Source organism: Protopterus annectens, chromosome 10.part0 (genome assembly GCF_019279795.1).
Source record: "Protopterus annectens isolate FY-2018-M chromosome 10.part0, PAN1.0, whole genome shotgun sequence".
NCBI classification, from domain to species: domain Eukaryota; kingdom Metazoa; phylum Chordata; order Ceratodontiformes; family Protopteridae; genus Protopterus; species Protopterus annectens.
In genome coordinates this window covers 1,340,776,563-1,340,848,651 of record NC_056744.1, presented here as the reverse complement: position 1 = coordinate 1,340,848,651, position 72,089 = coordinate 1,340,776,563, and positions in this window count along the sequence as shown.

Below are 72,089 nucleotides of genomic sequence, written 5' to 3'. Positions count from 1 at the left end.
AAAATAGAGACAGCACATTCATGTCTTGCTATCATGATATTAATGGCTTGAGCTCTGTGTGTTTGAGTCAGGGAGAGGAGGGATCATATAACTGGTTATGAAGTATGATGCTTTTAATTGTGTTATGACTTTGGTTGCTATTATTTCAATGTGGCTTTGAAGAATAATGGGTAAAACACAATGATGCAGTAGGTAGTGTTGAGAGGGCAACATACTGACTCAGGATTAGTGTTATCACCTCACAGCGAAAGGTTTGCAGGTTTGATTCCCAGCTGGGGTGCCTTCTTGTGTGGAATCTGTATCTCCACTCTGTTCATGTGGGGTTTTCTCTGTGTGCTCTGGTTTCCTAGCACATTCCAAAGACAAGTACTAAGCAGCACAAACCAGGAAATAATATCAGGATTCACAGCAATAGGGCAACACACAGAAGTACCACAGAAATCACAGGAAAATAAAGTTAAATTTAAGTTGAATTTAATGAAGCGCTTTTCGTCTGTGGTGTACACAGATTTCCTCAGACAAAAAGTATTACAAACTACATTTAACTGAACAGCAGCTTAAATATCCAGCAGTATTAAGTCAAAGGTTCAATTAACCAATCAGGCACACCTTGAACCATGAATAAAAATTTAAAGTTAAAATGCAAGCTCACAGGACTTGAGTTCAATCACTCACATTATATTAAAATTAAAAATAAAACTAGACAATCATAAAATCAGCCAGTTGTTAGCCTATCATCTAAATAAACACTAGCCACTACCTGATATAAACAAGTACAAAACACAAAACAGTTAGAGTGTGTTACAAACTCATAAAGGCAAAAGACTATCTAACCAGGTTCTTAAGTTTAAGAAGGCTGCTAATAGAGCAGCCTTCATTGAGACCTGGTAGAGCATAGGCATTTAATCTAATTTGCCATCGCAATTCAGACGCCTCTAATAATAGGTGTACAGGGGCTCCTCTAATAGTGTCATGCATTTGTTCTATAACCATAAACTTAAAATGGTGGTCTTTATGCTGGATGATATGTTTAGCAAGAGCATTTTCATCTTTCGCTTTGTTAATTGCATATTGATGTTCGTAGATCCGATCTTTAAATCTACGCTCGGTTTTACCTACATAAAAACCTGTGCATTTTTGGCATAATGCCACATAGACCACCATTTTAGAATTACAAGTGCATCTGCATCTAATGTCGTATCTAATATTATCAATGTCAAATCGGTTTGTACTTGTTTATATCAGGTAGTGGCTAGTGTTTATTTAGATGATAGGCTAACAACTGGCTGATTTTATGACTGTCTAGTTTTATTTTTAATTTTAATATAATGTGAGTGATTGAACTCAAGTCCTGTGAGCTTGCATTTTAACTTTAAATTTTTATTCATGGTTCAAGGTGTGCCTGATTGGTTAATTGAACCTTTGACTTAATACTGCTGGATATTTAAGCTGCTGTTCAGTTAAATGTAGTTTGTAATACTTTTTGTCTGAGGAAGTCTGTGTACACCACAGACGAAAAGCGCTTCATTAAATTCAACTTAAATTTAACTTTATTTTCCTGTGATTTCTGTGGCACTTCTGTGTGTTGCCCTATTGCTGTGAATCCTGATACATTCCAAAGACAAGCAGAAGTGGTATTGAACACTGAATTGGCAACAGGTGTGAATGCATGTGCACATGTGTGGTATGGAAGACAAGTCACAGCAGGGCTAGCTCCCTGGCAGTGTGACCACTGACCCTAGATGACGGTCATTGCTGATGTAACACTGATCCTATGTGCAAAAATGAGAAAAATGGGATTATGGCTGGATGGATATTAAGTAGAGGTGTTTGTATTGAGAGCCTTGTGATATCTGAATGCTGTCTGAAGTTAAAATAGTTAGGGTGTTGGGATTTAAGAAATTTGTGGTACAAAATTGGCATGTATATGGTTTTTACAGTGTTAAAGATTCATCTGCTTTTGCAACCACCAGCATAACCTGGAGAAGTCCCTTTAAACTTCAGTATTGAAAAAATCAAGCCGTAACTCCTCAGCTGTAATAAAATCTCTGTTGGAAATAAATCACTTTGAACAAAGTAACATCCAGGCTCTTTGTTCCAACTGAATTCAACAAATTCCACCAGAAAAAAAGTATTACTTCCAAAGACATAGTACTGAAACAAGCTGACAAGGGAGGAAGTATTGTAATACTCACTTTGGAAAAGTATAGGACTGGAATGGAAGCTATGCTAGGTGATCAGACAACATATATGCAAGTTAATTCTCAGAAACTTGATTTGCATATAAAGAAAGTTCAAGACCAACTGTACTATATGCTGTTGGAAGGCAGCATAAATATTGAACAGTATGACTTTTTTAAAATTGATCATCCCACCATTCCTATTATCAGTGGGCTGCCGAAAATACATAAGAGTATTATCAATCCACCACTTCACCCAATAGTAGCCGGACAAGGCTGGATAACAGAGACAATGTCTCTCTTTGTTGAGAAAGAACTGAAAACTATCTTAGCTAACATACCTACTGTATTGCAAGAATCTGATGATTTTTTGCGGAAACTGAAAGAAACTATGCAGACAACAAATGATAAGAGTAATTTGTTGTTGATTACTATGGATGTTACAAGTTTATTTACCTCCATTCCAAATGCATATGGATTGGAAACTGTTAGAAAAGTTATTGGAGAAAGTAATAACCACAGGATTGCAAATTTAATTTGTTCTCTACTAGAAATGGTACTTGAAGCCAACTTTTTCACCTATGGACAGAATATTTACTGGCAGCGATGGGGGGTAGCCATGGGCACCTCCTGCGCTAATAGTTATGCTAACATTGTTTTACCAGATTGGGAGAAGCAATACATTCTTAGTCCCATGAATCCATGGTTTCATTGTGTCAAATTTTTTGGCCGTTTTGTAGATGATCTTTTCTTGTTGTGGGAAGTTAATGAGATTCAGTTCACACAATTTTTGCAATATCTGAATGAAATTACTACGTTTTGAAGCTTACAAGTGAACATTCATGACATCAGATTAGTTTTCTTGATGTTTCTATAACTAAGAATGATGAAGGTGAAACAGAGACTTCTCTGTTTAGGAAGACAACTTGGAGGAATCATTACTTCCATAGGAACAGCATGCATCCAAGACATATCACTGAAAACATAATGAAAAATGAAATATTAAGGATTACTAAAAGATGTTCAAGAAAGGAGGTCATCCAACAGGAAACCATGGATCTGAAGGAACGTTTATTAAGACGTGGTTATTCTGAGCAAGAGACTGATCTTACTCTAACTAATTTCCAGAGTAAAGAAGTGAATGACGTTTCAGTTACTAACTCTTGTAGCAATCTATTGGTGTCTACTGAACAAGACACGAATATGTCTTCGCAGAATGTACAACTTGTAAGATTAATGTTAACATTTAGTACAGATAACAAACAAGTTAAAGACATTGTCTCCAAATTTTGGCCAATTCTAACTCAAGATTCCAACCTTTGCACAATTGTGCGTGACACACCATGCTATGGTTATAAAAATAGAAAGAATATCAAGAGGCTTTTATGTACTAAGGATGGTTTTGGAAAACCACATTTGATAGGAAGAAAAGGGACTTTTCCATGTGGTAACTCCATGGCTTGTAGACATATAGATAAAAGTAATGCTTTCAGACATCCGAATACGGATCGTGAATACATATTTGAATGCAAAGTGACCTGTACCTCTAAAAATATAGTTTATTTGGCAACATGCAGAAATTGCACCTCATTTTATGTTGGAAAAACGAATCAGATGTTTAAAAAAAGAATACTACAGCATTTGAATGACATACGCAAGGCAGATATGCATAATGCATTAGCAGTTCACATCAAGAAATTTCCGAATCATCTGTGGTGGTGGTGCTGTGGTAGCATTGTCGGCTCACAGTAAGATGCTGTCTGGTTCGACTCTCAGTTAGAGCATCTTCTGTGTGGAGACATGCGTGAATGGGCATACCTGCATTGAAGGTTTTGCATCAGGGCTGGCAACTCGCTACGTAAAAATCAACTGCCAATCATTAGCAGATCGGAGTTCCGCTGTGGCGACCCCTAACTGGGAAAAGCCAAAAGTCACAACAACAACAGCTTTAATTTTAAAGTTATTGATCAAATCCATAATGAGATCAGACGAGGAGATGTTACCAATAACACTGAATTATGTGAAACAAGATGGATCATGAATTTGCGGGTGGATTGCCCTCTGGGCTTGAATGCTGTCATACCTTTAAAACCCATTCTAAACACCAGAAGACCTAACATTATGTAAAGGAAAAGGTGTGTTGCACCACGAGTCAAGTCATTTGTTGTTGCTGTTTTTAAAAAAAGGCGCCATCCTGTATCTAGAAGCTTACTGGCCAAGATTTGTGTTAAAAGGAAGAGATGCAGTCCCTATTTGACATGATCTGAAGAAGGTTTTACCGAAAGCGCTTATCGAGTTAATTTGGGACTTTACCAGCAGCTGAATTTATATCCGTGGTGGTGGTGCTGCAGTAGTGTTGTCGCCTCACAGTAAGACGCTGTCCGGTTCGATTCTCAGCTAGAGCATCTTCTGCGTGAAGACATGCGTGAATGGGCATATCTTTGTTGAAGGTTGTGCGTCAGGGCTGGTAACTTGGCACATAAAAATCAACTACCAATCATTAGTGGACCAGAGTTCCGCTATGACGAACCCTAACCGGGAAAAGCTGAAAAACACAAAAAAAAAAAACAGCAGCTGAATTTATCAGTAGTATTTGCAGGAATACTGTTACTACTTTTTACAGCCACGCATTGCAAGGCATTTGAGACGCATACAGTCTTTGACAGCGTGGAAGTTCTATTTGCAATACACGCAGCTTTTGAATTTGATTTATTTCCTAAGTGGAAGATTGGCAATAGCCAAGGATTTTGTGGCTTGTGACTTTATGTGCTGTTCTTGGTAAATATTTGTTATCAAGAAGCTCTTGCTTAACATTTTGTATTAAAACTAAGGTTCTAACTTTGAGTCTAACTCAAGCCAAAAACTTTTCAATTTAACCAAGATATGCTCGTCCATAGAGCTTTTAATTGTTTTTTAATAAAATAGGACCAAATGGTCTTTGGAAGTAATACTTTTTTTCTGGTGGAATTTGTTGAATTCAGTTGGACCGAAGGGCCTGGATGCTACTTTATTCAAAGTGATTTATTTCCAATAGAGATTTTATTACAGCTGTAGAGTTACGGCTTGATTTTTTCACTACAGTTTCTTTTTTTTACTACAGTTTCTTTGTTTACTAGCCGTAGCGTTAGTAGTGAGTTATACATTTTTCTACTATTAAACTACAGTATGGTTGAGACTGGTGGAGGGAACATCTATGTGAAGGATTGATCATCTAGTCATTTGTGAGAAATGACTTGTGGTACTAATTTCATTCTTAAACAATGAGAACAATACAAATGTATGACTAAACTCCAAGAGTTACCAGAACTGAAAGTCTTTTCTATAGTTATCAAGTTACCATACTGAACCTTGCATGTCCTTCACATTGCATAGCTCTTTATTTATTTATTTTTTTATTAAATTATTCATTTTATTTTTGTTTACTGGGTTTGTCCAATTAGATTTAATCAAAAATCCCTTTTCAGTGGAGGCCCAGGGAGAAAAGGTCCAACACATTACAAACATTTTTAAATAGACTTTCAGTGATATCTTAAACTTCCTAACATAGAATTGATCTCATTCAAACTCCCCTGGTATAATACAAAAAAATGCATCTCCCTAGAATACCAAGTATGCGTGATTAAATACTTACAAGCCATTGTCCATACTGTATCACAACTGTTAAACAGCGGTGATGTCTATCCATATCCCAGTCCTGCAATTAATCCTAATGCCTCCGCATACCAGACAACATTTATTATAAATTTCCAGAGAAATATGACAGGCTTACTAATGTTTACTGTCAGTATAAGAAGCGTACTCGACAAAATAGAGGAACTACATGCCACTCTGTCCCTTTACTCCCCTGACAAAGTCCTCTTCACAGAGACCTGGTTCAATCCACATATTAACAATAATGTGTTACTTCCCTCAGGCTACCATCTATTCAGGAAAGACAGAACTTCCAAAAGGGGTGGTAGAATCTCCATACTATCTAAAAGCAATCTTACTATTGTTGATATTGACCTAAATACTCTGACATTTAATAACGCAGAAACCCTCTTCTCCAAAGTTAAACTTAATACTCAAAAACAACTGAATATAACTGGTGCCTATATTCCCCCCAGTAACAACATTGACACACTAGAAGCTATTCTTTACTGGTCATCCCAAGTCCTCCCCCATGAAACACTCATACTAGGTGACTTTAATATCAACTGGGCCACATACATCTCTCGCCTTACCACTACTCACATAAACCTTCATGGCTTCATTCAACTAATCCAAACCCAGAACAGACAAATCCTCCAAGAAAGAGTCTGCCTTAGACTGTATCCTTACCAACCGCCCTTCCATATCCTATAACTCTGAAACACTACTTGACATTCTTAGCGACCACCTACCTACATTCATCCTAAGGCACCAAATTAAATGCATTAAAAACCTCCTCCCAACAACTAGTATGCTATACAAAGAACTTCAAATCCCAGGACCTCATAACTGCTCTATATCATTGTAACTGGAGACCCCTTTCAAACCTCCCCCTGGACAAAGCATTTGATTACTTTAACTCTACTTTCCTAAACATACTTGACTAGCTTGCCCCAACTAGAACAATAAGAGCAAAGTCCAAATCTGCCTCCACCTTACCAAAAATAGCTGGCTACTTCTAATACAGAGAGATAAGGCAATAGTAAGACTGGCATCAAAACAAAACCAACCAAAATAGGCAGAAGTACCTCAGACTAAGAAACAAGTCCAAAAGACAAATAAGAATAGACAAGAAAATCCACTACTCTGATATCCAGGCAAAACACAAAACAAACCTGCAAAAATTTTGGGCAGCCATCAATAAAATACTCCAACCCAGGAAAACCAGTACCCCACCCCCTAACATTGACACCTTCACTTAGCAACATCACATCTCAATTTAACAAATATTTCACCATCTCCATTCAAAATCTTATTAATAACAGCTCTCCCACCACTTATTCAAACTCCCAAACCTCAACAATTGACCAAAACTGCTTCTCCTTTTACCAAGTCCCAACCAACATAATATATAAATATCTGACAAAACTAAAACTCACTACCCTTGTAGTTGATAGACTCCCTGGAGAATACCTCAAAATCACAGCCAAAGCCATCTCATATCCCATCCACATATTAATAAACAGGTCAATCTCTGAACAACATATTCCAACCTTGTGGAAAATCTTTCATATTATACCAATACACAAAGAGTTATCAAACTACTGTCCAATTGCCGTATTACCCCCCCTGTCAAAACTCCTTGACAGAGGCATACATTCCCGAATACTAAACAATTTACTAACTAATAATCTGCTGGCTGAAACACAACATAGATTCCACCACAACCACAGTACCACCACCACCCTTATCAGCTTCACCAATACCAAAAATCAACAGTGTAGCAAACATAATCCCATCTCTGCCATCTTTTTGGATGTTTCCAAAGCATTTGACATGGTCTTTCATTCCAAACTATTAACAGTACTCTCTGAACTCAAACTACACAACTCCACACTATCATGGTTCAAAGATTATCTATCAAATCGTCAACAAGCTATAAAATGGGAAAACTTCCTATCCCCCCTTCTCCCTGTAAACTTAGGTGTTCCACAGGAATCCATCCTTGGACCCCTTCTCTTCACCATATTCATCAACAACCTCCATAAAGCCACCCTCCATGCCAACTTGGTCCAATATGTTGATGATTCAGCCCTAATCTGCTCTGCCCCTCACTCCAACTATTACAAAAAATCACCCAAGAATCCTTTACAGCAATAGAAAACTGGCTAACTCACAACTAATACTCAACCCCCTAAAAAAACAAATACTGTTATTCCATCCCTTTAAGGCTACTGACCCAATTCCATTATTTAAAATTACCTCATCCAACAACACCCCTGTCACATCAGTCACACAAACTAAACTACTAGGAGTAATCATAGATCACAATATAAAATTTGACAAACATGTAGTTCAAACCATCACAAAAGTTCTCAAAAAATAGGTACCGTCTATAGATGCAAAAATTACCTAACCTCCAATAGTAAAGCCACCAGTGCAAGAACCCACCTACTCTCCACACTACTCTATGCCTCCATAGTTCTAATCAATCTAAACAAAGGTGACCTAAACAAATTAACTGTCTGCTGCAATAAAATAGCAAAGTTTGCTACTGACTCATCCTACAGATCCCACCATTGCCAGTTCCTCAAACAACTATCCTGGCTAGAATTACCAGATACATTAAACTTTAATCAACTTACAATAGCCCACTAAATCCTCTATTATCCCAAAAGGACCCCAGCCCTACAAGGTCTACTAAACTACTATACCAGCAACCATCCTCTAAGACCCACCATCAAAGCACTGGTTGAAATTTCTATAAGTAAATACAATTTGTGGGGGCTCCCTGTAGTCTTGTGTTGTTGCAAAAACATGGCATACACTTTCTCTAGATATTCAGACACTCCATAACTTTAAGAACCTTCTTAAATCCTACTTCTTCAGCTCATGGATATGTTCATGCTCCAGCCCTGGATAAAATCCTACCAATATTTTTACTCCTGCCTCCTGTCATCCATCTCAGATCTAACTCATAGAGAACTACTAGCCCCTCAAATATCAACTAGAATACATTTTAGCATAATTTCTTCTGCATACTCATAGCATTCTGTGTTTGATTACTGATACACTTATATATCTACAACTACTAAATGCAGAGTCTTGAATCTTTATTTCTTACTGTACATATAAATTTGTGCAGCTACTACTGTGAAGTGCAAATGTTACTGTCACTTGAAATTTTGTATTACCCGTATAACTGTACAATTATTATTGTGTGGAGCAAATGTTACTGTTTTACATGTTTTCTGTTGTATTACTGTATGGGGCTTTTCTTCCTGGGCGTCCACTGAAAATGGGCAGCTCTGCCCAGTTGCACATTTCCAGGTAAACAAATGTAAAATAAATAAATAAAAAAATATATGCATGAATGGGCATTAAATAATATACACTAAGAACTGCATATATATAACATTCATATTAAAGTAGAAGCAAATATACAGTATTAAATATATATATATATATATATATATATATATATATATATATATATATATATATATATATATCAGAACATGCTGAACATTAAGCATTTAAGGAAGAGTATTAGTAGGTATGTCATATAGATAACAGATCATGTGATTATTACTTAGAATTTCAAAGACTACGTAGGAAAGAAAATGTTTATTGTAGTTAAGAGGCTTGGTATAAAGCAGGTTCAGAACAGATTATATATATATATATATATATGGTTCCCATTCAGAAGCCTGAAACATCATAAGCCTGAAAATCAAAATCTTGAAACCAAAAGCCTGAAAATTCAGAATCCTGAAAACTCAAAATCCTGAAAGCCCAAAATCCTGAAAGCCCAAAATCCTGAAACTCAAAATCCTGAAAACACAAATAATGCTAATATGTCACTATAAAGACACTAATATCTACCAACTGACCCTGACCCTAACCCTAACCCTAAGGTCCGTCACTATCGCACACTCACCTGACCCGCGCCCTAACCCTAACTCACTTAAACCGCCCTAACCCCAATATTTGTCACTATTGCATACATGCCTAACCTGCGCCCTAACCCTAACTCACTTAAACCGCCCCTAACCCTAACATAAAACCAACCGCACAGTTACCTGATCCCAACGCATGACCTAACACCACAGGGCTAACAATAGCAAAGCCACAATGACATCAGTATGTCTATTTTGTGTTTTCAGGATTTTGAGTTTCAGGATTTTGGGCTTTCAGGATTTTGGGCTTTCAGGATTTTGAGTTTTCAGGATTCTGAGTTTTCAGGCTTTTGGTTTCAGGATTTTGATTTTCAGGCTTATGATGTTTCAGGCTTCTGAATGGGAACCATATATAAACATATGGCTATCATAAGGCTAATATTAGAATTATGGAGGAGGAGGGTGAGCAGCATTACAAAATAATGTATATAGCTGTAAGATGCCAGTAAAACTATTCAGGCTCTTGAACCATGATATTGTATTTGCTCTGAAATAATAAGGCTGAGATCTTCATACCAGAATATTATGGTTGACACTTTCAAAAGTTCTGACATAAGTGAATATTGACACAGTGAGACACTTTTTTACATGGTGGAGATTTTAATTGTAATAGTATAGATTGCTGTTTACATGCCTGGTTCTAAAACCATTTACTACATCAGCTAGTAATCTATATCAAACACATGCTTGTAAATATTTTTTTTCAAATATGCTACTTACATGAGCAGAGTAGCAATATTGATCTGATGCCTTCTGGGAAAGAAATGGATGCGGTTTGCAGATGGGTATGATTAGTGAAGGTTTAAATTAATGGTCAGTGAGAGTTAAAAAAGTTATAAATTATGGGTTTTGTCAGACAGAAGATGGCTAACCAAAGAATGAGAGGATGAACTGTATGTTTGCTGATACTAGCTTTTCCATCCAGCTTTTCTAGTAATCTTTGAATAATCTCAGTGGAAACTGCTAGGATGTACAATGTGGATGTGCCATATTCAATTATTTACTGGGTTCAGGACCTTTGATGGTAAGTGACAGAGTAGTCATAAGGGTTGAACTTGTTAATTGCACTGGATATGGAAGAGGAATTTTCTGGGGAGATCATAATGGGAGAGTTTTATTTGAAATCCTTTTACGAAAGTATGGAATTCTTTGAATACTTTCCAGAAAAAAAAAACTGCATTTGGGTGGCCAAACTATCAATTTAGTTTGCAGGCATAGGTTTGATTCCTTAAATTTTATTTTAAAAGTATGTGAAAATGCAAGAAAGGCCAAATGTTCAGATTGGTTATTGCTCTCTTTCCATTTTCCCAACAGTTTTTGTTTTCAATACTTCAGTGCTGCCATTAGAGTCAATATAATACAGAGCCTGTGCTGCCCTTTCATTTGTGTTTGATCTAAGTGGTTCTTTAGACAAGGCAAATAAGGGAGCTAAATATGGACAGTGCTAGAGTCCTGTCTGGATTGAAAAGTCTGAGCTAGTATAGAATCATTTGGTCTAGATTTATAAGAGATTCTGTAGACTCAAGAAATATTTAGAGTTTACTGTTATTGGAAGGATTTTAAGGCCCTTGAAAAAGAGGTAGACCCGAAAGCCATGGTGACCACTGAGTGCATTAGGCAGGCATTTAATTTTACTAAGCCAGATGTTAATTATGATCAAGTCTTAAAAGGGACTATCATTACAAGAGGGTTTGGTCAGGTGGGACAGTTGATTAGTTTAGGGAAGTTGTTTTGCAAAAGAAAATGATTTGATTTTTTTCGCTAGGGTGAACAGCCTGACATTAAAATCTGCATTGGTACATTGCTTCTTATTTTTATGATTTTCTGTATTGTGGATTCATGTAATATTGGGCTGGAAGGATGTATGTATACAACAGCAACAAGTTCCTTGCTGAGATTGCTTATGATTAGCGAGACTAATATCCAGTCTGGACAATCTTCCCATTTGAAGTGTTGTAGCATACAAAGTTGGTAATTTGTTTGGGATTTTTCTAGGCTAGAAGTATAGCACATTCAACTATTTTTTTTTAGATAATGCATGATGTTTAGGAAGATGGGGATCCAATTTTTTTATACGATGAAGCACATATTTGTAGTGCAGGTGGTATCTTTTAGCCACATTTCATTACTTTTTAGTACATCTGAATTTTTTTTTCCATTGGTCTAAGCTTTGAGTTAGATTAGTTTTTGATATTGTATGCATGTATGTGAAATAGTTTGAACCCATTAATTATTAAAGTGGAATTTGCATGCATGGTTGGATGGTTGAAGTAGCTGCTATATTTTTAGTGAGGATTCAAGGGTACAATTAGTGACCTAGTAGTGTGAGGTGATTTGTTGGTAAAAGTGGCAAAAAGTTAGAAAAAGATGGGGAAATGTGATTTATATTGACAGAAATTGATAGTTTTAGAAGATTAAGAAAAGCAGAAAGGTAATTTTTTGATGACTTCGATAGTGATTCAAACAGATTTTGAAGAAACTTTAACCTAATGTATTATTGTTAGATGGTAGAACAGGACCCCAGGAAATGTCAGAAAAAAGTACAAAACCTAATAAACTAAAATACCCTAAAGACACAAATATAGTAAATAAAGGCAGCAAGCAATTTTATATCCTTTACATAATAATTCTGAGTTGTGGAATAATCCTTAAATCCCAGAAAAGTCCAGTATTTGGGGTTGACATAATGGTTAGGGTGTTTACCGCACAAACACAAGTTGCAAGACTTGATTCTCACCTTTGCGCAATTAGCTGGGCGTATAATGTTCTACAAGGTCAAATAATAAAATACGTACATAGAAAATATTTTCCATTTTTCAGTAACTACTCTAAGGCTAATTTCATACTATTAACTGATAACCTGGCAAAATGTAAAGCCCCCATAAACTATGAGAACACTGATGCCTATGCAGAACTGTTCACAGAAGCCCAGTACAAGTGTCTTAATAGCTGCATACAGGCAGCTGTACCCACCAGGAAGAAGTACAGAACTAACTAAAATAAGCCACCCTGGTGGAATCACAACATCAGTAGGCTGTATAACAGAAAGAATAAAATCATAGAAAAAATTAGGATGTGCAGCACCCAGCAGGATAAAATCACTCTCATCAAACTAACAAACAGTTCAGAGGATAGTCTACCAAAGCCAACTTTGAGGTATAAATTTGGGCTCCCAGGCCAAGGGCACCCACAAGGCATTCTTTGTCCATGTCTGCAACCTCAAAAGCTATATACAATTGTGTGCAGAGCTCGTTGTAAATGAAGCCCATGTACTGAGCCAGATAATACAGCAAACTTACTGGCTGAGAAATTCTGCTCCAGCTTTACCCCTATCTCCCCATCAGCCTTCCTTCAGGAAATACCATCAAATATAACTCCCCCTGCTATCACTAGGGAGCAGGTCCTTAATGCTCTTTCTAAGTCCATCAACACAGCATCAATCGGTCCAGACAACATCCCAGGATGCCTTCTAAATAGCATGAAACATGATCTATCAGGACCTCTAAAATTGCTATTTAACTGAAACCGCCCAACAAGCTTCAAGCCTCATGAATGAAGAACAGCAACAGTCATCCCTCTGCACAAAAGTGGGCCATCTACAGACCCTTGAACTACAGACCTATAAGTCTCACTAGTCTCATATGCGGAGCTATGTCATGTATATAATTGTCATGTGGAAATGATCGGTCATGACATAGAAATCCTCCAGACACTGACCTAACCCAATTTGGTTTCAACAATGGCAGGTCATGCCTACTGAACTGGGTGGACCTCTTTGAGAAGGTCACCAAAGCAATAGATTAACTCAAAATGGTTCACTCTGATTACCTTGACTTGGCCAAGGCTTTCTGACACAATTCCAGGCATTGTTGACAAACTTAAGAGGTTAGGTACAAACCCTTATATAACCACCCGCCTGCATAAAACCTCACCATCTGGCTCTACTATAGACTGGATTCTCACTAACTCTCCCAATCTCTACTATAACCCAAACACCCTAAATAACTCCCTAAGTGATCATCTCCCCACCTCTGTTCTAAGGCACTCCAACCAAACACCCAAATCTCACCTTTATAGAGACTGTCACAAACTTACTAACTTTAATATCACTCAGTTCAGCTCAATACTGTCTACTATTGATTGGTCCATCCTTAGGCAAATCCCTCTCGATGACACAGTGAGTAGATTTAATAGCATCTTTCTGAACAGCCTAAACTCCCTTGCCCCCTCCAGAAGAATTAGAATCAAGCCAAATTATGCCCCATGGCTTTCCAAAGATACCATATTCCTCATGCACAAAGAGATGGGTTAAACAGAAGGAACAACCTCTGTTACACAATTATAGACAACTAAGGAATATTGTCAAGACACAAATCTATAATGACAAAAAAATCATACTATAACTCTGCCCAACTCAATGGCAAATCCAAGTTCTGGTCGACTCTAAACTATATTCTTTCTCCAGGCCACCCTTCCATCCCCTCCCCTTTTCCAAATAAATCACCACTAGAGACTGCTACCCCACTCAACAAACATTTCATTGACATGATCCAAAAACTCACACCCCCAATTCTAACCCTACCTATCTCCCTAATACCCACTGTCCACTCAACAAAAACCTCTTCTCCTTCCACCCTGTTCCCACTTCCTACATCAAATCACTTCTTCTGAAACTTAAACCCTGCTCACCCTCCACAGATAATCTCCCCTATGGCTTCCTCAAACTGGCTGCTTAATCTATAGCCTATCCTGTATCCATTCTCATCAATAGATCAATCCAAGAAGCTACAGTTCCTCTCATCTGGAAGTGTTTTTACCATCCCCTGCATAAAAGAGGAAACTCAACTAACCCATCTAACTACAGACCCATCGCCATCCTACCCCCCCTCTTTAAAATACTCAAAAAAATGCATTCATACACAACCTCTCAACTATCTCCTACAGTACAACCTTTTCACCCTCACTCAGCATGGTTTCCATTCTAACCATAGCACAACCACCCTCCTCTCTTTTACTCATACTATCGCTGAGACCCGTGATAACAATCACCTCATATTCTGTCTCTTTCTTGACCTATCCAAAGCTTTTGATAAGTCTCTCACCCTATACTGCTATCTAAACTTGCTAAGCTCATCCTATTTACTACCTCCCTAGCCTGGTTCTCCAGCTATCTCTCCTTTAGGCAGCAATCAGTCAGATGCTCTCATCCTCCTCTCCCTATATTCCAGACCCTTTCGGCGTTTCTCAAGGTTCCATCCTGGGTCCCCTCCTGTTTAATATTTTTGCTAATGAACTCTATGCATCCTGTCAGCAATCGTCTCTCATCCAATATGCAGGCAACTCATCTCTCATCTCTACCTCTAGAAATATCTCTGAACTTCTCACCCTAACACAAAACACTTTTCTATCCATGGAAAAGTGTCCGTCCGATAATCTACTCATCCTTAACCCAAAAAAAGACTAAACTCTGGCTGTTAAACTCTTGATGTTTTTTCCCTGTTCCCTCTTTCATCATAAATCAACCTTCACTATTACATCCTATAATAACACTATCATAAAAACTGAGCCCCACACAAAGCCCCTAGGTGTTAGCATACATGATGAACTTAAGTTTAACTATAAAGACAAAAGTGAACAAACTGCAAAAACAAAGCCTCTAAGACACAGGACACAAAGCCACAGGACACAAAGCCAGTCAATAAGGCTGTAGAAATTTATTTAAGAAACACTGTAACACTGCCAAGCACTTTCATCTCTGACCATTCAGAGACTTCCTCAGAACAAGAAATAAGATGCAAAACATTAATGTAAATTTATATAGTTTAAAAAGAAAGTTGATGTGGGGGGGGGGGGCTGGAGTTTACAACTGGAGAGACAAGAGGTCTTATGGTAATTAAGAGTTAATTCCACCCAATGGCCTGAGTTATATGATTGTTTTTCTATCTCATGCTTCCTGAAAGTAAAAGCCGTTGAGAGGTAATTGTAGACATTATGTTTTTTAGCTATATTCATTATTCTTTAAGGTGAAATGTGTGTATCTATGTGTGCATAGAGGAGGTTGCCGGATCAGTTGGTTATTTAAAACCCAATTTTAACACAGTGTTTTATACATTTTTTATGTATTTATATAGTATATATTTTTAGATATAAAGTATTGGATATTGTACTCATTTTAGGAGATTGTTTTAAAGTGCATCATATTGCTAATCTAATGAGATGTATGTTGGAATCTAGTAATACTTTGCATTTTTTGTCAAGTATACTATTTTGCCTTGAAGGGTTCTTTAAATTTTAATGGCCCACAAATAAGCTTTTGTTATTGGTGGAGGAGTGAGGTGTGTTCTTTTTAAACTGTATATATTTACATTAATGCTTTTGCATCTTATTTCTTGTTCTGAGGAAGTCTCTGGATGGTCAGAGACAAAAGCGCTTGACAATATGACAGTGTTTCTTAAATACATTTCTACAACCTTATCAACTGGCTTTGTATCCTGTATCTTTTTGACCTGTGTCTTACAGGCTTCGTTTTTGCAGTTAAGTTTAACCATCACATACACCAGTGTATTAAAAAACTCACCAGAAACTAGGATTACTATATCGAAACAAAAAAATTCCTAAACCCCGATGCCAGACTCCCCCTGGCACAAGCTCTTCTCCTCCCCTCCCTTCTATAAACTGCCCCAGTTCTAACTAATATTCAGTCTACAACCTTGCTCAAACTTCAACAAATATACCACAAAATAGCTAGATTCATCATGAACTCTCCCTACAACTCACACCATTGCCTATCACTAAACACTCTCCTATGTCTTGAACTTCCCCACCAACTCCTTCTATCACAATTTCAAATACTACACAATAGCTACACAAACAATCTTCCTGCCCTGCTCTGTCCTCCTTTATATCTACCTACTCCCCATCTTGGACCCTACACACCTCTAACCAGCAACTTCGGGAAACATACCATCCAAAATAATGTGGGAAAACGTCTGTATTAATGCTCCCTAGCCCAAGCTTGGAACAAATTTCCTGTACACATTCTCTCCATTACCCCCCCCCCTACAGCTCAAAAAAGAACTTATACTGCACCTTATCTACTCCAAGACCTGACCCTGCCATAACCCCACCTAACCTCTTCTTCTCCCTTGTTTCATATCCCCAGCACCTGCAAATATATGATATTCTCTCACTATCTCTTAACTGGTAACCTACAAGGTGTTAACCTAGTCAGCTCATCCTCTCAAAAGTGAACACTAGAATATCGCAATGTATATTCATTTTTACATTTATTTGTATAAATGCTACTTGCTGATGCACTATGTGTTTTTTTTTCAAACTGTCTACTCTATCACTGTTGTACTTCTAATTTTTGTACTATCTTGAAGTGTGAATTTGTTATAAATACTGTAAACTGTTGACTGTGAATTTTAATCTGTAATGTTTTTGCAATCTAAAATGTGCTTGTAATCCGGAGCTTTTCTCCTCAGGTCTCCAATGAAAATGGGCTTCTGGCCCAGTTGGACCAACCTGTTTAACAAATGTCAATAAATAAATAAATGCAATGTAACCTGGTGGATAATCAGTTGGCTCACTAAAAGGACCCAGGAAGTTAGAATTGGGGAGTCCACCTCTACAAAGAGGCCATTCACAAGTGGTGTCCCTTAGGGATCGGTCCTGGGACAGATCCTTTTTGACATTTACTTCTCTGAAGTCAAGGCCAACATCAATGGCCTCTGGCTGACTAAATTTACAGATGATTTTAGATTAAGAGCTGTCATTGAATCACCCAGTGACACAAATGTTCTCCAGGAATGGCGGTCACAGACAAACAACTGGTTCCAGAGGCATGGATTAAAACTAAATGCCCAGAAATGCATACTAGTATCCTTTGGGAAGTCATCCACCCTTGGTACCTATCATATTGACAACACACCTATAAGAGATTACCCAGTAGTCAGGGACCTGGAAAGACACATAGACAGTAATCTAGCCTTTGACATCATGCATCTACTGTAGTAAGGAAATCATTTTATGTTGTGCAACTTATAAACAAAGGTATGTCATCTAGGTCCAAGGAAGTCATTGTTCCACTGTATTCATCATTCATCAGACCTATCATTGAGTACAATGCCCCCTTTGGTATGTACCTATCAAATCATATCTAACTATTAGAACATCAACAGAGGTTCCTCATTAAAAGAATACAGGGCGTTAGTAATATGTTCTATGCAGACCACCTCAAGGCTGTATCCCCTGTATTCTGTCTTCTACAGCCTGTTGAGGGGACATCTATGTCTGGCAAACAAGGCATAGTTAGACCCCACAATGATGGAGCTCCTTCATATCTGCAAAAAAAAAAAAAAATCACCAGAATTACCCATTCTCAAGACATAAACATTGCCTGTGATATAAATAGGACTTGTTGAAGAGACAGGTATGTATCCCAGAGACTACCCTGCCTTTGGAACAGGGCCTCCATACATGTGAAGCAGATTTTCTTCCTAACTCAGTTCAAGTGTAACTTGGATAACTGGATGGGGAACAAGAAATTCATCCCTGGTTTGGCACCTATGTCTTTAATGGACACAGGCAGCCTGTAAATGGTTCATCTACCAGGACCCTGCTTGTAAATGTTTCACCTCCCAAGACCCTGTTTACACTTATCAAGGGTGCCAGAACCTGTCAGAGACTTGTGATGTGTGGCTAGGCTTAAAAGGGCCCTTGTGGTCATTAGCCTAGTAAACACCTATCAACCTGTGTAGCTCCCTCATCATATGTTGCTAGACACTTTTGATAATTAAATGAAAGTCAACCCACACTGATAAAGTATAAAGTATATTTATACTATACTGTACTAGTCATTGTGTGCTACCATTCTGTGGTATACTCCTGTCTTCCTGTAGAGCCTGCTCTGTGCTACATCTCTAGCACATTTGAATAGCAAAGTCATGCTCAACTATACATCTAGTCAATGCTCCTGAATCAGGGCCATACGTCATGTGTTTGTGTGTGTGTGTGTGTGTGTGTGTGTGTGTGTGTGTGTGTGTGTGTGTGTGTGTGTGTGTGTGTGTGTGTGTGTGTGTGTGTGTGTGTGTGTGTGTGTGTGTGTGTGTGTGTGTGTGTGTGTGTGTGTGTGTGTGTGTGTGTGTGTGTGTGTGTGTGAGTCATGCCTCCTACCTTCACATAATGATATACACTTCTTTTACTGAATAATTTAGCCTTAGATACAGAAATGTAATTAAACTAAAATGAAGCCAGTCTTTTATGCATTATTTCTCCTTATCATTCTCTGCATCTTTGACACGATAATAACTTTTAACAATTGGGGAGATGCGCAAGCAGTTGTTTACACATTATTTTAATTATTTAAGCCAGCTGTAATAAGTTTTGTAAAACAATTCTCTTGTCATATATTTAAGTCTTTTTTGTCTTCATAATAGTGCTACTGGAATATTCCAAATCATAAAGCTGCATTTCTCAAGGTTATATTCAAAAGTGATGTTGTAATCCTAAGTGACAGTGTATGGACTTAAATTAAATACCTGCCCAAAGGCATCAAAGTTGAACATGTATATACACATTTAGTAACTTTGATGTGATAGCCGCAACCTTCTTGAATATAAGGCAACTGGGAACTGCCATCAAGTGATGCAATAAAGGGCTCTGAAAGTCATTGTACACCAAGTAGTATTGAGGTATATGCCTCCGTGTTGCATAATTTGCTGATTTAGCACAATAAAAACATAATATTTTTTAGAGACTTCAGGCAGTGTGCTTGTTGGTAAGGAGTCTGGTATAGTGTAAATTGCTGAGACAAAATATCCTCAGTCAGCAGAAAAATATTGCAACACACTGCCAGCCTAAAGCTTACCTGGAATTCGTTTTCTAAATCTTGTATAACTTGTATAAGTGAATATGTGGCCTCATTCTCATAAAATCACTCTTTCTGCTTTTTCTAGTGAAAAACATGATGCTTTGTAAAGTATTATCTGTAGTAATTTTGAAACATTAAAAAGTTGTTGTTGTCAGTGTGTTACCATACACTGACTGTAGTGTGCACACATAGCCTGACCGCATGTTTTATTATTTTTCATAGATCATATATTTATGCATATAACCCATGGTCTTCCTTTAAGTGTAACTTATTTCCATATCTCTCAACCTCTTAGTACAACATCTTAGCTTTTCAGATAGGCTTTGTCCAAATAGAGGGGAGGACAGAAACAGCCATTCTTCTGTACAAGGGGAGGGAGGCATCAATTGACACAGGAAACAACTGACCCCCAAGTTTGACTAGCCTCACATGCACAGCTATATAAAGGATAATAATGGACCTGATTAACAATGACATAGGAAATCTATAGACTCTACACTCAACTAAGTTTGGCTTCTTCAAGAGAAGGTCCTGACTGCTCAATCTGGTGGACTTCTTTGAGAAGGTCACCAATGCCATGGATGAAGTTAAAACAGTGCATACCACCTACATTGACCTGACCAAGGCATTTGACAAAATACCCCACTCGGGTATTATAGATAAACCTCTTTGTCACCAGATGGATGGCCAAATAGCTCACAGATAGGACACATGTTAGAGTGGGAGAATCCACATCCAGCAATTGTCCAGTCACCAATGGAGTACCACAGGGCTCAGTCCTGGGCCCCCTCCCATTTGGGATGTATTTCACAGAGGTAATGGCAAAGGATGATGACCTTTGGCTGCCCAAGATTTCTGATGACTTCAAGTTGTGGGCAATTATTAACTTTCCAAATTACATTGATGTCCTACAGAATGGTCTGACACAGACAAATGATTGGTGTCAGAGCCATGGCCTCAAACTGAATGTGAAGAAGTTCATAATAATATCCTATTGGAAATCAAACACCCCTGTAAATTACAATTACCCCTGTTGACCAACATGTGTCTACTATGGTGAGGAAATCCTTCTATGAAGCTCATCTTATAAGTAAGGGCATGGCATTCAGATATAAGGATGTCATAGTACCACTGTACTCAACCCTTATCACACCAATAATTGAGTACAATGCACCTTTTGGCATGTATCTTGCCAGGCACCTGCAACAGTTCGGAGGGTCCTCATTGGTTTCTCACCAGAAAATACAGGGTATAACCAACATGTCATATGTGGACCAATTAAAAGTGCTATTGCTGTATTCAGTTCCCTATGGATTACTGAGGGGTGATCTGTGCCTTACCTTCAATGCAGTCTCTTACCAAGCCCTGATGGAAATGTTGCATATTCACAAAACTAACTGCATGAGGGTTACCCACTGCAAAGATGTACACCTGATCTTTGACATGAATAGATTATACTGGAGAGGCAGATATGTGTCCCAGAGATTGCCCCTCCTCTGGAATATTCTTTATATTCACATGAAGCAGAGCCCTTTACTGACCATCTTAAAGCATAATCTGGGCCGTTGGATTTGAAATCATAAATTCACTCTTGGGGTGGCACCCATGAGCAATATGGACAGAGGCAGTCTGTAAAAAACAGTAAAAACTCCTCTTGTTGACCCTTGTTATCTTTCCATTAGCAAAAGAAAATTGTAAGAGTTCTTGATCTGTTAGCCTAATAATCTCCTATTAACCTAAGAACAAGAAATCTGGACAAAGACTAAAGTAATGAGGAGACAAAGGCTGAAAAAGAGGGACATATTTGAAATATTGCACTTATAAACTTGCTAGAATAACATGATTTATCTTAGTATGATTTTTTTCTGAGGGATATGAAGTCTGAAACTCAAAGGTATATCATTATTTACTGACTATAATCCTCAGTAACTTGCCAGAAAAACATAAATTTTGTAAGGAACAGACCAAACATATGAGCCAAAAATCTGGACAGTTCAGAGGTATGCTTCCTTGTATTACTATTCATTCTCCAGCTAAATGGACCTACAGTCACACATTCTTTCTGTAATCTGTTTCAAATAAGTGCTTTATCACATAATTTAGAGCTTAATGTAAAAAAAAAAATACTTTTGCTTGTGTATTAATTCTTTTGGCTGAAAGCTGTATTTTTACCCATATGGTTTGCCTACCTTTTAGTTTCTGTGCATTGTAAATTTTTCTTCTGCCAATGTTTGGTGTTTCTACACCTAGATTGTGTCTGAATTAGGTTCTCTTGGATCAGTGCTTTATCTTGGAACACATCTAGATAAATAAATGAAGAGCTAAACACATTTTTAACATGGTAATACCTTTCAATGTGATTTTTTCTTCTTAAATAAAAATTATGCAGATTTATATAAATAACTGTGGCCACATTACATCGTATTTATGTCTGTGCTTTAAATACTTTATTTTGCATATAAAGCAGTTTCAGTCCATGACACATGCACTTTTTGAAAATATCTGAGACTGTACATCATTAATGCTGAACTCATACCTCCACATAGAAATAATTTTATCTGACTTTCTAACTAGCTTTCCTTCAAAAATCTCTCAACTGTATAGATTTTCGCAGAATGTCCAGATTTTTGCTTTATATTTTTGGTCTGTTTTTCATAAAATTGTGGTTTTCTGACAAATTAGTGGCAAATCATTAAAGACTAAAGTTAGAAAATAATGGCAGACATTTGAGTTTCAACATTCATACTCTTAAGAAAATGCATGCTAATGCAAAACCTGTTATTCTATCAACTTTCTAAGTTTGTAAGAGCAATATTGAAAAATTGTCCATGTTTTTCTGCCTTTGTCCATAGGTTCATAGGTAGCCAAAAGGTTCCTTGGTTTCGCCACCCAAGAAAATTATTTTCCTGTGCCCCTGTCAAACAGAGCCACAGAGGTGATTCCCTGGGGTGAATTTCCTATTTCCCATCCAATCATCAAGATTTTTCTTGAAGAGTGCTTTGTTTGATATAGATAGGTAGTTTGTTCCAGAGTATTGGAAGTCTTTGGGACAGGAATCTATCCCTCCAGCATGTTCTGTTTATTGTGGTGACAAGGTTTAGGTCCCTAGAGCATGTAGCTCAGAGGGATTGGGATTTTAAGTGCAGCATGTCCAACAGCTCTGGGTTTGACATAGTTTTGTATGTTAGGCAGAGATCGCCTCTGAGTAGGTGATATGCGAAGGAGTAAAGCTGGAGTTTTTTAGAAGGTCTGCGTAAGGCATCTGTTTGAGGCCAGTAATCCATTTGTGAGATATTTCTGCAGCCTTTCCAGTTGTTGTAGATGTCTTGTGAGGTACATACCAAAAGGGGCATTGTACTCTATAATGGGTCTAATGAGTGACGAGTAGAGGGGAACAATGACCTCTTTTTTCCTGGATGAGAAACCTTTTGTGATGAGGTGTGCCACATAGAAGGATTTCCTGACTACTGTGGCGATGTGATTATCAAAGGAGAGACTACTGTCCACGTGTGTCCCAAGGTCTCTTATCACACTTTTGGTGTTAAGTAGACTGGCACCTGTGTGGTAGCTCATGGGTACAGAGTTTTTACCAAAGGGGATGACATTGCACTTTTTGGCATTGAGCTTGAGGCCATGGCTTTGACACCAGGCATCTGTCTCAGTGGCCCTTTTGTAGGATGTCCACATCGTTAGGAGTTTCAATTATGGCTCTTAGTTTGCAGTCATCTGCGAACTTCATTAGCCAAAGTCCTTCTGTGTTAGCCTGTACTTCAGAAAAGGAGATACCGAACAGGAGATGACCCAGGACTGAACCCTGTGGTACTCCACTTGTCACTGTTCTGAAGTCGGATTTGGAGTCACTACTTTCACAGTGTGGGTTCTGTCAGTGACCCATTTGGCAACCCATCTTGTGACATAGGGAATAATACCTAGTTTAGTGAGTTTATCTATAATTCCAGTGTGGAGGGATGGTGTCAAAAGCCTTGGCGAGATCTAGATAGGCTGTGTGAACCACCTTACCCTCATCTACAGCTTTGGTGACTGCTTCAAAGAAGTCAGTCATGTTTAGGAGACATGATCTGCCTTTTACAAACCCAAACTGGGTGGGGTCTAGAGTTTGGAGATTACCAGTGTCTTTATTTATATGTTCCATGATGATACGTTCCATGGCCTTGCAGACCAGGTTCATTAGGCTAATGGGGTGGTAGTTTCTGGGGTTCGTGGTGGCTCCCTCTTTGTAGAGTGGGATAACCATCGCTGTGCACCATTCAGTGGACACAAAGCCTGAGGTGAGGTTATGATTGAACATGATGCTTAGGTGGGGTGCCAATTCATTCTGTAGTTCGTGCAGTACGCAGCCTGGGATCTTGTCAGGTCCCATAGACGCTGTGTTCTTGGCTTTGGAGAGTGTGTTTCTTACCTGTGCAGCCATGATTACAGGAACTTTGCATTTTTCCAGTATAGAGATGGGCCCTTTAGGGGGTGAGGGGGGGTAAAGTTAGCACTGAACCTATCTGCCAGGATGTTGGCAATATCAGTTGGTTCTGTATATTTAGTGGCATTGTGCTGTAACTCAGAGCAGATCTGGGTGTTACCATTGAAATTCTTGACATAGCTATAGAATGCATTGTGGTTGTCTTTAGAATCAGAGCCGATTTTGTTTTCATAACTAGCTTTGGAGGATTTTATGAGGGATCTCAGCTTCTTACTGAGGCTGACCAGGGAGTTCTTCCAGTGATGGATTTTACTCTTTTTTGCAAAAGTTTCTTTCTTCTGTTGTAGAGTTTGTTTATGGCAGGGGACCACCAGATTGGCTTCCTTTTTTTGGAAGATAGCATCTTGGTTCTATTAGGGATAGCATGATCCATGTCACTCATGTAAGTGCTTATAAAGTGCATTTGTGTAGGATTCAGCAGTTGTACCTCTATTGTCCGTCTGCATGGGTGTCATGAAGTTTGTCACTTCTGTCTTAAGAAGTTGGCTTTGGAGAACTTTTTTACAGGGGTTTCCCTAATAGGGGGTGGGGGCAGGATGTGGATGTCTAGGCTGATTAGCTTGTGGTCGGATCTGACCAACGAGGAATTGACCTCTGGTGTGGAACACCAGTTGCCCATTTTGGTAATGACCAGGTCTAGGATATTGCTGCCCCTGGTGGGTGTGTGGATAAGTTGATCCAAGGCATTGGAATTCATGAATTCCAGAAAACATTGAGCAAAAGAGTTGGTACATGAGCAGTTTTCTCAGTTAATAGTGGGGTAGTTGAAATTGTCCATTATTAGGTTGTTGGGTCGTACCCTAATATTTTCCAGTGTATCAAGAAATGAGGAGTGGAATCCTGGGGCATGGTGGGGGATCTGTAGCAAGTTACAATTTGGATTGTGGTCTTGCCCAGAGTTAGTTGCACTTGGATAATCTCGGATACATTATGTTAAGCAACTAGCCTGGAGGTGTGGATATCCTTAATGAATATGGACACGCCTCCACCTTTAGTGTTTCAGTCCAGGTTAAGTGGCCGAAAGGTGTGGTATGAATTATAGCCTGGTAAAGAAAGGGTGCTCTTTGGAGCCTTGAACCAGGTCTCTGTCAGTGCACAAATTTCTATGTTCTCCATTTTAAGGAGTGCCTTGAGTGAATGCATTTTGAAGTTTAGATTTCTATCACTGAGTAGTATTGCCCTCAGATTTTGCTTGCTTGTACCTGTTACGGTGGTGAATCTGTCATTTAAACCTTGCCTAAAAAAGGCACTATAGGGGTAGCAAGAGCCTTAGCCAGTATCTGGAATCCCAAGGGTGACAGGTGCAGGCCATTTCTGGCAAAGCATTGTGGTCTGTCGATCATGTCATCCCAGCCAGACAGATACTGGATCCCCTTAGAATGACACCAGAAGCTTAGCCAATTGTTGAAGTCCATCATTTTGTCCTTGTACTGTGGTATCATTCTGGGTGATGGCAGGATCCTACACAGGGCTAGGGTCATACCTGCCTGGGCTACAAGATTGAAGAGCTCCTCTATGTCTCTTTTCATGTAATCCAGGGAGATACATCTCAGGTCACTCACACCAACATGGACAATGACAGAGTAATATTTGTACTTGTGGCATGACCTGAGTGCATGCATTATGTGGTAGATCCTGGCACCTGACAAGCAGCTGACAGTAACTTTCTCCTTGTTTAGCCTATTGACTGGAACATCAGTGTGCCTGACTATAAAGTCACCTATGAATAGAGTGTTGGGTACGTTGTTATGCTTTATGGGCTGTGGTTGAGTGGTACACTGAGTTTATGGGCTATGTGTCATTTGGGTTGTGTTGGGGGGTGGAGGTTGCATGCATTTCTGCTTTGGAGGTCTCAGTTGCTTGAGAAGATTTTTATTGAGAGCCTCTGAGAATGTAGGTGTGTGTTTTGTGTTGCTATGTGTGTATTTTGGTGGTGTAGGTTTTGAGGGACTATGTGATGAGTGTGGTGTGTTGCAAGTGTTTACCTTCACCTCTTGACTGTCTAGTCCAGTCTTGGGTGAAGAGAGCTTTGCTTCCGGTTTGGCTATATATGTGCATCTCTCACAGGTTGTAGTGTTGGGTGGTAGGAGGAGAGGGTTGTCTGTGTACATGAGGCAATTGCTGCATTGCCCCAAGATGTCCAGATTTATCAGATAGATAGGAGAAGACACCGGGAGTTGACCCTTAGACATGCCTGGATAGGTGGTTATTTATTAAGTACTAAAAACTGTTTTATTCTAGACAAGTGAGGAAAGTTGAGTGCTGTAGTAATTTGTAGCTTATTTAGTGCTTACAATGAGTTATTTATTTAATTTTTTAAATTATTTTATTGGTTTTTACAAATACACAAAATAAAACATAATATTTTACATATATTTAACCTTTGATTTATAGGTTCATAGGTTCATAGATAGGTACTAGGCTATTGTCCCAAGGGCCTATGTAAGCCTAGCCAGCAAGGTTCCCTGGCTTATGCCACCCAAGAAAGTTATTTTCCTGTGCCACTGTTGAGCATTGACACAGAAGTGATCCCTGGGGTGTATTTCCTATTTCCCATCCACTCATCAAGATTTTTCTTGAAGAGTGCTAATGAAGAACTTTGCTTGACATAGATGGGTAGCCTGTTCCAGAGTATGGGAAGTCTCTGGGACATGAATCTATCCCTCCAACATGTCCTGTTTATTGTGGTGAGAAGGTTTAGGTCCGTAGAGCATGTAGCTCGGAGGGATTGGGATTTATTTCGGTGTAGCATGTCCAACAGCTCTGGGTTTGACATAGCTTTATATGTTAGGCAGAGATCACCTTGGAGTAGGCGATATGCTATGGAGTAAAGCTGGAGTTTTTTGAGGTGGTCAGTGTAGGGAATTTGTTTGAGGCCAGTAATCCTTTTTGTGAGGTACATCTGTGGCCTTTCCAGCTGCTGCAGATGTCTTATGAGGTACATTCCAAAAGGGGCATTGTACTTTATAATGGGTCTAATGAGTGTCGGGTAGAGGGGAAGAATGACCTCTTTTTTCCTGGATGAGAAACCCTTTTATGATGAGGTGTGCCACGTAGAAGGACACCCTGACTACTGTGGCGATATGACTATCAAAGGAGAGACTACTGTCCACCTGGGTCCCAAGGTCTCTTATCACACATTCAGTATTAAGTAGATTGCTGCCTATGTGGTAGTTCATGGGTACAGAGTTTTTACCAAAGGGGATGATACTGCACTTTTTGGCACTGAGCTTGAGGCCATTGCTCTGACACCAGGCATCTGTCTCAGTGAGGCCCTTCTGTAGGATGTCCACATCATTTGGGTACTTGAGTCTGGATCCTAGTTTGCAGTCATCTGCAGACTTCATTAGCCAGAGGCCTTCTGTGTTAGCCTGTACTTCAGTGAAGTAGATACCAAACAGGAGAGGTCCCAGGACGGAACCCTGTGGTACTCCACTTATCACTGCATTGAGGTCAGATTTGGAGTCTGCAACTTTTACATTGTGGGTTCTGTTAGTGAGGCCGGTTGGCAACCCATCTTGTGATGTAGGGATTTATACCTAGTTTAGTGAGTTTAGCTATGATTCCAGAATGGGGGATGGTGTTGAACGCCTTGTCGAGGTCAAGATAGGCTGTGTGAACCACCTTACCCTCATCTATGGCTTTGGTGACTGCCTCAAAGAAGTCAATCAGGTTCAGGAGGCATGATCTGCCTTTCACAAACCCGAACTGGGTGGGATTCAGAGTTTGGAGGTTACCAATGTCTTTGTGTATGAGTTCCATGATGATACGTTCGATGGCCTTGCAGACCAGGCTCGTCAGGCTAATAGGTTGATAGTTCCCAGGATCAGTGGTTGTGGAGTGGGATAACTGTTGCTGTACGCCATTTAGTGGGCACAAAGCCTGATGTGAGGCTATTATTGAACATGGTGCTTAAGTGGGGAGCCAGTTCATTCTGAAGTTTGTGTAAAACGCAGCCTGGGATGCTATGTTTTTGGCTTTAGAGAGTGCAGCTTTTACCTGCATAGCTGTGATTACAGGGACTCTGCATTCTTCCTGTATATATATGGGCCCTTTAAGGGGTGATGGTGGGGGTAAAGTTAGCACTGAACCTATCTGCCAGGATGTTTGCAATATCAGTTGGTTCTGTAATTTTCGTGCCTTTGTGCTGTAACTCAGAGCAGATCTGGGTGTTGCCATCGAGATTCTTGACATAGCTATAGAATGCTTTGTGGTTGTCCTTAGAATTAGTGGCAATTTTGTTTTCGTAGCTAGCTTTGGAGGATCTTATAAGGGATCTCAGCTTCTTACTGAGACTGACCAGGGAGCTCTTCCACTCATGGGATTTTACTCTCTTTTGCAACAGTTTCTTCCTTCTGTTGTACAGTTTGTTTATGGCAAGGGACCACCAGATTGGCTTCCTTTTTTTGGAGGATAGCGTCTTGGTTCTGTTTGGGATAGCATGATCCATGCACTTGTGTAAGTGCTTATAGAGTGCATTTGTGTAGGATTCAGCAGTTGTAACTGTATTGTCCATCTGCGTGGGTGTTATGAAGTTCACCATTTCTGTCTTAAGAAGCATGAAGTTGGCTTTGGAGAAATTTTTTACCATGGTTTGCTTAATGGGGGGTGGGGGTTGGATGTGGCTATCAAGGGTGATTAGCTTATGGTTGGATCGGACCATGGAGGAGTTGACTTCAGGTGTGGAACACTGGTCACTCATGTTGGTAATGACTAGGTCTAGGATATTGTTGCCCCTGGTGGGGGTGTGGATAAGTTGATCCAGGGCACTAGAGTTTATAAATTCCAGCAAGCGTTGAGCTAAGGAGTTGGTACACTAGTAGTTTTCCCAGTTAGTGATGGGGTAGTTGAAGTCGCCCATTATTAGGGTGCTTGGTTGAACCCTAATATTTTCCAGTACATCAAGAAAAGAGGAGTGGGAATCCTGGGGCATGGTGGGGGATCTGTAGCAAGCTACAATTTGGATTGCAGTTTTGCCCAGAGTTAGTTGCGCTTCAATAACCTTGGATGCATTATGCTGAGCAACTAGCCTGGATGTGTGGATATCCTTAATGAATATGGAAACACCTCCGCCTTTGGTGTTTTGGTCCAGGTTACATGGCCGAAAAGTGTGGTATGAGTTATAGCCTGGTACTGCAGGGGTGCTCTCTGGAACCTTGAACCAGGTCTCAGTCACTGCACAGATATCGATGTTCTCCATTTTAAGGAGTATCTTGAGTGAGTGCATTTTGAGATTTATACTTCTAGCATTGATTAGCATTACCCTCAGTTTTTGCCTGCCTGTTCCTGTTATGGTGGTGAATTTGTTATTTGAACCTTTCCTAAAAAAGGCACTATAAAGGCAGCAAGAGCCATAGCCAGTATCCAGAATCCCAGGGGCGACAGGTGCAGGCCATCTGTGGCAAAGCATCATGGTCCGTTGACCATGTCATCCCAAGCAGACATATACTGGATCCCCTTAGAATGACACCAGAAGCTTAGCCAATTGTTGAAGTCAATCATTTTGTCCTTGTACTGCGGTATCATTCAGGGTGATGGCAGAATGCTACTCAGGGCTAGGGTCATACCTGCCTGGGCTACAAGATCGGAGAGCTCTTCCATGTGTCTTTTCATGTAGTTCAGGGAGGTACATCTCAGGTCATTCACACCAACATGGACAATAACAGAGTCACATTTGTACTTGTTGTGGAGTGACCTGAGTGCGTGGGTTATGTGGCAGGATCCTGGCACCCGACAGGCAGCTGACAGTAACCTTCTCCTTATTTAGCCTGGTAAGTGGGACATCAGTGTGCCTAACTGTAGAGTCACTTTTGACTAGTGTGTTGGGTACGTTGTTTTGCCTTATTGGCTGTGGTTCAGTGGCACACTGAGTCTGTGGGCTATTTGTCATTTGGGTTGTGCTGGGGGATGGATGTTGCTTGCATTTCTGCTTTGGGGGTCTCTGTTGCTTAGACAGATTATTATTGAGAGCCTCTGCGAATGTTTTTGTGTTACTATGTGTGGATTTTGGTGGTGTAGCTTTAGTGAGATTATGTGATGAATGTGGTGTGGTGAAAATGTTTACCTTCTCCTCGTGACTGTCAAGTTCAGTCTTGGTTGGAGAGAGCTTTACCTCCAGTTTGGCTAGATAAGTGCATCTCTCACAGGATGTAGTGTTTGGTGGTAGGAGGAGAGGGTTTTCTGTGTACATGAGGCAATTTCTACATTGCCTCAAGATGCCCAGATTCATCAGATAGACAGGAGAGAACACTGGGAGCTGACCCTTGGACATGCCTGAATAAAAAAATATTTTCCTCTAGATAAGTGAGGAAAGTGAGTACAATAGCTGTTTTTCTCTAAGCAAGTGAGAAACGTAAGTACAGGAACTGTTTTCCTCTATGTAATGAGGAAGATTGAATGCTACAGTAATTAGTAGCTTATATAGTGCTTACAAGTTCTGAACAAGTGCTAAGCATGAATAAGCAAATTTAAGTGCTAAAACTAAGAATCTGCATCTACACTAGATGAGTTTTAGGACAGAAACAAGTGCAAATGCAGGCTTTCAAATCAGAAAGTTGAGAGAGATGGAAGAGATTGCCCAAATGGCCAATAACTACAATTTCTGGGCCAGAACCACTCCTTATGTGGTAGACAGTTTACCTAGTGCTTACCACTCCCACTGATAAGCTAGAAGGCTTCTCTCCAACACAGAAAGGCTTGGGGAGGGGGGGGGGGTTCAGAAGCTTACATACAGTCCTGGATATAAATCTGTATCTGGAACACTAGTTACAGGAGCACACTTGAGTATGTAGCAATATTAGACCAAACAGTTTAAAAAATTCAATTAAATTAAAAAGGACTAAAAGCAAGAGCAGAAAGAGTTTATTAGGTAGAATGTGATAAAGAGATGGGACTGGAGGAGTGTCCCAGATCAAATCTACAGTGGGGTGGGCAACTGTAAAAGCCACCAAATTTAAACTACAAACTAAAAATAGGAAGGGTGGGTGGGACAAAACAGTTTCAACAGAGATCTAAGCAACAACTAACAGTGCAAACTCTAAAACCAAAAAAATATACTCAGCTCTGTATATTTGCAGATCAGTCTCTCAGAACAGGGAGACAGCAGTTTCAACAGAGATCTAAGCAACAATTAACAAACTCTATAACCAAAAAAAATGTACTCAGCTCTGTATATTTGCAGATAGTCTGGAAGGCAGTCTCTCAGAACACAGATTCCAGCAATTAAATGCAGGCTGTTACTAGCAGGTCAAATTTTATGCAAGTATTTAGTATATAAACTATACATAACACAATTTAACAAAAGTATTTACAGAAGACATCCACATATTTATATTTTCTTAAATAAATGTTACAATCAAGCATTCATGTTGTAATATTTTCTTTTTTTAATAATTTCTTGTAAACTAACCCACATATTATATGAATATGTTTTCCTTGAGGTCCTTGACTTAATAGTCCAAAGCTCCATTTCACATACATCTGTAATAATATTTCTAAATTCTTTAAATGTTGGTGGAGTATCTGATATCCAGTTTCTGGATATAGTTTTCCTGGCTGCTGTCAAAATTGACCATAACAAAGGAAATTTGATTTTTCTAATACTACTATGTATAGTCATAAAACATATGAGTCCAATCTGCATTTTCTTCCATTTTACATCTTCTACATAAAGTTGCTTTTTTAGTAATCTTACTCATGATAAGAGACATGTAAAAAGCCCTATTCATAAATTTCCAAGTATTTAACCTCCATCTGAGAGACAATGTTGTCTTACTAGCTGATTCTAGTATATTTTTCTTATCTTGATCAGCTGGTTGATCTTTGTTAATAGATGTATAATAATTCCAAAAACTTTCTGAACAGCTATATGTTTCATCTCTAAGTATTTTATATATTTGTGATAGTCTGCCTTTGGAAGTATTTTTATGATGTATATTTATAAGTAAATGATTCAACAATGTAGGAACATTTTCTTTATTAGTTGGTGTTATAAATTCAAGTTTATTTGAGAGGTATTGCCTATAAATTTGCAGTTCTAACGAGATTTTATTATCAAGTTCGAACTCTTGTCTTAAGTTATCTGTTGTTTTGATTTCATTATTTGTCATTAATTGATACCAATATATTAAACCTTTTTCTTTAAATAGTAGTATTTTGTTGGAGTCATTAGTAGATACAATTCCTTGTATGTGAGCTATTGGATATAAGAGAAATAACCATTCTTTATATATTGGGTGTTTATATATAAAGTGTTTGAAATTATTTATAATGGTTATGATACAACTAGTTGAATGTTTCGTTGTTATATATGTTGTGAAAAGTTCTTTTAGTATCCATATGAATGGGTTATGTAATATGTTTAGTTTATAACTGTGGGGTTTAATAAAGATTTCCATAGCTATTACTTCCCAATATTCTTTCCATTTAGCTAAATATGTAGGGTTTATTAGTAAGGTTATTATATTAATTATTGAGGAAATTAAATATAGCTCAAGATCAGGAAAGGCAATTCCTCCTTTTGTCCAGCTATGAAGGTGATATTTTAGAGCTATCTTGGGTTTGTTTGGATACCATAGGAACCGTGTCATTGTGGTGTTTAGTTTTATTACAATTTGTTTTGTTGGGATTAATGAAACTGATTATATAATATATAATATTTTTGGGAGTAATATCATTTTAATTAGTGTTAATCTTTCTTCCATTGTGAAGAATATTTTATTCCATTTAGTTATTAAAGATTGTATACTATTTATTATATTATTATAGTTCAGAAGTGTTATGTTTTAAATATATTTGGTTAGTGTTATTCCTAGATATGTAAACTGATCTGAATCTGGGATATATTTATTATATTAATTTCCTAGTTCATTCTTTTTAAGATGAATGGGAAGTATCCTTGTTTTTTTATTATTGAACGTCAGGCCTGATATTTTCTGAAAATTTTCCATGGCTGCGAATAAAGCAGGAATTGATGACATATTTCCATTTAGTGTGATAAGAACATCATCTGCGAAGAGTTGAATTTTAGATGTTATTTCTGTATTTATATTAAATCCTTCTATATCTTTATTTATTCTAATTGTGTTAGCCCATGGTTCCATTATTAGGGTAAATAACAGTGGGAAAGAGGACAACCTTGTTTGGTTCCTTTTAATATTAGTATGCTTTGTGAGATATAAGTGCCTATTTTTATATATTCTTGGGTACCTTTGTTTAAATAAGTTATTAAGTTTATAAAGTTATCTGAGAATATTAAATACTAGAGAAATGTAAATAATTCCAGTTCACCAACTCAAATACAGATGTTATATCTAGACTAATTAAGATTGTCTTTTTTTTTATTCGAGTAATCTATTAATGTTAGTACTCTTTTTATATTATCAAATGTATTTCTATTTATTATAAAACCTGTTTGGTCATAATTTATTAAGTGTGGGAGAATGTTTTTCAATCTGTCTGCATATATATATTCATAAACATTTTGTAATTTACATTTAATAGGAAGATGGGTCTATAGGAGAAGCATTTTGTTGAATCTTTATTTGGTTTAACTGTAGGGGCTATAAATGTGTATTTCCATGAGGGAGGACAAATAGTCTTAGTTTGAGGTATTGAAAACACTTTTTGTAGTAATATTAAAGCTTCTCTGGGCATAATTTTGTATATTTCCAATATAATTCCATCATTCCCTCGTGCTTTGTTTAGTTTAAGCTTTTTAATTTGTGTCTGAATATCTGTATATGATATTCTTTTGTCTATTAAGTCTACTTGTTGCTTGGTAAGATTTTTTTATTAGTGTTTTTATTTATGAATCTTTTTATATTCCCATCTGATTACATCTTTACTTCTTTGTTATTTATTTTGCAAAAATACTCTCTAAATTCTTCTAATATATCTTGTATATTGTATAGCTTTCTTTTCTTCTTTTGAGAGTATATTTCTTTAATGTGATTTTGTTTACTGAGTCTTATGGATGTGTTTTTAAGTCTATTTAAGTACGTGGGATTATTTGAAAATGCAAGAAATTTTGTTTTCCTAGACTTATCATAGTTTTGTGATTAAGTATAGGTTCATAGGTTCATAGGTAGATACTAGGCTATCTGCCCTAGGGCATTTATAAGCCTAGCCAGAGTGTATTTGGCTTCCGCCTCCCTAGTAGATTAGCCTACTGTGCCTCTTTAAAGTAGGTCACAGAAGGTACCCTTTTAAGATTAGTTTACGGTGCCTCTGTCTAGCAGGGACACAGAAGAGATCCCAGGGGTGAATTTGCGATCTCCCATCCACGCGTCCAGATTTTGCTTGAAGAGGGTCAGTGAGGGGCTATGTCTAATATGAATTGGGATTCTATTCCAGAGTAAGGGGAGCCTCTGGGAAATGAATCTGTCCCTCCAGCATGTCCTATTTATTTTTGTGCTGAGGTTTAGGTCCCTGGATCGTGTAGCTCTAAGGGACTTGGATTTTTTAAGGTTGAGCATGTCCATTAATTCTGGGTTTGACATGGCCTTGTATGTCAGGCATAGATCGCCTCTGAGTAGGCGGTAAGCAACTGAGTAGAGCTGGAGTTTCTTTAGTCGAGCTGCATAGGACATCTGTTTGTAGCCCATGATCCTCTTGGTGAGGTACTTTTGGGGTCTTTCCAGTTGCTGCAGGTGTCGGGTAAGGTACATCCCAAAAAGGGGCATTGTACTCAATTATGGGCCTGATGAGTGACGAGTAGAGGGGCACAATGACCTCTCTTGATCTAGATGCGAACCCTTTTGTGATAAGGTGGGCTATATAGAAGGTCTTTCTGACCACTGTGGCAACGTGATTATCAAAGGAGAGATTACTATCTACGTTTGTCCCCAAATCTCTAATTACTTCTTCCATACTTAATGGATTACCACCTATGTGGTAATTTGTGGGCACCTTGTTTTTCCCAAAGGGGATGACTATGCACTTTTTAGAATTTAGCTTGAGGCCGTGGCTCTGGCACCAAGCATCCGTCTCTGTGAGACCCTTTTGGAGGATGCTTGTGTCAGCTGGAGATTTGATTATGGCCCCCAGTTTGCAGTCATCTGCGAACTTTGTCAGCCATTAATCCCCCCGTGTTAGCCTGAACGTCAGAGAAGTATATACCGAACAAGAGAGGTCCCAGAAATGAGCCCTGTGGGACGCCACTTGTAACTGGTTTGGATTCAGACATGGCACCTGCGATTCTGACCATGTGGGTTCTATCTCTGAGCCAGTTTGCAACCCATCTTGTGATATAGGGGTTAATATTTAAGCTGGTAAGCTTATTTATGATGCCCGAGTGGGGTATTGTGTCGAAGGCTTTTGCGAGGTCCAGGTAGGCTGTGAGGAATACCTTGCCCTCATCTATGGCTTTGGTAACTGTTTCAAAGAAATCAACTAGGTTTAAGAGGCAAGATCTGCCCTTAACAAAGCCGAATTGGGTAGAGTCCAGTGTCTGGAGGTTCCCAATGTCTTTGTTTATGAGTTCCATGATAATACGCTCCATAGTTTTACAGACCAGACTAGTCAGGCTTATGGGGCGATAGTTTCCGGGGTCCGTTGTGGCATCACCTTTGTGGAGTGGGACCACTGTAGCTGTACGCCATTCTTTGGGTACATATCCTGTAGTAAGGCTAGGTTTGAACAGTTACTTAATGTGAGGATTCAGTTCTTCTTGGAGCTCGTGTAAGACACAGCCTGGGACACCGTCAGGTCCCATAGATGCTGTGATTTTTGCTTTGGAGAGGGCAGCTTTCACCTGTGCATCTGTGATGTCAGGGAGGTTACATTCAGTTGGGATAGGCATTTGCTCCTTTGGGGGGGAAGGGGGGGGGGAATTTGCACTGAATCTGTCTGCCAGGATGTTGGCTATGTCTGTAGGTTCGGTATATTTTGTAACATTATGCAACAATTCAGAGCATATCTGGGAGTTCCGCCCATGATCCTGACATAACTAAAGAAGGCCTTGTGATTATCTTTAGTGTCTAGGGCAATTTTTCTTTCGAAACTGGCCTTTGATGATTTTATGAGGGAACGAAGTTTCTTGCTTATACTGATCAAAGATGCCTTCCCTTTTTGGGATTTTGCTCTGTCATGTAGTAGCTTCCTCCTTCTGTTGTATAGCTTATTTATGGCCAGGGTCCACCAAACCAGTCTCCTGTTTCTGGAGGAGTGAGTCCTGGTTTTATTTGGGATAGCAGGATCCATGCATTCCTGCAGGTGCTCATAGAATGCATTTGTAAAGGATTCTGCGGATTGGGCTGTATTATCCTCTGGCCCAGGGGCTTTGAAGGATTCCATCTTAGCCTTGAGATGTGCAAAGTTGGCTTTTGAGAAATTCTTTACAGTGATTTCCTTGGCTGGGGGTGGGGACGGGATATGGGTGTCCAGGGAAATTTGTTTATGGTCTGATCTTACCAATGAGGGGTTTACCTCTGGTGTGTAACATAGAGTCCCCATGTTGGTGATGACCAGGTCCAATATGTTGTTCCCTCTTGTGGGAGTGGTGACCAGTTGTTCCATTGCGTTAGAGTTTATAAATTCAAGGAACCGTTGGGCGAGGGTGTTTGGGCTTGAGTAGTTTTCCCAGTCAATGTTTGGGTAGTTGAAGTCACCCAATAACATAGTGTTTGGAGAGACCTTCATATTCTCCAGTGTTCTCAGGAATGCCAAGTGGGGTTCCTGTAATAGGGAGGGTGTTCTGTAGCAGGCTACAAACTGAAAGGCAGTTTTGCCCGCTGTTAGTTGCACATGGATGGTTTCCGATGCTTCATGCAGTGCCACCAACCTGGAGGTGTAGGTATCTTTGATGAATATAGATACTCCCCCTCCTTTTGTGCTTCGGTCCGAGTTTTGGGGCCGAAACGCATGGTATGAGTTATAACCTGGCAGTGCTGGGGTGCTCTCAGGAGCCTTGAGCCAGGTTTCTGTTACTGCACAGACACTGATTTTCTCCATGCTGAGGAGAGCCTCGAGTGTGTGCATCTTGAGGTTTAGACTTCTGGCATTGAGTAGCATTACCTTTAGTTTTTTTATCCTTGGGTTGTCTATGGAGGTGGGTTTGTCCTTTGAGCCTTGCCTAAAAAAGGCACTATGGGGGTGGCAAGAGCCTTGGCAAGTATACGAAAGCCTAAGGTGACAGGTGCAAGCCGTCCCTAGCAAAGCAACATGGCTTGTCGAGCATGTCATCCCGGGCTGACAGACACTGGATCCCCTTTGAATGACACCAATACTTTAGCCATTTGTTGAAACTGATCACTTTGTCTTTATACTGTGGCATCATTCTTGGTGAGGGCAATATGCTACTCAAGGTCAGGGTCATACCAGCCTGGGCTACATGGTCAGAGAGCTCTTCTATGTCTCTTTTCATGTAGTCCAGGGAGGTACGTCTCAGGTCATTCACACCAGCATGGACAATGACGGAGTCATACTTGTACTTGCTTTGGAGTGACTTGAGTGCTTGTGTTATGTGGCGGAACCTGGCACCCGACAGGCAGCTTACAGTGACCTTCTCCTTGTTCAGTCTGGTGAGCAGGACGTCAGTGTGCCGGACAATAGATTCCCCTATAACAAGTGTATTTGGTGTGTAGTTTGGCCGCAAGGGCTGTGACTGTGAGGCACACTGATTTTTTGAGATATGTGATTCGTGAGTATTGTTGAGGGGTGGCTGTTGCTTGGATATCTGCTTAGGAGGTCTTTGCTGTTTAGGCAGATTTTTATTTAGAGCCAACGAGTATGTTTTTGTGTGTTTATGTGTTGGGTATGCAGATGCACTAGGTCTGTGTGAGATTGGATTTTTGGTGCAGGTGGTTACCTTTTCCTCCTGATTGACTGTGCCAGTTTGGCTGTGTAACTGCATCTCTCACATGTATTAGAGTTTGTTGGAAGGAGGAGAGGGTTGTCTGTGTACATAAGGCAATTGTAACATTGCCTCAAAATTCCCAGATTCACCAGTTGGACTGGAGAGTAACCTTGAAACTGACCCTTGGACATACCAGATTAGTATAGGGAACTGCTTTTTTTACTCATCAGATTAGGGGAAAGGAACTGATTTTTCACTTGATCAGGAAGGACCAAACGGGAGCCTAAATCTTATGAGAAGTCAAGGAGGGTGTATTTCTAAATATTTATTGTTTGTGGTTGTAATTTCCTCTTTTATATCATCATTTTTTGTGTTATCTTTGAGTATGATTGTCTAATTTATCTTGTAACTCCTGTAAGTTTTTATCCCAAGATTTCCTTTTATTATTGTACCATGATATTATATTATTTGATTCCAAAGAATATATTCCAGATTAGGGGAAAGGAACTGATTTTTCACTTGATCAGGAAGGACCAAACGGGAGCCTAAATCTTATGAGAAGTCAAGGAGGGTGTATTTCTAAATATTTATTGTTTGTGGTTGTAATTTCCTCTTTTATATCATCATTTTTGTGTTATCTTTGAGTATGATTGTCTAATTTATCTTGTAACTCCTGTAAGTTTTTATCCCAAGATTTCCTTTTATTATTGTACCATGATATTATATTATTTGATTCCAAAGACATGCATCTGGAGCATTTCTCCCCGGGCCTCCGCTGAAAACAGGCTCTGTGGAACCTAGTCGGACATTCCCGGTCAACAAATGTTAAATAAAATAAATAAAATTTTGCCAAAACAAAAGCTTAAAGGGCATCCCAAACATATATCTCTGATGTATCTGATGTATTGTTTATTTCTATAACATTTTTTGTTTCATTTATTATGAACTCATTAAATTCTGCTATTTGAGTAATATATGCTGGTATTCTTCTGAACTGTACATTAAATGTAGAATCAATATTTAATTCAAATGTTAAGGAATTATGGTCTGATATTGGACAGGAGATAATTATTGATTTTGTTATATCGTTAGTTAATTGATTAGATATAAGTAATATATTTATTTTAGAGTAAGAACCATGTCTATTAGAGTAAAAGGAAAAAGGTAATGATTTGGAATCTGCTTGATTATTTATGTCATTTAGGTGAAATGAATCCATAAAGTCTATTAAATGTTTAACCTGAGATGCTATCTTTCTTTTATTCTTAATACTGGTTTCAGTTTCATTTAAAATACAATTGAAATCACCTGCCATTATAATATTTCTTTTTGCAAAGAGAATAATTTCATTCAAGTGCTGTTTAACAGTGTTTATACCTGTGTCTAGTATCCAATATACATTAACCAATGTAAAGATTTTATTGTTTATTTCCACTATAACCAAACATAACATTCCCTTATCATCTTGATATGTATTTATTATTTTAGGAATAGGTAATGATTTGTTCCATAAGTGGGCCACACCTCTTTTTTCTGTAAATGTTCAGAACTAGATAAAACACTAAATTTATCCGTGTCAATTTTGGATATATCTTTTTTCAGAAGTTGTTTTTCTTGTAAAAAAATTATATTAGAATTATGTAGTTGCAAGTATCTAAATAAATGTCCTCTTTTACAAGGGTTATTTAAACCATTGATGTTAATAGACAAACCTTTCAGTAAAACCATTTTAAATGTTTAAGAGATTATATATATATTCATTTAATGTGAAAGTCTTTCAAATGTTCATTATTATTTTTATATTTCCCTTTGCTATGTATTAATATATGTTGATTATTTGTAAATGGGTTAGGTTTATGAATTTGGTATATGTTATATGTGTTTGAGATTAATATCTTGTAAATATTAGAATTAGTGGATGTCTTGAAAAAAAGTTGTTACACCTATGTCTTAATTTCATAACCTTGAAAACCATCCACACACCCTGTCTGGAGTTATAAACTGCTGATTTGAGTCGCATCTGCCACTCAAATCTACCCCTCAATCCATAGCAGCAGAGCCACAGTCCCACATAGTTAGTATATCAAGTTATCATTCCTTTAATAATAAGATTAGACTCATCAACTTTAAAACTTATCATTTAAAATGATGTGTGTTATTAGTTCAAATGTATGCTGTTTCAAATCATCAGGATAAATAATATTAAAGTATTATATTTCAAGTGTCTATATGTAAATGTTACCAATATTGTATATTCACATCTTTAGCAACATATGTAAGTGTAAAACATAACCTAGAACTGGTTACCAATCAATGTTATGTATCAAGAAATAAAATGTAACATTATTAATATATCTATTGATCATTATAGATAAATTTCAACAATGTAAATTAATTTATTTACTTATAGAGAATGACATTAGTGATCATATTCATTTAATTTATTCAATTTGCAGTTCTCTGTATATATTTTCTAAATGTACTCACAGTCTAGTATTCACTATCAATTCTTTTGATTCTTATTAATTCAAAATTTATAACCATGTGAGTAGATTAATTGCAGTTGAGGTTATTATGCATGTAGTTTTGTTATGACACATCTTCTCTATATGCATTGCCATGTTATTTATTTTATTATATATGATTCTTGTATTTTAACTATACATCTGATAGTCTTTTCATAAGCAACATCTATGAAGAGTGAGAGAGAGAAAGAGAGAGAAAAAAGAGACATACCTTCTATATATCAGTATACATATCACTAACTAAATACACATTTAAGATAATAAGTATCATTGGCAATAATAACAGTCTGTATAATTAGCCTGTATATATGGTATGCTATCTACATCTATTTCATGAATGCTTTCTATGTTAGTTGCATTAAATGTATTCTAAACTGTTAGCTTTTGTCTGTGCATATTCATTTTTTGCATTTTAAAAAAAACTGTCTCAGTCATCAGTAATTAAGTATTTAAAGTCAATTAAAGATGTATAATTATATCTTAGCATTACTACACTGTACAAGCATTTATAGATTCATATTATATTAAATAAATCAACCTTGTGATGATAACCTGTACAGAATTCTGGTCTCCAATTAATAGCTGTAGTATATTTTAGATGAGAAATAAAACTAAACATCTATAAAGCTGTATACACAATATGCATGCATGTGAAAGCAGTTCTAATTTTCAGCCATATTTTGTTTTCTGCACTAAGCTGTAATGTAATAGCATAGTTCTATTTATTTTTATGATTACTTTATATATACTTTATACTCTGAGTTCACTTATAAAATGTTTACTTTATATCTGTAATGTGTTTACCAATGAAATATTTTCTTCAGTCTTCTGTTACATCAAAGCTATTTCATTTGACACAAACTGTCTTTACAAAGTTTCTATCCTTCTTTCCTTGCTCTTCCTCCCCTTCCCCTCCTTTTCAAGTTAACTTAGTAAACATTAGTTAAATAATCTTAAAATTAGCTTAAAAAGCCTAGAACATCATTTCAATTTCATTATATAAGCTTTCCTGCTAATAATGAGCTTAAAACTTACAGTTTGAATCAGACGTTTTGTTATTTCTTCATTTTCTTTATCATGAACACTTCTCTTCCTGAATTAGTATGTTTGGCATTTTGTTGATGTTTGTGCATCATCTGAGTTCAAAGGTTAATTTGCAGCAGCTGGAAGTTCTTTTGACTTGATGGAGTGCAGGAACGGCTTCTGTTCTTCACGACAATGAATCTCGAGCTCTGGTGGATCTAAAATTGTCTAAATATATTGTTTGAGTGGGAAAACTGCAAGTATAATGATTTCTACATTTTTTGAACAGCTTCAGTTACACTTGTTGCACGAGACTCTTCATAAACTACACAGTATATTTTAATGTTCAGAATGTCATCCTGTACCCAAACATAACTATAATGCACATATACTTTCAATACAAGCCTAACTAACTGTAAAATAACCCATAGCACTTTCATGTATATATTTCATGACATAAAGTATATAACTATAAATTTCAATAAATCATGTACATTTTAAAATAATTAAGTAATCACCTATGTATCTATCTGAATTTAGACTGCTTTTCACATAAAGAAATGAAAACAGTTTCATTATATTATTTGATAAATCAGTAAAAGTACAAGAGAAAATAACATGACCAACCTTTTGATTTAATTTCATTTTTAAGCAAATAGAGTCAAAGTTATTGTAAGTCCAGTTTAGTTTCTTTAGGTTAAGCAAATAATTTGATGAAGCTCCTATTTAGTTTTTTTTTCTCTTTTGTTTGTCAGTAGTTTTCCAAGCTGTTTCAGAAGCCATTCTTTTCATAGAGGGAGTTGCCCATTCCATATCCTCTATTCTGTCAAGTATTTTATGTTTTTTGATGTAAGATAATGCAGATTCTAAGTCTTCATATGTTTTTGTACCATCTGGTAAGAATATCTTTAGTTTGGCCGTGAACAAAAGATGTGTTTTAATTTGAGCTTTCTTCAGTTCTTTTATGAGTGGTAAAAATGTTTTTCTTTTTGCTATGACCATGGAGGAATAATCATTGTCAAATCTAATAACAGTTTCATTTACTTTGATAGTAGCTCTTGCCTGTGCCATCTTTAGTACCATCTCTTTATCATATGAAGAAAGAAACCTTACAATGACTGATATAGGTGTTTTTTTATTTACATTAGAGGAAGATAGAGCACTATAGGCTCTTTCTATACCGAAGGAAAAAGCTTCTGGTAAGTCTAGTATTGTAGGTAACCATGTAGTTAGAAAGCTTACCATATTATTTCCTTCTATATTTTCAGGCAGTCTGAAAATTCTTAGGTTCTTCCTTCGAGATCTGTTTTGTAGATCATCCAGTTTATTTTGCAGTAGTGTATTTTGTTTGAGAAGGAATTCAATGTTATTTTCACCTTCTTGCATTCTACTATCAATGCCATTTAGTGCTTCCTCTATTCCATTTATTTGAGTCTTTTGTTATTGCAAATCTTCATGTAATAAGTCCATTTGCTTGGTACATTTTTCTTTGAAGTTGTCTATTTTGTGTCAATTTTGTCTTAGTTGTCAAGTCCTGTATATTGGATATTAAAGATTGTAATTCCTTTTTGAAGGTGATATCTTGGTTGTTGCCTTTAGAAAAGCTCATTTTGAGATTTTAGTGATGAGTAGATATTTTCCACAAAGGTTTGTGACAGGAAAATTTGTCAAATTCAGTATTATTTTTTTATATTATCCTAGTTTTAGATATCAGGAAGTTATTAATATAAAAATAAACTTTCTAGTATAACTTAAAATTTATAAATTCCTTTCATAAAAGATTTTCTTGGTGCAGCTGAAAAAATCTGCTGTTATCTGATGCTCATCTTGGCCACCCCCCCACCCCCCCTTAGAATGAGTTCTGAACAAGTGCTGAGCTCAAAGAAACATATTTGAGTGCTAAAACTAAAAATCTGGCTAGTTCTAAGGGAAAGTCCCACTATTTTTTATGGCTTTGTCCAGATTTCTTGCTCTAAGAGGTTGAGAGGCATGAAGGGAGCACATGTGCATATGCAAGGAGATGTAGAGCTCAATACTGGCCTTTTAATGGGTGATCTAGGAGCCTGGGCGTAGGATAAATAGCATCAAGACCATAGCTGTCTCTAATTGCTATTACAGGTCTTTTCCTATAGTTATAGCATGACAATGTGGTTTAAGATCATTCCAACTGTAGCAGCCTACTGAACTCCATACAACACAGTGGTAGCTTCACAGGAGTCAGTTTCTGAGGAACTCAAGGCAATTCAGTAATCAGTAGCATTTGTTAATTAGCCTAGTGCAGAGCACAGCCAAGGAAATGTCATAGATTAAGTCTGTGGTTGCTAACCATGATACTGAGTATAGGGACCCTCTCTGATCACAATCCAATTAAGCTGACCTTAAACTTCAACACAGTCTCTGATGGGGAACGACATTGTTAACTGGATCATTTATTAATGCAGGACAAGCACATTGTACATTGCCTTGGTTTATGGAATAAGCAACTCTGGGGAAGCATTGAAGTGGAAAATTTTAACTTTGCAACAAGATAGAGGTACTCATACCTTTCAACTGTCCAGAAATTTGCAGAATGTACAGAAATGTATCTCATATTGTTGGTCTATTCCTCAGAAAATGTGTGATTTTCTGGAAAATCACCAGGAGATCTGAAGACTGAGGTCACTAAATAATGACATACATTTGAGTTTTAGACATCAAATCATTCAGAAAATATATGTTAATAGAAATCATGGTACTCTAGCAACTTTCTAAGGTTATTAGAGCAATATTTAAAATCTGTCCATATTTTTGCGCCTTTGTATCATATTTTTATCAGACTTTGTCCAGATGTTTTACACTAAGAGGTTGAGAAGTATGAGCTACTACAAGATGAAATCTAGGTAGAGGATGGTGTATGAAATCAGAACCAAAAATTAGAAAAAATGGCAACAGCTGGCTTCCCTACAAGTAATGCTTCAGAATAAGAAATTGGGAATGAGTCAACCTACCGTTGATATGAACATTCTGAGTCAGGAAATTAATAGGCATTGTGAAAGTCACTCAAATGTGATTATGAAATGTCAAAAACCTATAGGCAGTTATCCATGGGTGGGCAAGATTCCTAGAATTAGTCAATGCATTCTATATCTGGGCAAGCAGAATGGAGGGTCTGGCTTCATAACTTGCTAGCATATGCACGGCCGGCCTTAGGCATAGGCGAACCAGGCGATCGCCTAGGGCGCTGTACAGGCCGGCCTCAAAAGCGTGTAATTTATGGACTGGAGTTCTGTTTTGACGACCCTTAACCAGGAAAAGCCGAAAAGACAACAACATTTTTTTTTTAAATTTCACCGCCGCCCAATTTGCACTTTCATAACTTTGGATTGCTGTGCGCACAGACTATATATATATTACTACTGCCTAGCATAATTACAATGCCCAGCAGGCAGGACACCCGGCTATTTTTTTTTTTTTTTGTGTGTTCTTAACTTCTTAAAACACTTTAAACTGTGCAGGTAAAATACGGACTAGTGAAAACATCATTGCAGAGAAAATACTTAATTATCGACAACACTCCTAACATTTCACATAACAATTAAATATAACATTAAAAACATAATCAAAAGCAAAAGGAAGAAGTCTTTTAATACAGTTTCACCGCTCGTTTATTTATTTAATGTCTATAAACAATCAAGAGTCTTTCATTTGAAATACTTACATAAATGTAACAGCTTGTCTAGTGACAAAAATAACTATTTCAGCAGCATAATACAGCAGACAAAGGAACAATGATAGAAGGGCTAAACGCAATAAAGACCCGTAGAGCTCATTACCTGAGGAAAGGTGTGAACCGCTTATTTATGGTTGTGTAATCCAATATTCACCCTCTTAGCTCCAGAAATCTAGACAAAAACTAAAATAATGGGGGACAAAGGCTGAAAATCTGAAACTAAATGCAGGTTATTCATTGCTTTTACTCCTCCGTGATTTGCCGAAAACCACAAATTTAACGAGCAGCACACTAGAAATGTGTGGCAAAAATCTGGACATTTCACAGATATGGCAGTTAGCTGTAACAATGTGGCTATGCTATTTGGAACATTATGTCGCACAGAGTATATCAGAATGTCTAAATGGAACCGCAGTAAGGTTAACGGTAGCCCTAAGCGGGTGTTAACACCCGGCTACTTTGTGTTCTTAACTTCTTAAACACTTTAAACTGTGTAGGCAAACTACAGACTAGTGAAAAAAACACTGAAAACAAAATACTAAATTATGAACAACAGTCCTAACTTTTCAAATAATAATTAAATAATAACATTTAAAAAGTAATCAAAAGTGAAAGTAAGAATTATTTCAGAAAGTTTCATCTCTCGTTTATTTCTTTAAATATCTACAAATAATCAAGCGTATTTCATTTGAAATGTTTATAAAAACGTACCTGCTTGTCTGGCATTATAAATAACTATTTCAGTGACAAAAGCATTAGACAAAAGCAGACGGAATGATTACAGGCAAACAAGTCTTTGCCGAAGGAAATACAAGGTCGGCTTATTTATGGTTGTGCAGTATGAGAATAGTGGGGTTATCTGACAGTGTAGTAATAGTAGTGGTAATATTGTTTGGAAAGTTGTTCCATAGCTTTTTTGTTGAGTTTGCATACATCTGTAAGTAGTCTATCTGCAGAACAGAGATTTCTGATGGGAACATGGATATGCAAAAAAAGATGTTAAGGCAGGACAGCTGTCAGGTTTGTATATTAGCTTTTTGTGCAATTGTAAGTTGTAGGTAGTCAAGATAGTGGGGAAATTCTAGTCAGTTTAGCTTTTTAAGGGTGTTTCCATGCATAAATTGCCCCAGCTACAGTGCAAAAGCTGCTTGGTATTGCCATCCATACAGCTTGATTCTGTGCATTAGGTGAAACCTACCTGGCCTCCATTAAGAGTCACGGTGATGAGTCCCTCCTGGCAGAATGGGTAAGCTGCTGTCATCCATTCATTCTAACCTGCCACAGCTAGCACCTTCACCTCCTAGATCACTAAGCGATCCTTGGTTACTTTTGTTTTAGTCAGGGCTTTATCCTTTTGATCTCAAAAGTTAGCTACAACTTCCCTTCAGGCATTTGTCAAGACTTACAAAAAGCCATTTACACCAAATAAAGTTGATCATTATGTGGATGGTATTCTTCCACTGGTAAACCATGCCAAATAAGAATGTCTCATCTCTGGCAAGCATATATGAGTGCGTGATTAAACAGGGCACCAACAGGAAAACTGTGAAAGAAATCATTAGCGTGGAGCTACTGCACATGAGATAGTGATTTTCTTGAATCGGGTAGATATATATAAATATATATATATATATATATATATATATATATATATATATATATAATCCCCGTTGGGAAAAACCCAGTTCTCATGAACTACTACATCGATGGTAGTCCACTGAACACAGAAGGCATTATAAGAGATCTGGGAACACAGGTTGACAGCAACCTCTCTTTTGACCACCACACTGCCACTGTGGTCAGAAAGTCCTTCTACGTTGCACATCTCATTACTAAGGGTTTTGCATCCAGGAAGAAAGAGGTCATTGTCTCCCTCTACTCTACCCTCATTAGGCCAATCATCTAGTACAATGCCCCATTTGGCATGTACCTCACTAGACACCTGCAACAACTGGAAAGGCTGCAAAAGTACTACACAAAGAGGATCCTAGACCTTAAACACTTGTCCTATATGGACAGACTCAAAAAACTCCAACTATTCTATGTGTCATATCGTCTACTTAGAGGTGATCTCTGCTTGACTTACAAAGCCATGTCTGACCCAGCTCTGTTAAAAATGGTACATCTAAAGAAATCTCAATTCCTCCACACCACACACTCCAGAGACCTCAACCTCATTACCACAATCAACAGAACATGCTGCAGGAACAGGTTCATAACCCAGAGACTGCCCATGCTATGGAATAGACTTCCCATACATGTCAACCACAGCACCTCACTGGCCCTCTTCATTATTTATGTATTTGTTCATTCATCTGATGTGTACACAGTCATATAAATGGCTGTAAGTAATGGTTACATCTGTGAGTGTTTGTATGTATGTGTGTGTGTGTGTGTTTGTGTGTGTGTAAATACTTTATTCCTGCATCCACAGTAGTTATGGTGTAAAGGTCTTAAGAAATCTATTGTAATAAACAGTAACATATGAGCCATATTCTTTGGGTATGATCCATGCTTTTATTATTTTATTGAAAGTTCACAGTGTTTTCATTATTTAGCAGTGAATAAATTGGACATCATGAAGTCTAAGAGTAATAATATTCTAACTATGAATACTTTAATTTTTTGTATGCATGTAGGTGTGAATGCACTGTGTTTAGGTTACAACCGTTTGTCTGGCAGCTACTGCAGGTGAGTTAGGGTATGAGCTGTTAATGAGCTGCTTCTTTTAGTATATGGTTTGATTCCCTCAACCTTTGATTGTCTTCCATGTGACTCTGCACAACCATTTCACTGAACAGCACACCTGGACTGCTACAGAAAGGGTGCAATTTTGTCCAGTGGGATGTCCCAGTGTGTCAGCAAATGCTTTACAGATTTGTCTTTTGATTTATTGCACTATTCACAAAGCTGCTAATTAGTGCTTCACTGTATGCTACTTCATAACAAATCCCAGCATATTACTTGTTGTTTATTAGGTCGCCAGATCCAGTTTCAATACTAGGGAGTTTTAAGAGAAAAGGACTTTACTGTTGTTCAACAATTTTGTTTGTTTAGTAAATGGCTGTGAATGCTTTTGCTATAAAATTTGAAATACGGTTTAAAATTAAAATCCAAATCTCTGATCAGTGCAAAACAAGCACAGTTTGCTGCTCTTGAATTTGTATTATGAGATTTTTTTCTCTTTTTCATGAGACAAAAATGTCTTTGTGCTATTTTCTTACTTTATTATATTATCTACCAACTTGATTTCTTACTGAAACATACTAATACTTCATCATGCCTTTGATATAGGGCAGCACTGATACTACTGTCAGTATACCCTGTGTCTAGATGGACGTCCTTATCCAGCTGTGGATATGCCAGGCATGTGGCATGACTCAGGATATCCTTTAAAGCTTTCATAGCTTTTTCTTGTTCTTTCCCTCATACCCAGGGTTCTGAGTTTTTCAGCAGCTTGGTAAGGGGATATGCTACTTTTACATTGTCCTGAATAAACTGTCTTGAGTAATTACATATACCTAGAAGGCTTCTTAGTCTCATCTGTTTTTTTTTTTTTTTTTGGAGGGTAGATTCATTGGTTAGCCTATATATTGTTGTTTTGAATGCATAAACCATCTGGCCCAATTTCATACTCTAGATACTTGCCCTTGTTTCAGTATCACAATTTTTTTGTGAGGGGACAATTTGGCCCCAGCATTATTTTGCTGGTTTAACACATAGGTCACTTTAGCAATAGGATCGCTTTTGATTAGTTCATCCTCTTAAATCAGATTCCCTCTACTTTCTGTATCAGGCATGGTCATGTGCAGGAAGACACTGAAATCTGCAGCTGAGTTCAGTCTTCCAAATGACACCTACTCCAAAGGTACTGTTTTCGACCAAAGGAGAAAGCCAATTTGTAGGAGTCTTGGGGATGGACCTTGAGGGTCCAGAATCCATTTGAGATATCCATTGTAGGAAAGTGTTTTGCATTCTCAACCCTAGTCAAGCATTGATCCATAAGCTTCTATTTTCTGAAGACATGAATTTTATAGTAAAGGATGTGTGAAGGAGCAACAGACAAAGCAGGTTTATTAAAGGGAATTTCCATCTTCACTTGCAGTTTAAACTACATTACAAGGTATCCTTTCTTCTATGCATTTAAATAATTAAAGAAAATGACTGGACTGGCTTTCTTGGGGAGTGACCAACCTGTGGGCATGGCTCGTAGGGGTGTTTTGTGAATATGAGATGGGTGGGGCTTAAAGGGCGCCAGAGCACTACTTCGCCTGGGGCACCATATCAGCTAAGGCCGGCCCTGAGCATATGGAAAAGCTATAATATGTTTCTCCACTAAGAAAACCATGCAACAGCCTGCATTAATCTGGGTGCTTCTGGGAACTTTTACTGGTAAGATAATTCCATTAAGGAAGTTACATACCCCACCATACAAAACTTGAGACCCTGGTGGTATGGAAGAATAGCACTTAACTAGCTGAATCCTCCATTGGGATACATAAGTTTTCAGCTTTGGTATAAAAGAGAGGTGTTAATAGACAATGTACCATTCTTTTGACTGACCTGGGCTCAACTGGAATTTATTATGCTCATCAACTTTTGCATATTCCTACTGAGGCCATAATGTCTTATAATGAATTAAAGCCCAGTGGCCCAGAAGCATCAATTAGCTGGTGGCAATATTTGCAGTTGTGTACTATAATTAGACAAATAGGGTACCCTAAGGGATATTTACTGGTTCCACAGGATGGTAGTTCCACCTCTTCAGCCACTTCCATTAAAAGTTTCTACTTAGTGGGATGACAGCCTAAGGAAGAAGTTACTGAATGCCTTGGGAAAGGAGAGCACCAGTTGCAGGAGTCACTGCAAATGGAGGATTGGAATAGATGCCTTTTAAGTCTTACAGAAATGCATTTACCTGCATTTATCCAATTTACATTAGCCAAGATGGTTCATATGTTGCAAAGAACTCTGCTGGGACTTGGCTTTACTAATACTAGGGACAGGTCATTGTGCTGGAGGTGCAAGGGGCCTGGAGCAACCTATTTTCATATGGTGTTGGGAATGCTCAGGGATTAGGCATATGTTGGACTCATTGCTTGCTGGCATGTGAAAGACCATTAGATGCACCCCACTCACTGAAGACACCCCACCACCATTTTTGCTGTTTTGGAGTCAAACAGATAATGTGAATGTCCCAATCACTGTTAAGTACTGGTTCAAGAGTGCAGTTTCAACTCTATTGGTAGCAATTTTCAGAGATGGTTGATAAGTTTAAGATCTAGTAGAACAAACAATTAGATATTCAGTTATGTTTGGAAATGTGCATAGATTTTTTTCCTTATTAAGTATTTTATGTTTGTCGTGGGATTGGTTCATCACATCTTTTATATAGTTTTATGATATAGTAGTTATATAGAAGCCAGGAAGTAACGCTTTTCATATAGCATATGCATAGATATTATGTTGTACACAGGTTTTTGCCATGTTTTGTATCTATTCCATTGTATCCTTTGTGCATATCTTGAAACCAGTTGATTGTAATTGTTGATTTCTTCAGTTCAATAAATGTTATTCATAACAAAAGAATATGATCAAGTAATGTCAGATAAAGGTGGGTTAGACTTTTACATTATATAAAAATATAAGGTCTGTCATAAATAAAATAAAAGTTGAAAGCAAACACCACACAGAAATGTGATAGTGTTTGTTGGTTCAAAGTGCATATTATAATAGTAGCTACTCTGTATTTACAACTGTACCAACCATTTCTGTGGAGTAATGAAGGGTAGGTAGAAATAAATGTCTAAAAGAAAAAGTGATACACACACACACACACACAGAGGGGGACTATCTGCTTCTGAGATTAAAAAAAAAAAACTAATTTTCATAATTAGACCACCTATTTAAATGTGGTGGGGGTGCATAGGTCACTGTGGGTGCACTAAAACAATGTATATGCTTGGAAAGCAGCTGTTAGTACACATTAAGCTCAAGACAAAAGATGCAAACTCAGGATGGAATTAACAAACAAAATTACTTTTAAAGAATACAACATCAATTCCCACTGGAGTAACATGGCTGAAGGGAACCCTCACCTCTTAAAAATGAGTTGCAATACATAATAATGCATAAAGCAATAGGGTCTGACTACATCAGTTTGCTCCACCTAACAAGCAGCATAATGCCTGTGGAACACATTGCTGAAACATTTTAGTGTGCAATCCAGAATGTCTACATGGGTATTGAAAGATTAACCTTACCATAATGCTTTTGATGGCCTATGTTTTTATAAATAACACTAACAGTACTGGAGTTTTGCAACTGGTAGCACAGTGGCATAGTTAAGTCAGCAGAACCCAACATGACTGGACATCATAGAAAACACAATCACATAAACATGGTGTGTATGTAAATGTGATATATACAGCACATGTGTAAAATAAAAGATCTTGGCACCATGAAACCTGTGCTGTCTGCATACATTACATATGCAGGTGGAGTATTGTATGCATGACAGTGAAACTTTAGGAGGAAGTATAAGTAACAGCAGTATGGATGGTGTAACATGTGGGTTCCATATGGCACAGTTTAGGAAGAACATCAGAAGACAAGTCCTTCACTTTGCTTATTGACTTGGAATAAGTACTCTGAAATCACTGCCTTTCTTAATGTATATGTTATGATAACACAAATAAAGCAAAAATGTTTGCAACAGTTTCAGCAAGAAACAATAAGGGACTCAATACCACACAGGCTAATAATCTTTCATAACAGAGTTTGCACAGAGAAAACTAACGAGATGTAGCAATTCAGTCACCATGGCAGTGATGCATAACTTCATTTGTATTTAATACTGAGCTGTTATGCCTGAAGGCATTTAATGAACAATTAATTCTGTGTGAGTTTATAACAGAAGTGCAATTGTAAAGTTGTGCATTTCAGAGGAAGCATTCTGATGGATAGTAAGGCTGAATGGTATAAATGTGTGGAGCACAGAACACACTGTCAGCTTTCAAACATTGAAAATATGAGCAAAGACCCTTGAAAAGTAGGTATAACCAGCTAAAAATCTGGACATTTAATTAAATAACATATAAACAACAAACATCACATAACTCTTCCCTCAAGCAATAGGAATGGGGGAAACTTCTCAGAAGCCCATGTTTAAAAAAACAGAGTGAAAACATGATAGAAAATATAAGGACATTATCAAAGAAAGTGCAAAATCTGTAGACTTTAATGAACTGCATTTCAGAATTCTACTAGATTATTTATTTTTTCTTTAGAAAAAGGAAGATGTAAGACATTCATCTTCTTTCTTCAAATTAATGTTGTCACTATTATGTTGGTCATGTAGTATAGTTTTCTGTATTCTGGACAGCTTCAAAAATTACATGCAATGTGGGAGAGATGCAGAAAATTGTGTGAAGGGGTAAATCAAGCCTGAGAATAGAGACATAACTCCAAAAATAGGGACATCCTGTGCAGGAGTAAATCAGGGCATGAAAATATGAACATTTCTCTAAATATGGACATGTTAGAGGTCTGACACATAAATTTGTCAACTAGTTGTAAATGATTCTTTAAAGATGCAAAAGTAGGACATTGTTTCAGATGTTTGAGTGGATTACAAGTTATAATCATAACTGAATGTAAATCAGATGAAATATGTATATCCATAGTCCAAAATCAGTGCCACAAGGGATGCCCCATTGGATACTAAATAAAAGAATGTATGCTCAATATCCAAAAAATTAATTTATTATTTATTCAGCACATACAGAGAGCAAGGCTTACACTTATTACTCCCAGCAAAGCTAGTTCAAAAATTCATGTTCAGTTATACTGTTAAAGTGAATGCTATTCACCCCTAGAATTACTACTGATCATTTCCATTTGCTGCAAATATCTCCGAAAGAAGACATAACCTTGAAGGCAGTTCAAGATTCTGTAAAATCAAGCTCTAAGCCTATAAAGGTTTGAAAGAGTTTGCTGCACAAAAAAGCAGAGTCAAACATTTCATCTTCTAGCCAGTCATCAAAACATGTCTTAAAAGCTGGCAAATAATCCCTTTTATCTAATTTTGAGAGGTGGTATGTTTCACCACACGTCAGTTCTACAGTGAAAAGATTTTAAAAATATGGTGGTATTCCTTGGGACCAAAGCAAGTTATTATTATTTGTCTCAGTAGTGTGTCTTGATACATTGATCCCAATACAGGCTCCATATGAATCATTGTGAATACCTATAACTATACCTTCAAATAAAATAACACCAGAGCCAGGGTCCAAGGAACTTCCCAAACAAGATATAAGGTATAAAAAAGCACATTTATTTAGTGCTTTTGTCCTCACACAATAAAGACTTCATCAGAATGTCCCATAATACCACACACTGTAATTTATATGATTTGCAATGTAACTAATTGAATAATTGCTTGTGATATTTAAAGACATAAAATACAATTTTAATACAATGATTAAATGCATTAAAATTAGACCAACATTTAAATCAATATAAGAGTTATATAAACTTAAAAAATGAACTTTAAAAATTACCTCTTAGGTGCATCTTTACTGTAGTTTAGCTGCTCTCAACTTCAAAATAGGCTGAATAGATGTGTAATCATTAATTCCTGGGTAATACAGGGCATGTAACTTAAGTTGTCATCTAAGTTCTTTACTCTCTAATTCTGTTTTAACATCCCCACCTCAGGGGATAAGAGTGACTTGATCCAAAATTACAATTTAAACTTTGAAAAAGACAAATAGATGAGTGTTTAAATAAAGTATCATTTTCACTGTACTTAGAAATATCTTACCAGTGTTCACATATTCTTTTACAAATGCTACATTCACTTTTCCCTATATAAAATACAGAGCATCTTGAATAATGGCTTATATCTAGCACCCCATTCACCTTCTACTTGATATCTAATACTTTGTACCAGGGAGCTAGGATAACCCTGGATAAAAATATATTATACCATGACTCCCCATTAATATTCCAAAACATGCACGCTGATTGGTCAGCGTGCACGTTGTAAATCGACTTATACTAATGGAAAAAGGTCCGGTCTCCCGGACTTTTTCCATTAGTATAAGTCTTTTTTAAAAAACTGTCTCGCTGTTAAAGGAGTTTAACATAGTGAGACAGGTTTAAAAAAGCAACGGAGATCTCCGTTGCTTTTTTTAAAGCTGTCTCGCTATGTTAAACTCCTTTAACATAGTGAGACAGTGTGTAAAAAGCAATGGAGATCTTGCTTTCTCCATTGCTTTTTTTCTTTAAACCTGTCTCGCTATGTTAAATGGGTTTAACATAGTGAGACAGCTTTAAAATAAGCAACGGAGATCTCTGTTGCTTTTTGCAAACTGTTTCGCTAAGTTAAATGGGTTTAACATAGCGAGACAGCTTTAAAATAAGTAACAGAGATTCTCTGTTGCCTTTTTTAAAGCTGTCTCGCTATGTTAAACCCATTTAACATAGCAAAACAGTAAAAAGCAATGGAGATCTTGCTTTCTCTGTTGCTTTTGCCCACAGTTCTGATGTACTGCATAGGCATATGCATGCGCAGTACATCAGAACTGCCGCAGAATACCAGACAGCTGCGGAAGGGCAGCAAGGAGGCATTATACAATGCCATTATTTAAGAAAAGTATTTTTTTTTTCTTAAATAATGTCATTGTATAATAGCAATAACCCACTTCTGGGTGTGGGTAATGCTGGATTTACCCACGGTTGGCTTTGTTTGGCCACTTGGGCTTCGCCCTCATGACCAAACCACGCCAACCATGGGTAAATCCAGCATTACCCACACCCAGTCATGGGTTATTGCTATATTAACCACCTTGTCGAGTTCTCCCCCTAGATCTTCATGGTGGGAGGTCATTCTTGCTATACATATACACTGTCCGTTCACCAAACTTTTCATTGGGCTAGGGGGTAGCAGCTAGAAAAATGGAGATATGAGTTGCTAAAACCTGATTTCCTGTATACTTTAGATCTAAATCCTCTGTCAGTGTGAGAAATGAGACTGTCAATATAATTAAGCTCATCCTTCCCAACATCATACGTACATTTTAGATAGTCAGAAGTGTTGTTCAAATGCTCAATAAACTTAGGAATCAGTATTTCAGACCCCACTACAAAGAACAAATATATCATCCAAACACCTTACATCCATTCTTATGTTAGTAAAGAACTCAGAATTAAACACAAAGTTGTTCTCCCAGTCCATTAAAACAAGATTTTCAAAAATGGGGGCACAAGAGGCCCCATAGCACCACCTCTGTTCTGTTTAAAGATTTCACCTGCAAAGTAAATTAAGTTGTTTTCTAAGACCGTACTCATAAGTTCTAAAATTAGATTGATCTTATCATTTAAAAATGTAGTATACTGGGCAATACTGTTATAAAAGAGCTCTAAACCTTGTTCCTTAGGGTTGACTGTAAAAAGTCCATGACATCTGTTGTAAAAAAGATAAGTTCCTCGTCCCATAATTCAGCATTTACTCTCCCCAAAAATTCCAAGAATCTATAAAGAGTTCTGAAATTTCTTTATATATTGGTTTTAACTACCTATCCACACAAACTGCCATGGGTAAGCTTTTGACCCCAGGGGAGCCACTATAGGTCGAAATGGAGGATGGTTCACATTCTCATGGATTTTCGGGATGCCAAATATAGTTGGAATTGTAGGGTTCTCTACTCTAAAGGTGTTATATAACTCAGAACGTATTATCTGATCTAATAAATATTCTTCTAAATAAGAGTCAGTTCTTTGGTAAGATATATTTATTTCATTCCTTGATACAGGTTAATATGTTTCAGTGTCATACCATACCAGACATAATGCTAGAATATACTGATGATTTGAAAATCACAGTACCTCCCCCTTATCTGGTTTCATTATGTGGAGGGTCTTGTCATTTCTCAGGGACTCAAACAGTTTACAGTTTTCTCTCTCTTTTATTTAAGTTGGAATGAAAAAAATGAATTACTACTAGTAGACTAAGTTATAAATATCTTCAGTAATGCTTTCGCAAAGGTATTTTGTAAAGGATGCACTGGTGGGTTAAAAGTGCTTTTTTCTTAACTAATTCCCCTTTTCTGGAGATATTAATCTGTCTATCTTGTGATTATTCAAAATAGAGGGCTAAATTTAGTTTTCTAGTAAAACGTTTCAATTCTACTAGGGAGTCAACTACATTAAACTGATTGGAAGATACAGACTTCAAACAGTTTTGAAAAAGTGTAACATTTTCTACCATGATGGGTCTATCTGTATAATTATAAATATTATATCCATCAAAAGAGAATATAATACCATTCTTATGTTTGTAAATCCCATCTGGTTTTTCATTTACTAGCTCCAATACTTTGAAAAATCTTGTTGGGGACCCCGTCCCGGATCCACCTGTCTTTTCTGGTGGTTTGGGAGCCTTTCTGACTTCCCTTGGGAAAAAAATATTATTGTTATGGGTATCGCTAAAATGTGAAGTCCCTTCATTCACCTCATGCAAACCATTATTATAGTAAGTTCCAGTACTTGCACCAAAAGTCACCTTATTCCTAATCTTATTGAAACCCCTATTTTAATAGGGTATACCTCATTGTTTGTCGAAGATGCCAAGGAGTTAGTGGCACTTTCTTGATGCCCTGCCTAAAATGATTTTTTCTAACAGGATTTTTCTATTTTAACTCAACAAACATTGAATAATTTTTCCACAACTACTTATCTTGATATTGTGAACAACTTTATCAGAAGAAATCTTAATTGTTTCAGTTATTTGCCAATACATTACCTGTCAGAATTTCTGTCACCAGTTACAGACTAAAACAGCTATGAGTCACTTGAAGACATCTGCACAAAACAGCACTATGAAAAAGGAACTTCAAACAATAATCACCAGCATTCAAGACCTTTCTATAAAGATGAATAATTTAGAGAAGATTATGGAAAATATGAAGAAAGAAAGCAAAAAACCAAACTGATGACTTACAGGAAATTATTACTACTCACTCTGACCAAATAGCAGCTATAGAAGAAACAGTAAATAAAATAGATGGCAGGCAAATGGAAAATGTCAACCAGATAAACGTTTTACTAAAACAAAATAACCAGTTACTAGAAAAGGTGGAAGACCTAGAGTGTAGTTCCAGAAGAAACAACATTAGGATCTATGGAGTTCCAGAGAAAATGGAAGGAAATAATATGATTCTCTTCCTAAATGATTGGCTTACAAAAATAATAGACCTCCCTGAAGCTTTATCTTTCAGAATTGAGAGAGCTCTCAGGTCCCTGTCATATACATCTGTATCAAAACATTCAACAGCTGTGAAACCCACCATTGTAAAATTCCTATCTACACAAGACAAAGTAGTAAGAGCTGCATAGTCAGGAAATCCAGTCTAAGTCGATGGGGAAAATATAAGATTTGACAATGATTACACTTCCACTGTAATCACAAAGAGAAAAGCGTGTGTCCCACTTATTAAAGACTTAAAAAAGCCAACATTAAAGCCCAGATATTGTTGCCAGCCAGACTCAAAATTACACTCTTGGATGGTCAAGTAATATTCAATTCTCTTGAAGAAGCATAAGTCTTCATGAGGAAAAGCAACTTACCTGAGAAAGTAGAAGAAATGGACGTTTCTTTGCCCAGTCTAAAAAGACAAGCTGCTAATGGTAAAATAACAAAAGCTGACAAATCTAGTAAGAAGCTTAAGGCGAAATAGTATAAAAAACATCACTCTCAAAACATATTAACAAACAATACATCTGAAAACACAGGATGCAAACTTTCTGCTTATTTAGTATATATATATATATATATATATATATATATATATATATATATATATATATATATATTTATATATATATAGGTCTAGGACACATGCTCGACCAGCATATGTCCGAATCACAAAACATCGAACACACATACATGAAAGTGCTTAACATCGAAAAGTGCTTCCATGTATGTATAGTTCAAAAAAAGATCTACGTTTCTGCAGGGGGGCTTTGCCCCCCTGCACCCCCCACACCCCCCTACTTTATTATTCTCACTCCAAGATCACACTACAGTGGGAAAAGGGAAGTTTCCCTTACCTGCACTGTAGTCTGATCTACAAAACAGGCACACACACATGGAAGCGCGTGTCGATGCTAAGCTCTTTCGTGTATGTGTGTTCACTGTTTTGTGATTCGGACATATGCTAGTCGAGCATGTGTCCGGATCCCATATATATATATATATATATAATATATAAATATATATAATATATAAATATATATATATATATATATATATATATATATATATATATATATATGTGTGTGTGTGTATATATATATATATATATATATATATATATATATATATATATATATATACTTAAGCCTGCTTTCTTCTATATTAACTTTTTCTATTTCTTAATATTCCTCTCTTTTTTCTTACTTTCTTTTGTTTTTCATTCTTTTCCTTTTATTTTGCATAATAATATATACAGTTGCTAAGTACTTCAGTATAAACAAACTTGTTTAAATATTTACTTAAAAATAAGCTGCAGTAATATAAACACCTTACAGCAAACATTTATTATGCAGGCTATGCATTACATCAATGGTAACATAATATACCCAGCACTTATTGATTCTTTTCTTCTCCTCTCTTTCCTATCCATTCACACTGTTCTATTAATTTCACAGACACAGTCAGCAAATGTAATCAAATGAAACTTCTATTGCTGCACTGTTATCTCTCTAAAACTATGTATATGTTTTCTGTCCTTTGGCTTGCTGTCTTCTGTCTTTTATTATATGTCATTGGAGCTTTTCTCCCCGGGACTCCGCTGAAAATGGACATGTATCCAGTCGGACTATCCCGGTCAACAAATGTAAAATAAAATAAAATAAAATAAAAATAAAATGACAATAGCCTTCAAACAACAGCTTCACACAGTATGCAAATGATTCACATTACTTCCATTTAAACTTATTACAATTAACACACTATACTCATCATATAAAGTTATAATACGATTTCTACAGAAAGCATATATCTGCTGTGACCATACAAACATTCTGCAAAGACTTTTGGCTCTATAAATTAATATGAGATAGATAGCAGAAAGTTTTTATTTAATATGTAAATAGCGCAATTCTATATTAAAAAAGTATATTAAAGCTGAGGGAAGTGGGAGGGAAAACATGGTTTTACAATGTACAGATTTACTGTTCAAAAAGAAGTATTTTAACCATTTTACTGTATGATTTACTTAACTCTCTCTGCCTGTTTTTTTTTTTTTTGCTATGCACGAGAGCCATACAACATTCTTGAGCACAATCTACTTGTTTAAATTACCTTTGTGCTGTATTTCTCTGCTAAAAAATCAAAAATCTTCAGAAAAACTCTTTCTCAAGCCTAGCACCCTTCCTGCTTGTTTGTAAACTGATTACATCACTGTAACAGCAGGAATATGCATGCAGCATGACCTTTGACCTCTAAGCATGCTCAGATGATATCTGAGGAGAATAAAGAAGTTAATGCCACAGAATTGCTAAGAACAAAAGGACTATTAAGAAATGAAAGGATTTACTTTAAGTAAGTGCTAAATGCTGCACATTGTTATAGAAATGTTTTTTTTTAATGGTAAATGATATTTTGACTTTTTTAAATGCATATTCGGTGTTTTAATTACTTGTAATAATGCAGATATTTAAACAAGCTTTTAACTAAAGTTCACAGATAGGTTTGCAGAAAGGCTTCTATGTGTTCAGTTAATGAAAATATTTAGCATACAAAAATAATTTTTTTGTTTATGATAATTATTGTGCTTTTCTCAGTTTAACTAATTTATTTATAGGTTCATAGGTTCATAGGTTCATACTAGGCTATCTGCCCTAGGGCATTTATAAGCCTAGCCAGAATGTGTTTGGCTTTCGCCACCCATTTTAAATTTATTTTGCTATGCCCTTTTTCGAGGTTAGTATACTGTGCCTCTGTTTAACAGTGACACAGAAGTGATACCCGGGGTAAACCTACGATCTCCCATCCACTCATCAAGATTCCTCTAGAAGAGAGTCAATGAGGGACTCTGCCTAAGCTGGTCTGGGATTTTATTCCAGAGTGAAGGGAGCCTCTGGGTTATGAATCTGTCCCTCCAGCATGTCCTATTTATTTCATTGCTGAGGTTCAAATCTCTCGAGCACGTAGCTCGATGGGATTTGGATTTTCTGAGGTGCAGCATGTCCATTAATTCCGGGTTGGACATGGCTTTATACATCAGGCACAGATCGCCTCTGAACAGGCGGTATGCAACTGAGTAGAGCTGGAGTTTCTTTAACCGGGCAGCATATGGCATCTGTTTGAGCCCTTTGATCCTCTTGGTGAGGTACTTTTGGGGTCTTTCCAGTTGCTGCAGGTGTTTGGTAAGGTACATCCCAAAAGGGGCATTGTACTCAATTATGGGCCTGATGAGGGATGAGTAAAGAGGCACGATGACCTCCCCTGATCTAGATGTGAATCCCTTCATTATTAGGTAGGCTATATAAAATATTTTTCTAACCACTTTGGCCACGTGGTTGTCAAATGAGAGATTGCTATCAACTTGAGTCCCCAGGTCCCTAATTACTTCTTCTGTACTTAATGGATTACCACCTATGTGGTAATTTATGGGCACTTTGTTTTTGCCAAAGGGGATGACTATACACTTTTTGGCATTTAGCTTGAGGCCATGGCTCTGGCACCAGTTGTCTGTTTCTATGAGGCCCTTTTGGAGGATGCTTGTGTCGGCTGGAGAGTCGATTATGGCACCCAGTTTGCAGTCATCTGCTATCTTGGTCAGCCACAGTCCTTCCTTGTTGGCCTGTACCTCCGAGAAATAGATCTGAACAAGAGAGGTCCCAGGACTGAGCCTTGTGGGACACCACTTGTAACTGGTTTGGAGTCTGACATGGCTCCAGCAATTCTAACCATGTGGGTTCTGTCCTTGAGCCAGTTTACAATCCATCTAGTGACATAGGGGTTTATATTTAAGCTGGTGAGCTTATCTATAATGCCCGAGTGGGGTATTGTATCAAAGGCTTTTGCGAGGTCCAGGTAGGCTGTGTGGACCACCTTCCCCTCGTCAATGGCCTTGGTGACTGTTTCAAAGAAATCAACCAGGTTTAAGAGGCAGGATCTGCCCTTAACAAAGCCGAACTGGGTAGGATCCAGTGTCTGTAGGTCCCCAATATCTTTATTTATGAGGTCCATGATGATCCTTTCCATAGCTTTGCAGACCAAGCTAGTCAGGCTTATGGGGCGATAGTTTCCAGGATCCGTTGAGGCACCACCTTTATGGAGAGGGACCACTGTTGCTGTACACCACTCTTTGGGCACATATCCTGTAGTAAGGCTGAGATTGAACAGTAGTTTTATGTTTGCGTTTAGCTCTTCTTGGAGTTCATGTAGGACACAGCCCGGGACACCGTCTGATCCCATTGATGCTGTGTTTTTTGCTTTGGAGAGGGCGGCTCTTACCTGAGCATCTGAGATGTCAGGGGGGGCAGCACTCTGCTAGGATAGATATTTCCCCTTTTGGTGGGGAGGGGGGGAGAAGTTTGCGCTGAACCTGTCAGCTAGGATGTTGGCAATGTCTGTGGGTTCAGTGTATTTTTTGTCATTTTGGACTAATTCTGAGCATATCTGGGAATTACCACCCAGGTTCCTAACATAACTAAAGAAAGCATTGTGATTATCCTTAGTGTCCTGTGCAATTTTTCTCTCAAAGCTGGCCTTAGACAATTTTATGAGTGTCTGTAGTTTTTTGCTAATACTGATCAGTGATGCCTTCCCTTTTTGGGATTTTGCTCTATCATTTAGTAGCTTCCTCCTTCTATTGTATAGTTTGTTTATGGCTGGGGTCCACCAGACAGGACGTCTGCCTTTGGAGGATTAGGTCTTGGTTTTATTTGGGATCGCATGATCCATGCATTCCTGAAGGTGTTCATAGAATGCGTTTATAAAGGATTCTGTGGTCTGGGCCGTATTTTCCACAGGCCCGGGGGCTTTGAAGGATTCCACCTTGGTTTTGAGGAGTGTGAAATTTGCTTTAGAGAAGTTTTTCACTGTGTTTCTGGGCAGGGGGTGGGGTCGGGATGTGAATATCCAGTGAGATTAGTTTATGGTCTGATCTTACCAGTGAGGGATACACTTCTGGTCTGGAGCATAGAGTCCCCATGTTGGTGATGATCAGGTCCAGTATGTTTTCCCCTCTCGTGGGAGTGGTAACAAGTTGTTCCATAGCATTTGAGTTTATAAATTCTAGGAAACATTGGGCTAGGGTGTTGGAGCTAGAGTAATGCTCCCAGTCTATGTTTGGGTAGTTGAAGTCGCCCAATATAATGGTGTTTGGAGAGACCTTCATATTTTTCAGTGTTCTCAGAAAGGCCAAGTGGGGTTCCTGGGTTTGGGAGGGTGGTCTGTAGCAGGCTATAAACTGGAAGGCAGTTTTACCCACTGTTAGTTGCACATGGATAGTCTCTGATGCTTCGTGCTTTGCCACCAACCTGGAGGTGTGGGTATCTTTGATGAATATTGATACTCCCCCTCCTGTTGTGGTTCGGTCCAAGTATTGGGGCCGAAAAGCATGGTATGAGGTATAACCTGGTAGTGCTGGGGTGCTCTCGGGAGCCCTGAACCAGGTTTCTGTTACTGCACAGATATCGATGTTCTCCATGCTAAGGAGAGTTTCTAGTGTGTGCTTCTTGAGGTTTAGACTTCTGGCGTTGAGTAGCATTACTCTTAGTTTCTTATCCCTTGTGATACCTATGGAAGTGGGTTTGTCTTTTGAGCCTTGCCTAAAAAAGGCACTATGGGGGTAGCAAGAGCCTTTGCCAATATCCGAAAGCCCAGGGGTGACAGGTGCAAGCCGTCCCTAGCGAAGCATCGTGGCTTGTCGAGCATATCATCCCAAGCTGACAGGCATTGGATCCACTTTGAATGACGCCAGTACTTAAGCCAATTGTTGAAATTGATCATCTTGTCTTCATATTGTGGCATAATTCTTGGTGAGGGTAAGATGCTACTCAAGGTCAGGGTCATACCGGCCTGGGCTACATGCTCAGAGAGCTCCTTTATGTCTCTTTTCATGTAGTCCAGGGAGGTACGTCTCAGATCATTCACACCAGCATGGACAATGACTGAGTCATATTTGTACTTGCCTTGGAGTGATCTGAGCGCTTGTGTTATGTGGCGGATCCTAGCGCCCGACAGGCTGCTCACCGTGACCCTCTCCTTGTTCAGCCTGGTGAGCGGGACGTCAGTGTGCCTGACGATAGAGTCACCTATTACAAGTGTATCAGGTGTGTTGTTTAGTCTTAAGGGCTGTGACTGTTCGGCACACTGGCTTTGTGAGATATGTGTTGCACGTGTTTTGTTTTGGGGTAGCGGTTGCTTGGGTGTCTGCTTTGGAGGTCTCTGCTGCTTAGGCAGATCTTTATTTAGAGCCTTCGAGTATGTTTTTGTGTGATTATGTGTTTGGTTTGCTGTCGTGGTAGGTCTATGTGAGACTGGAATTGTAGTGAGTGTGGTTTCCTTCTCCTCCTGACTGGTTATGCCAGTACTGAGTTGAGAGAGCTTAGCCTCCAGTTTTGTTATATGGTTGCATCTCTCACATGTGTTGGAATTTGTTGGGAGGAGGAGAGGGCTGTCTGTGTACATGAGGCAGTTGTAACATTGCCTAAAGATTCCCAGATTCACCAGCTGGACTGGAGAGGAGATTGACAACTGACCTTTGGAAATGCTGGAATAATATTGGGAATTCCTTAATAATTGAAAACAAGGGCCAGTGGGGAGTGAGGGTGTAGTGCTTTTAATTTTTAGTGCTGACTTTTATAATTGCTTTAGCGAGCAAGTGCCAGGTAACTTAAGTGCAATGTGTTACAGGTAACTTAAATGCAAAAACAACAAACAGTAACTTTCTTTCAAGTGAAACAAGGAAATAAGTACAGTAAGCAATGCAGATATCACTAGTGACCCACAGAAGAGCTGAGAAGCTGCGTATTAGGTGGAATTAGCGTTCCAGGGAAATAACAAGCAAACAAACAACAAGCATATAAACAAAGCTAGATTCAGCAGGCCTGGATCTAGTCTATGCTACAGCAAACAAGGTGTACCAATTTCAGTAAGATACAGTTCAAATATTCAGGCACTATAAACCTTTAACCAGAAATTCCCATCTCAGAGGGGCAGAGTCCAGCCTCTTCTCCCACAAGAGTGCAGACCACGAACCTTCTTAATGTAAAATAACTGGCCTGAAGCCCAAGTGCTTAAACCAGAACTAATACACTTTAAGAATAACAGACACTGGGCTCTCAATCAGCAGTTCCCAACTTAGAAGGATGAAAGCTACCTGTCCTGCCACCACAGTGCATGCCACAAACCTTCCTAATGTAAAACAACTGGTCTGAAGCCCAAGTGCTTAATCCAAAAGACTTAGAATGATAGCTACACTTTAATCAAGTCACTACCAAGCAGTAATAAATACAATTGAATACTTTAGAGAATGCCTGTATTAGTGCTCAAGTTACACAAGCAATGCTAGATCCAGCAGGCCCGAATCCAGTCTATGCCACAGCAAACAAGGCGCACCAACTTCAGTAAGAAGCAGTTCAGATATGCATGCACTATACGCCTTTAACCAGAAATTCCCAGCTCAGAAGGGCAGAGTCCAGCCTCTCCTCCCACAAGAGTGCAGACCATGAACCCTCTTAATGTAAAATAACTGGCCTGAAAGCCCAAGTGCTTAAACCAGAATTAATATGCTTTTAGAATAACAGACACTGAGCCCTCAATCAGCTGTTCCCAACCTAGAAGGATGTAAGCTACCTGTTCTGCCACTACAGTGCAGACCACAAACCCTCTCAGTGCAAAAAAACTGGTCCGAAACCCAAGTGTTTAAACCAAAAGGCTTAGAATGAGTTACACCAAGCAGTAATAAATACAATTGAGTACTTTTAAGATGATGCAAAAGTAAAATAAAGTAGGTAGAAACACAAGTACAGTAAAAGCAGATGAATTTTTTTTTTTTTCTGAACAAGTGCTGAGATCAAAGAAACAGATTTGAGTGCTGAAACTAGAAAACTGGCTAGTTATAAGAAAAAAAAACTAAGCTAGATGGCTTCCCTCCAACACAGAAGGGCTTGGGTGCTCAGAAGCCTACAAATAGTCTATACCACTTAACAGGAAAGGCAGGAAACAGCTTATATATTTTTTTCTGTTTCCCAGATGCCCTCTTTGTACACAGTAGGAGTGCCTGAAATCAGAATATGATCTCACTGCACTCAGTTGAGTGAGCAAATGAGATGGGCCCAGAAGGAGTATCCAAACACAAATTTACAAGAGGGGCGGGCAGTTTCAAGGCCACTAAGATTAACACCAAAACAAAAACAGGGAGAGTGGGTGGGACTAACTGAAGTGCAGAGTCAAAACTTCCAGTTCAGTTAACATTCCTGCAACACACAGTTAAAATCAATTTAAATACAGTCTTTTTTTGAAAAAAAAGTGCAGATAAAGGTGCTTAAATTCTCTTATACGTCCAGTTGAATACAGCAAGTTCTTAGCTGAGGTTATTAAGCAGAAAATATTTCACACTGTACCACTTAAATAGGCAAGGACAGGAAATCAAAGAATGTGGCTACCCCCACACCTGTAATTACTAGCAAATAACAAAATTCAGCAAACACTGACTAACTTCCAGTTCAGTTAATATTCCTGCAACACACAGTTAAAATCAATTTAAATACTGTATTTTTTGAAAAAAAAGTGCAGATAAAGGTACTTAAATTTTCTTATACGTCCAGTTGAATACAGCAAGTTCTTAGCCGGCCAAAGCTGAGGTTTTTAAGCTTATATCCCCAGTTTGATGAAAGTAAGATATGTATGCTTTTAAAAGACCAAGTTTCTTATTTAATTACAATCTGTAAAGAAAGTACCAGCTCTCATAAATTTACAGAGAGAGTTACCAGTTTCTAGGTGCCTGTTTTGTTATCTAGCTTTAATAACTAACCTTTTTGAACATAGCTTATTCTAAGATACATATGCACAGGACAGTAATCATGAACTTTGGTATACATTTGTAGTTCATATGCATTATTATATTGGGTCTATATTAAATCACTGAACACTTAAAAAAGTGAACGATGATTGATCGACCCTATGTAAGTGAAAGTTTACAATGTTGAAGTGTTGGGAAAAAAATCGCTGTTCCAACAAAAAATAAATAAAATTTAATTTAAACATTACATTAAGCGGGGGGCTTCTCCCACCACACCCCAAGATGTGGGGGCTGTGCCCCCCACACTCTCCCTACTTAAATATACCAACTCCGAGAATGGCAAAGTACCAAAGCAGCCAAGTGAATTCTTTCCCTGGGAAAGAATTCGCTTAACAGCCACTTCAATATTTTCCTTTTTCTGCCTTTTAAGTTTGACTAAGTTGCATTCGAAAGAATGCGTCTTTGGTCTTCTAATATAGACCCCTTCTATCTAGGTATACATAGGTATAGCTTTATATGACTAACACACAACCACCCTTAAAATATGTACCTAGATATGTGAACTCTTTCCATTTTGTTGTGATTACCATTGCACATGTATTGAGACATTTTTATTGCTGACAGGAATTTTGCAACCTGTTACATTATGTTTGCATAACAGTATATAGGGGTCTGAGGTATTCAAACCTACTTTGTCTGTGTATCTGTAGCATTTTCTGTTCAATTGTTGCATATTACTATGTTGCCTGTGCCATTTATCCATGTACATGTTTATAGCTGTCCTTAGCATAATATGTACAGAAGTCAGAAATTAATAATTTCTTCATTTGTTATTGCCAGGACTTGCAATACCTGTTCTTATTAATTTACAGAGAGTTACTTACTAGTTTTTGGATAGCTATAGTGCTGTCAAGTTTAAATTTTAATAGCTTTTACTTAAAATTGTTGATAGTTCCATGTTTTTTATTAACTATCTGGAAAACTTTTTAGACTAATAGCTAAACATAAGCTACCTAAAGGCATTGCTATTTTCCTACTCCGGTAACAATTCACTAGGTCTTTTGTTTTAAAATTACTCTCTGATTTGGTTGTACAAAGATAATTATTTCTAATATACATAATTATCACAAATAATGTATTAGCTTTAATTTCACACACTTTGATATTTCACTACTCAAATCAATAACAATTCTAAGGAGTAGCCTTTTATTCTTCTCACTTCTTATTACATTCTATACAGTTATTGTAATGGCAGTAGCACAGAACAGATGTAGATTACTGTTCTTAGGATGGACAAAGGTGGTTTTGAGGAACTTCTCATTAAACCAAGAATTAAATATTATATATTTAGACTTGTAAATAGTTTTACATGTTTTACAGTTATATTCAGTGTTCATGTTATGTTCATGACAGAATCTTTATGATCTAACACAATCTATAGGAATGTTTTCATATAAATGTTTGTCCTTAATTGTAAATTGACTCAACAAGGAAGCTTAACCAAAAATTTGAAAACTAAGAAAGTAGATATTTCAGTCTTGCAAGAAACTCATATAATAGAAGAAGATTTGAATAGTATGTCTTTTAATGGCTACTCTATACTCGCGGAATCTCATTTTTGGACCAAAAGAAGAGGCACCATGATATTGTGGAGGAAAACACTACCAGTACCTAAAATAATCGACACGTATTTAGACACAAATGGCATGTTCTGCTTAATTATTCTAGAAATAAATAAAAAACTAATCACACTAGCCAGTTCTTATTGTATACCCAGTGTCGGTGCTGCAACAGCGAATAAATATCTTGACTTACTTGCAATCAAATCTAAGGGAGAAAAAATATATGCAAGTGATTTTAATTGTATTCTCTCCAAAAGTGACACTACTAAATGTCATATGTTTAAGATATTTTCACCTGCTAAAAATTAAACAACTTCATCAATAATTCAAATATGAGATATTTATGAAAAAAAAAACCAAATCCCTGAAATATACACATTACTCATACAGATTCAGTACACAAACTATCATCGATAAGGTATTGATTACAGATTATTTATTTTCAGAAATTCAGGTAGTTTTCATTATCTGCTGTCCAATGTCCTACCACAACGCTATTTCCTTTAAAATCCACATGGAATCTAGTCATATAGTATATTGGCAAAGAATACCAGCATACATTGTTAAGATAACTGGGTTTAAGGAGTGGTTACTGAAAGAAATCAAAATATTTCTAGACATAAATGACAATGATAGTACTTCGAAAGTTATTGTCTGGGATACCCTGAAATCTTACATTTTTGGTAAAATCAAAACCTGGTACCTAAACAAATGAAAGGCATGGGATAGTACGCTATCAAGAGTATAATCAAAAATTGATGAACTAAAAATAAATCTAAATAAAAACATAAACACAAATACAGAACTGAAAGAATTAAATCTTGATTACATGGAAATTCTTAATCACAAAGTGGTATTAAATTTAGAAAGAATCAAATTGCAGTCTTACTCTGTTAACCCAAACAATATGCATAGATTAGCTGTGAAATCAAAAACTTAAACCAATGTTAAACATATAAGGGACATTGTTGATGAAACTAAAACTAAAATTGTAACAGATTTAGAAGATATTCTTGAGACTTTCAGAAAACATCACAAAATAATAAATAGCACAAATCCAAATATTAATAACAACATCCCAAATAATTTCTTAAATGAGAACATAGGCAACAAACTATCAACAGAACAGAATACCAAACTTCTCAAACTAATAAAATTAAGTGAACTAAAAGAAAGGATTCAAAGCCTTAAGAAAAATAAAGCCCCAGGATTAGATGGATTAATAGGAGAAATTTATAAAATACTCACAGACGATAGATTAAAGATACTTTTACAAGCTTTTGAAGAATTCAGAAAAAAGACAAGCTCATTCCCTTCCTGGAAATATGCCATGATTTCCCCTATGCCAAAACAGGACAAAGACCCCAAAATAGTAACATTGTATCATCCTATTTCATTATTAAATGTGGACTATAACATTTTTACATCAATATTAGCTAACAGATTAAATCAACTGATGCCTAACATAATAGGTGATGATCAAGCAGGCTTCATCCTAAATAGAAGAGTACCAGACAATATTAGGCTCCTTTCCTTAGTAGATCATGCTAACAGGAAAAAAAAGTACTATTAATTATTAGCCTAGACTTTAACAAGGCTTTTGACTCTATACATTGGTCCTATTTATTTAAAGTATTAGAAGTATCTTCTTACCCTAACTTTATCGATATAATTAACAGATTATATGTTAACTCAATATCATATATCAAAATTGGTGCTTTTTTATCAGGTCCGCTCAACATCCTAAAAGTCACTAAACAAGGCTGCCCACTCTCAGCCTTATTATTTGCCCTATCAGTAGAACCTCTACCTAACCTCATAAGAGCAAATTCTAATATATGGGGATTTTCTGTTAGTCCAAGCTACATTTCTAAAATACAACTTTTTGCGGACAATGTCATGCTAACAATTGGAAATATAGATTCCTCTATACATCATATAACAAAATCCCTGCAAGTTTTTGAAGAGGTTTCAGGCCTAAGCTTTAATCACACCAAAACAGAAACATTGACAAATAAAAAAGTAAACACTTTACTAAGAAAACACAACAATTTTAACACCATTAAGTACTTAGGAATATACATAAAATCAAACTGGAATAATACTTTAAAAACAAATTACAAATACCTATTATCCACAGTTAAGCAATTTTTAAATAGATGGAATAAAATATATTTCACAATAGAAGAAAGATTGTCATTAATAAAAATGATCATATTACCTAAAATTTTGTTCTACTTCCAAACTTTAATTGCCTCCCCATACAAAAAGTTAATGAAGCAACTAAATTCTTTGTTAATAAATTTCCTATGGTTTCCACAAAAGCCAAGAATCAGCCATGCTTGGCACTACAGAAGCTGGAAAGATGGGGAATAGCATTCCCAAATTTAGAACTTTATGTGGAATCGACCATACTTAATGCAATGAGCCAATGGTTAAACTCCAAAAATAGGTCTAATTGGAAAAATCTCCCTGTAAGTATCTTATTATCTGACATAGATACAAATATTAACAATAATATGTTCTCAGAAAATAAAAACATCTTCCTTGTTGTCAAAGAACATTTCTATAATACCAATAAAAATAAAAAAAAATATCTTTTCACTAATTATATATTAGATAATTTTAAAAAGATAATAAACAAAAATCATATGACAAAAAGCCTATTTTTAATATTTCCCATAGCATACACGAAGACATGTCTGGAATATTTCAATGTATCTAAAATAAAAGTAATGGAAGAAAATGGCTTAGTTTTCTGGCAGCAGTTTCTCTGCAATAATAATATCCATGAATCATGTTCTCTTATGGCCAAGTATAACATAAAGCACAACAACTGGTTAAACATACAAATATTTAAAGAATACATAGTTAATGAATTCAAAATATGTCACATCACCAGCACAACACCTTTACCTAAAATACTGTCTCTTCTTTTTGAAATAAGCACTTTGCACGTTAATAATATTCTATCATTGTCAAGTATATATAAATCTTTAAGAACTAATATGCAAATCCCAGAGGACTCCTTATGGAATTTCACAGAGAGAATAAACAAATCCATTTTTCAGATAGTGATAAAGAATTAGTACTTAAATCAATTAGTAGCACAATGGCATCCCCTACTTGGAAAATCTTCACTTGGAAAAACATCCATAGGAGCTTTATTACCTCACATATGATATCAAACAATAATCTTAATAAATGTTGTAGATGTGAGGAAATACTTTGTGCAGACTGGGTACACATGTTTCTTACATGTAAAATAGTAACACCATTCTGGATAGAGTTCAGAAATTTCATAAAAGCAATGTGGTCGGACAAGTGTGAAGGATCTGACTCATTATTACTGTTCAATGCACAGATACCAACACATATCCCTAAAATACATGTCCACCTTCTTTGGTCCTTGCTTGCAATTGCAAGAAAAATCATTATGTCAAATTGGAAGTATAAAAAAAATCCTTTCATTTACAGATTTTTTACTATTTGCTAAACTTGCATGTAATAGGGAGTTGCAAACTATCTCAGAAAAACTACTAAGATAACACATAAGAAATTAACTTGGTTGAAGCTTGAAAAAACTACTAGATAAAATGTAATCTCAACAATGACATTATATCTGTTATGGACATTGCAAATAGTTATTGCTCCATGTTATAATGTTTTTAAGACATATATTGTGCATATTTATAGATCATATTTATTGTATTATTTTAGTTCATGAAAATCAATAAAAAATGTTTAAAAAAAATGCCTGTCAAACATTTTTATAAATTCCCCATACATTTTATCATTCATATCCAGTCCAAATGGAAATTTAAAAGCAAGTAACCCCTGAGGTACAATTTGTAAATGTAAGCAGCTTCTTAAATATTTGTTGTCACATTGTAATGATTTAATTTTAAACAACTTTTTTTCATAGATAAAATCATTTCTTTAAGAGAACTAAGAGTGGTCACATTTTGGTTAATGACAGTACATTCTCTACTTGGTTCATTAACACCATTAAAATTAAATGTTTTGTCAAGTAAATGCTGGTAACATGTTTTATCCCAGGAACTTTGAGCAACAGAAGTTCTTGTGTTAGGTAAACACCCACGTGCACCAAATGCCAGTCTCTTTTCATTTAAATGCTGGGCTGGTAAAAAAATATACAGCTACATAAGGCTCATTGAAAGTATAAACAGTACCTTTATCTTTAGCTTCCAGAAAACCTTCTGTATTTCTGTC